The sequence below is a fragment of the Aphelocoma coerulescens genome (genome assembly GCF_041296385.1).
Source record: "Aphelocoma coerulescens isolate FSJ_1873_10779 chromosome Z unlocalized genomic scaffold, UR_Acoe_1.0 ChrZ, whole genome shotgun sequence".
NCBI classification, from domain to species: Eukaryota; Metazoa; Chordata; class Aves; order Passeriformes; family Corvidae; genus Aphelocoma; species Aphelocoma coerulescens.
This window is the reverse complement of record NW_027184085.1, coordinates 50,806,949-50,879,037: the sequence shown is the minus strand read 5'-3', so window position 1 is coordinate 50,879,037 and position 72,089 is coordinate 50,806,949. Positions and strand designations below refer to the sequence as shown.

Here is a 72,089-nt window from a genome sequence, read left to right as displayed (position 1 = left end):
AGCCCTACTGAAAAGGTAATGCAGGAGAGGCCAAGACATGAGCTACAGCTCTGCAAAGGCTTCTATTCAGAAGACTGCCAGCCTTCACAACAGGCTTGCATGGTGGAATGTCAGTCAGGCCTTCCTTCTATCTGAAGTGCTTAAATACCTGTGCCTATCTCCAGCCTTTTGCAAAGGGACTGCTGAAGTGGCCCTTTCATTTCAAGCATACCTGGTATTTACTGCCACAGCATGAAATTCCAATTTGTTAATGACTCAGAATCTATTTGTAAAAATACACACCTGTGTCTCTATTTTTATTCACGTAGTAATTGGTTTTGTAGGTAAAGCTCATGTCTATACATGTCTTTAGTATGTGCACACAGGTTTTAATGACAGTATTGCCTTCTTGCTTTTCCAAACAAACCTCTTCGTATTTTTAGAGCATGCCCTGAACTGGCAATATTTGATCGCAAACATATTTCACTCTTCTTAAAAGACCCAGCCAGTGTACACACATACTTCTTTGTTTCTCAGCAACAGCACACTGAAAGCTTGCAGCTGAAGTGTCAGTGTTGCTGTAGTCATGCAAATCACACAATTGTTTGTTAGTGAGTGAGATGTGAAAACCCCTGAGGAAAAAGTGCATGTATCTCCTGTCGTGATATCCAGACTTTTTTGCTCATCTCCAGAGTGTCTTGATACACTCCAGAAAATCATGGGCAAGATGGATTAAAAGCTAGAAAAATAAATAGGGTATACTTTAGTTGATATTAATTGTCTGTGTGGGATGCTGCTCTGCTCTTATTCACCTGATACTAGGAAGACAGTCTGCAAGACCAGAACTGGAAAAAAAAGATGGAATATAATCACATGAAAACATGATCTGTGCTAGAAATAATAATCACAATCCTCAGTCTCATTTTACACTAGATACCTAAATATCCTAGATACCCATATATCATATCAATAATCTTTGGCATTTTAGCCTAAAACCACAGGATTTTCTTTCTACATTGCTTGCCCTTTCTTTGGGCTTGAATTGGGGGAGGTACTGCATGAAGCTCCTGGTATGTAGTCTGGGAATTCTAGGGACTTGGGGCTCCACCACCACTGAACAGATCCAGAGGACCTGAATTTCCACAGGAGGACTAGACCTTTCACAGGACCACCACTTTCCACAGCAGCCACCATTTCAACAGAACTGCAATCACTGCTTGACAGGATTGTGCCTACCACCTGACCAAGAGGGTGCCAGGTTGTATTCTGACTTTGTGGGTTTAAGCCAGTTTTTCTATATCATTGTATTTATTGTAATCTTTCTATTAAATTGTAACTCCGACCTAAAATCTCTCTCACGGTATTTGTGTGTGGTTCATTCCTCCTGCTGGTTTACTTTTAAACCAGCACAGTTTGCTCACACCATAGTGAGATTATAGAAGGAATTTGTCTTCGTGGGGAATTCCATTTACAAATTTGGCAGCCAGCATTACAGCCTAGCAAATTCTGCATCATAACAACCTGGCTCGTGAGTGGAGTTAGTGTGGGAAGGGACAGTAAAGAAGACCTAGGCTTTCTCCAGAGTAGAAGCATACATGGCTTTATTCTGATGATTTGGGAGGTGTTAGATTGCCTCTTGCTGATGCTGTCTAGCAGGGCTTTTTTTATGGAAATGGCTCCTATTGCTTCCTTCAGTTTTCATGTTTTAAGTAGGACAGCAGCTTGGCAGCTGGGGATGTTAGGCATAATTTTTGTCTTTTACCAGAGCAGATGAGCAATTATCTGCTGAGCCTAAATGTGGGGCAGAGCTGACCTAAGCAAGGGTTTTAAGCTGCCATGCAGTCCAAGATCAGGGAAGCTGGGGACCAGTAGAGCAGAGAATAAAAAACATAAATAGAACAATTTGCTGAGGACTCTCTTGGTCCTACCTTGAAGAAAGAAACACTCAGAATCAAAGCAGAAACATGCTTTACAGGCATGTAGGTCACAGAAACACATCCCAGGATAGGGACAGTCTGTTTAAGTCTAGCTAAACAAAGCCTGTTCATATATCATGAATAAATTTAACCATGAAACAAGATTTTTAACCTGTAAAGCGCAGGTCTGAGACTGCCTTTTCAGAAGGGTAGTACAGGAAAGGAAGGAAGAGCAGAAGGGAATTACTTCTAAAATGGCTGATCATTTTATGTAAAGGATTGAAACGCAGTTTCCTCCATTAGCTTGGAGAAGGACTTGCTAGCTCTGCTAAGCCCTGCTGTTTCTGCAGTTTTAATATTTTCTAAATTAAACAAGGCCTAAATTATGCTTCTATATCAAAGAATAGACCCTACTAGCTGCAACTGGTAAAGGTCTCTTCCACACCAAGACTTAATTTTCTTCGAATATTTTTGTCTTTTCCTATGAGTGTAAAGAATTGAAGTCTTAACAGTGCTTTCCCCATGAAAGAGAGGAAAATTCCTACCTTTCTGCTTGGTACATTTTTCACAATGTTTCTTCACAGCCACCTCTGGTATCAGAGAGCTCAATGTGGATCATGTGGACTGGGCCATGATCTTAGCTTTTATTACAAACACAGCTTTTTCCTGTGCTCATGTTTGTATATTTTCAAAGCGCAGTCCTATTTTATTGCTCTTTTTGCTGTGCTGTGCTGTGTTTGCATGTCATCTATGCAGGTGTCTGATCCCAACCACTGCTGTGCTTTTGTACAATGCCAAGGGCCAAGCCTGGATTTGTACATTCCCTGGGATGGAATCCGGTGGTTGATCTTAAAAATTACCCGATGCACAGTACTAAAACTCAGGGATTGCCACCTCCATCCTCACAGAAGGCAGTGTCTCAATACCATTTAAAGAACAGTTGTTGTGTCTCACCAAATGGAGTGCCCCTATAATTAAGAGACATTGTGACAGAAGTCTATAAATTAGGAGGATTGCTCATACTCCTCAGCACTTAACAGAAGGAAAATAATGCTTCCAGGGATTGGTTGTACCCTTGCTCACTTTGCAGAAGTATTAAAAGAAAAAGCAGAAAAGGATTAAAGCTGCTTTTACTGCATTGTAGGGTGACTATAAATCAGAAAATGCAGACTTGCATTCAATTCACAAAGGAATTTTTCCATCTCTGTTAGACTTTAAATTGACTGCCTACCAATTGCAGATGCCATGAGGATCATAACAATTGAAGAAAACTAGTGAACAGAGAAAGAATGTGCTTTTTAAACTTATTAAAACCATCATAATACTGATGATGAATAACTGCTGCAATAATAGTAATGAAATAAGGGTTGATGATTACAGTACAGCAATAACAGTCTCTTCTCTATTTTGCATGGTCTCACCTGTAAAGGAATAATGGAGAATTGCACAAACACATAAAAATGCATACACTATCAAAAATTCTTATTAGGGCTGAGTTGGTGACATATTTTTTTTAATATTTGATTATGTGACTCTTCTTTTCATGTGACAGATTTTAATAGTTTGTAGCTGGTGGTTCTCCAAAATTGTTTGGAAGACTAGAAAAAAGACTTTTTGTAGAATCATCACTAAAAATTAGTAAATAGATCACCTTGGGCATATGACAAGTTTGACAATCATCGTTTATTTATGTTCTGTGAACAATTACCAGACCTTTACAATTAAAACATTTCCTGATTTCATTCTACTGATTTTGCAGTGTTAAAAGGCAGTCTGGGCAGTTTAAGTAAGCTTTATTTCTATGACTTTATACAACACGATGGAGACAAGCAGCAAAGCTGCCTAGTGCATTCTGAAGTGAGTGGGTGACATCAAGAGTAAAGAAGAATACAAAGGCATGAGAAGTTGATAAAACTGAGCTGCTTCTGATCGAGGGGAGAAACTGCCCCAGGACAGGAGAGGACTGTCATTTGTCAGCCAAGGAGACTGCCTGTGCGGAGGAGAGGTGGTAGGTGCTTGGTAGAAATTGGAACTCAGGTTGCCAAAAGGGGAACTTAAAGCTGGCCTTGTGAGAAGACAAAAAAAATGGTGAGGGGATAGCCACATGATCACTACAAAAAGGGTCCCTTTCCACACCTGGAAGAGAATATAAGACTCACTGAATCACTGAAATATTACACTATCATGAAATGCTTAAGTAATACTAAAACCACTGTCTCTGCTTGTGGTTATTTTGTTCATCTCAGTAGAGAAATGTTTGCTTTTTACTATGTATATGGGAGTCAATTACTAAAGCAACAAAATAAAGTCTACAGAAAGATAACATATTAAAACTATGGATTCTTGATGTGGAAGGTACATTTGCATTTTGATAGTTTACTGCTAATCAACTACTATTTCTTCATATGGTCCTGCCTTGTTGGAACCCTGAGTTCTGAAAATTTCAATCTTTCAGTGCTGACAGGCAATGATCTTCAAAAGCACACTGCCTTTGACCTGAAGCCTTGGGAAAGGCTTCCCAAATTGTGTGATAGCACTGAGATTGTTGCTGTGTAATTAAAGTTGTGTCACTGGGTGGAATATGTAGAGATGTAGAAAATTAGGTTTATGGGATTTAGTAACAAGATGGAGGATTTTGGGTGTGGATTTGTCCTTCTTCTTTTTCCACCTTCTTCTTCACAAAACTGGTGGTTTTGGTATTGGTTCAAAAACCCGCAGTGCAGATCATAAATGATTAGTTACTGGGTTATAAGTAAAAATAAATTAGTCGGCATTCCATAAATGGACAGTTTAGACTTTAAAAGGACTTGGAAATTAGAACTTGGGGCCATTTTCACCTTGTTAACTCAGAGGCACACTCTGTGCAGCTATATTATAGATAAGAAATAATAAACATTTGAGTCTGAAGATAAACTCCATGTCTCCTGTGTTTCAATCCAAACTCTGAGTAAAAGAACTCATGAAACAGAGGCAAAGAAGAAAAGAAACAAAAAAGAGAAAATTAATACTGCCTCTTCCATTGCGTTCAGTTAAGGAAAGGCAAATTCATGAAAGTATGACGCTGCTTTACATTACTTGTTTTGCACCACTTTCCACACTCACATTTATCTGTAATCTTCCATTTGCAGTGACACTTTATCAGTTACCATATAGCCAGGCTCATCAATGTCAAGATCTCAAAAAAAATAAAAATCACACAGGTAAAGTACATGTTTGGAATGTGAATGTAAAGTTAAAATTCCTAAACATACTACCTTTCCCTCCTATTTACTCAAACTAAATGAGTGTGTTTTGTTTGGAGAGTAGTTCAGAAAAGAAATGGGGGAAGTGAAGAAGGCATAAATCTGGTTCCCAGGGCATTTATACTCCAGGCTCAGATCTTCAGTTTGGGGTTTTCAGTTTTTAAATTCCTGACATAAGAAAGATTTAATAATTCATACATTATATTAAGGGCTGAGTTATAACTTCAACAAGTCGGCATTACAAAACTGTCAAAAATGTAACAGCTCCTGCCTTCTATAATTTCAGCTGCTTCTGATGAATTATAGGGAAATGCCTTATTGGTGTGCAGTGCTACCAATTATCTGACAGAGCCAGAGTGTATATCCAGCTAATCAGAAATAAGAGCACAGAATTAAATCTCCCATGTGAAACTCATCATTTACATACTTATTATTCAGAAATTATAATAAGGCTAATGAGAAGCTCACATGGTGCCTTTAAAAGTCAAGCCAATCTTACTGTGAATTTTCAGCAGATAAAGCTTCCCTGGTACACAGTAGTCAAAAGATAAATTCTGTTGATTACAGTTTAGTTTAATTAAACATTACAAGTTATTTGTATGGATCCATACATGCTTTGCATGAAGGGATTAGTTACATAAGCTGGAACTGTCTCAAGAGAAGTAATGGAGACAGGGCAGACAGTTAAACAAAAACACATAGGGAAGGTTATTTTTGCATCCATATGGGTATAAGCACAATAAGACACAGAAGGAAAAAAAATCATGGAAACTTATTTTGGAGGGTGAATGCTGCTTTAAAATCCCTGTGCAGCACAGCCACATGCTGCACATGCAAGATGCAGAGCACGATGGCACATTGTGACCTCATGGGTATGGTCTTCAGTCAAACAGCTCCCCACCTCCAGTATGAACATGATCCACCTGTCTCATCGTCACTATAGATAAAAAAGAGATCTCCAGAGGCTGCTCAGGTTGCTGATGCTGGCACTTGACCCTTTCCATGTATTTATAACACAAGTTACAGCTCATTGTGGCATTCAGACTTGACATTAGTGGGTACCATTTTCAGACACTGAAATGTGTCATCATCAGCTGTCATCACTGACTTCTTTTTCCAGGCACACCTTGATTACCATACATGACCTCAATCACAAAAACAGAGAGAAAACTTGACCATCTACCCCTTCTCCCAGAAGAGGCATTTACATTTATATGTGTGACCCTCCATGAGGAGCAGGAATATGATTGTGCTTCCCTGGGCTCCTTTCCAAATGCTGTCTCTCTCTTTTCTTTGGAAAAAAACGTTTTGAAACTGTTTGGTATAATAGTAATTAAAAAAAAAACAAAAACAAAACAACAACAACAACAAAACAAACCACAAAAAATAAAGGCACAAAACCAACCTGCTTGCTGTCACATAGTCACTTGGGATTGCCTTGTGTTGTGTTGCCGTAAGGGGTTTCCTTTGCCCATGATCTGCTTACAGCCAGCACTTTATTTCCACTTCTGTGTATTTCATAACAACACTTGCCACAAGGAAAGATTAGTCCAGTGCCAGCAGAATAAAATAACGTGATAAAGGCACTATTAGCTGTGATCTTTAAGTGCCTTTTCTTTTCTATTCTCTCTTCCTGATGTCCTCTGCAATAGATAAGGAAGCAAAGTCAAATCAAGTAACTCTTTGCAACTGAGATCATCTTCAGCCAGAAAATGCTGCCGCTTTCAAAATATGTTCCCAAATAGTTTTTAATTTGGTGACTGGTAGCAGTTTTGTTACAAGATATTGAGTAGGTTTAACATTGGACATATTTACTGAGGGCAACTATTAACTCAGTAAGAGCAGAGATAAAAAACTTACTCATCACTTTCTCAGCTAAGACTGGTTGAGGTAAGTAGTTGATGATCTACAGTAGCATACACTAATCCATCTAAAAGCTGTCCATTTCCACCTGTAATGACAAAGGGCTCTGGTCTGATTGAAGAAAAGCCTGGGTTTTCCAATCACCTTCTTTACACATGTAATTCAGATTCGTTGGGTTCTCCCTGCCAGCAGGAAGAGAACTCTCCTGTCTGGTCCCACCAGAGAATCCTGTACCATGCAAACAAGGGACAAGGACCCAGTGCAATGAAGACTGTAAAATGCACCACTAGCACTGTTCCCATGCTAGGTCAGGGATGCCACGGGGAGACCCCCAGAGGTCCTGGGAGCCCCTGCAAGGTGATGGGCTGCAGTCAGGCAAGTGCAGCCCTCAGAGCACCAGCCACACTTTGGGTGAAGCTGCCATGCTTCTGCTCCTGCTGTTGGTGTGCTCACTGACACTGAGAACTAGACTTCATCACCAGAGGCTCCTCTGGCATCGCCCCACAAGTCAGTGGAGTAACACCTACAGAGAATTTTGCCTTGCAGCCTATAGTTGTAATGGATGGTTTTCGTTACTTTGGTTCATTTTTCACATCCCCACAAGTGTTGTTCTCCTTGCAAATCACATCCTTGCTTTTCATAAGTGTCTGCATTTAATTAGCCTCAAATTAGAAACCTGCAGCACTGCTGTAAAGCAAATACTTAGATAGTAGTGAAGGACCAGAATAAAAAAGGGGCTTTTTTTCCCTGAAGGAAATCATTCCCAGCTGCAGTAGCAGGGAATGACACTTTAAAGGGATCATACTTTAAACAGTAACAATCTTTATTGGTGGTGTCCAAAAAAGTTGCCACACTCAGATATCAAAAATACTCCTCAAGGCTACACAGCTATGGAATTTTTCTCACTTTTCATATGTAAAACAAAAAAATTAGCCACGTAAAAAAAATAACCTGAGTAAAAGATTGACTGGTAAACATATTTTTCATATTCAAGAGAATATGAATTAAAAGAAGCTTATTTTGTTGCTGGAAAAATAATTATATATTTCAAGTTTTGGGAAATAGTTTCATCAAAAATGAATAATTGTTTAGAATAAGAAAATGTCTATGTTATTAAAAATTTTTCACCGCAGCTGTCTGTGTTCCCCAAATCCTATATTTAAGTGAAAAAGACACATTTTCAAATTTAAGGAAAGAACTACACACCTAGCTGGTGCTATGAAGTCCCTTGTGCTTTTGAAGTGCCTGAAACAGGCGCAAAGAAGTGAGCTGCTCTTCAGTGGTGAAATTCTTGGAGCATCTTTAGACATTTATGTGGCCATGAGGAGAGCTAGGCAGGGGACCTGACAGCCCCATGGCAATTACTAGGTAAAGGTCATTTGCCAGTCTGGACATGCCCTGGGCAGAGAATCTCATGCACAGTGTTGCAGAGATTTCCTCTGTGGAGGAACATCTTCAGCAGTCCTTGACCCTCTGTGCTCACCTGCCCCTGCAATGTATCAGCACGGGCTTTTGTGAAGCTGCATGGTGAACCAGATGGAGGAGCTGATTTGCAGAATGAGAGGCCTTATTTTCAGCTGTATTGTTTCCTTGATGCAACACAACCACAGCAAGGGCTGCTCTGGAAGAGCTCAGTGGCCAGTGGAACAAGACCTTATGAGGACAGGATGAGGACGCCTGGTTTGTTCAGCCTGGAGAAGATACTGGGAGTTGTCTTAGCCCAGGTGCACCTTGCACTTGGTCTTGTTAAACCTCATGAGATTCCCATGGACCCATTGGGAGTCCCATTGGGACTCTGAGATGTTGACCATTACCCTCTGGATGTGGCCGTCCACTCATTCTCCTATCCGTCTAACAGTCCACTCAACAAATCCCTCACTCTCCAATTTGGAGAGAAGAACATTGGGGCGGCCATGTCAAAGACTTTACATAAGTCCAGATACCTAACATCTGTAGTCCTTTCCTTATCCACTGATGCAGTCACTCCATCATAGAAGGCCACTAGGTTGACCAGACAGGATTTTCCCTTGGTGACGCCATGCTGGCTGTCAAATCACCTCCCTGTTCTCCCTGTGCCTCAGCTCAGCTTCTAGGAGGATCTGTTCCATGATCTTCCCAGGCACAGAGGGAAAGCTCACAGGTCAGTAGTTCCCAGGGTCCTCCTTTCTGCTCTTTTTAAATATGGGTACAATATTTCCCCTTTCCGGACATATAGAGCTTCACCTGACTTCCATGACTTTTCAAATATGATGGAGAGTGACTTGGCAATTACATCAGCCAACACCGTTAGGACACTCTGATACATCTCATCAGGCCCCATGGACTTATGTACATTTGGGTTCCTCAGGTGGTCACCTTCTCCTATCTGCTGTCACCAATTTACCAGCACAGGTTATTGGCCTGCCTTTTCCAGTAAACATACCGATAAGAAGACCTTCCTGTTATTCTTTACATCCCTTGCCAGGTTCAGTTCCAGCTTCATCTTTGAGGACAATGCGGGGAACCAGACTGGAGGAATTGAATCAGATGCCAAAAACATTTACAGAAAACATGGAGAGTTTGAGGCTTTATTGCTGGATGAATTTCTTGACACAGATCATGGCATAGCTACTGAACAGCTGTGCTGTCACAAATCCCAGGAAATGCAAGTGTAAGAAGGAGGAGGTTTTTTAATATTCTAAACACTGAAACATGTTCAAATCTGTTTACTCACATTAACGTATTTAAAACATATTAAATGTGTGAGCTTAATACTGTGCCAGAGTAGGAAACTCCACCAGCTGAAGCTCATCCTTTCTTAACCAAAGCACCATTCCCCCAGGAACTTGTGACTAGAACTTCATAAGCAAACTGCATAAATTGCAACATGAATTAAAATTATTCAACTCATATCGATGTGGTTCATCTGAGTTGCTTCATCTGACAATCCAGGCCAGCATCGTCACTCTGGTCAGATGAAACAGCAGCATTCAATCAGTAGCCCCAGTTCTTCTCTACAGGAGTTGTTCTCCTGTAGTTCTCCTTTTCCCTCCCTCTCACACCATTGCCTTCAGCATCTACTACTAGGCAGAGGAATAGCTGACTAATTTACTGGCATAATTTTTGCCTCTGCATAGCTCTGCAGCAATATTCTCCTTCCTTTCCCTCCACAGAATCATAGAATCATAGAATGGTTTGGGTTGGAAGGGGCCTTAAAGACCATTTTGTTTCAACCCCCACTCCATGGACAAGGACACCTCCCATTAAACCATGTTGCTCAATGCCCCATCCAATCGGGCCTTGAACACTCCCAGGGATGGGACATCCACAAGTTCTCCAGACAACCTGTTCCAGTGTTTCACCCCTCTCACAGTAAAAAACTTCTTCTTATTTCTGATCTGAACCTACTCATTCAGTTTGAATCCATTCCCCCTTGTCCTATCACTACATGCTTTAGTAAATAATCCCACTCCAGATTTCTTGTAGCCCCTTTCAGGCACTGGAAGGCTGCAGTGAAGGCTCCCTGGAGCCTTCCTTTCTTCAGGATGAAAAGTCCCAATGCTCTCAGCCTGTCTTTGCAGGAGAGGTGTTCCAGGCCCCTAATAATATTCATGGCCCTCTTTCTCATGTAAGTTAAATATTATCTAATAGATGTGGCCCTAAATAGATGTGTTCTCTTTAAGCTCATTTTTTTTCTGTTCAGGCAACAGCTTCTCTCTGAGGCAATTCTCTTCTCTACTTGTTTTGGCTGGGTCATATTGAACCTTGCAGATTATTTTTTTAAACTGTATTCCCTATTGCATGAGAGCCAAAATATAGAAGTGGCGACATCCTCTCATTCTGTAGTCCTAGATTCTATGTAAATAGCATAGAAATTGTTATTTTTCATTCTCTGTCTTCCCTTTCTTCTTTGACTGATACAGAAAATACCAAAAAGCATTGGATGCAGCAGCTTTCAGCCAAACCTTATTAAAAGGAATTTATTTTACATATAAATTAACAATTTGAGCTTTCCATTCCTTGTGACTCCCTGCTTCATCTTAACAAGGATTCCCTGTTGTAACAGCAAATGTTAATTTTATTGGTTTTAACTTGCTTTTTGGCCAGAAATGGACAAAATCTTTGTATATTTTTTCTGTTCATCTGGCTCTTTCCATCATTCCTATCAGATGCTGCTTGAATGTCTTCTCCAGAGGATATGTGTTGTCACCTGGTATCAGCCTAATTTCCATATCTGATTCCCAGCCTCTGGTACTTCTCTCCCATTACCGTGTCTGTACTCCTTGTCCTAGCAGAGATTAAGGCTGTCCCTTCAGTGGCATTACAGAAGGACCACAAAGCTTTGTTTTGTCTCCATGTTTTTTCCCACCGCCCCTTTTACTGGTTTTGCCAGTAAGAGCTACACACTATACGCCAGTGAAAATGCTTCCTCTTGGCATAGGGAATTTTAATGATAGAGGGTTTGTGAACAAGGTTGTCATTCCCAATTATAATTAAAGATAATTAAAATTATAATTAAACAGTGGTGGATCAGAGTGACCCTGGGAGCAGGTGGCTGGTGAGCAGTCCACGTCAATGAAGTACAGTTGGTGCTTTACGTCCAACTCAGCTGCAACAAAGCCAACACTAATGGTCCTGGAGCTCTGTACCTTTGAAGTAGCTACAAGATTAGATTCCTTAGAAGTGTAAAAACATCCGCTGGAAACAGTTTTTCCTTAAAATCATGAAACTAGAACTATTTGGAAGATTAAAGGCAATTTCAGTACTTAAAGAGAATAATTGAAATATCAAGGGAACTCTCCAACGAAATTGTTGATAAAGTGAGGATCCTAACACTGGGCCCCAGATGATTCTACATCTATGTCTTTTTTTTCATTCAGGCATAATGTATACCAAAGTAACAGCTATTGAACATATTGCTACTTTCACCCTCAGTTCCTTTTCTGTGAAGATTTAGAAATATATTTGCTGCTTGTTACAAAATGAGAGAGGGGCTGCTGTTATTCTGTGTCATCCTTTACATAATGCTGATACTAACTCTTATTAAAAAAGAGCTTTGTTGGGGTTTTGTTTTGGTTTTTTTCATAATTGCATCACTCTGTAAAGGATAAAATGCCAGATGTGAAAGGTCTAAAGAAAAAGTAGTTCTTTCCAGTTGAAGCCAAACACCATGTATGTCTTACACCTTACTCAAAGGGCTGGCCATGGGAAAAAAATATAACATCATTTCTACCCATTTAAAAAGATGAGCCTAAATGGAGACAGTAATCTTTATTCTTGGAATTTTTTCTACAGGTTCCTCCACTGAAAATATTTTTAAAATAGACAAGAAAGGTAGATCATTGGAAAAGATATATTAATCTCTAAAAAATACGCAGAAGTAATAACAATTTTTCATTAAAAATATATGAATGGGCCGTGTTCTTCAATTGCTTCCCTCCATCCTTCCTCTTCTCAGCTGAAAGTTTCTTCTGTTTTAGTAGTGGGTTGACATGAGCTTCCAATTAAGAATCATGGCTTAACATTTAAACAATTATGTCTTCAAATACTGACTTTTCTGCCCATAGAAGATGCCGAATTTCTGCCAGAGAGCCTTGGGACAACTTGCTAGCAACAAGCAATCAGAGCCTGGGACCCAGTGACTCTGGAAGTTACTCATGTTCATGCCAATCACATTAACTAAAGTCATGGTTATAATAAAGCCAAGTGGCACAGTTTATTTTGGCTACTGACATATGTAAAGTGGTTTTCTTAAAGATGAACTATCTAAAGATTAGATTTGCATACACTCATACTCTGTCCACATCTGCTGCTTGCTATATCTTTTTATTTTTGTAGCTAGCATGTTGTGAGAAAACCACAAAAAAAAAAAAAATCCAGATTTCATAATCGTCTTTTTGAGGTTTCTCATAGTAGTTGGGCTCAAAAATAGAATTTGAATGATTTATGTTATTTAAAGTGAAGTAAGGAATAGTTTTGTGAAAAAGAGAACAATTTTTGAAAAATGGCAAGTTTCTTGCACATGTACTCACACCCTGTGTACTTCAGGAGGGAATTCTACAGATATTTTCATTATTTCTAAACCCATTTTTTTTTACAGATTGACAAAACCTCACTGACAGTGAGTCAGGAAGAGTAGTAGTTAGTGAAATTTCATTCCATAGATTTCTCTTGAATGACTCACTGTACTAATGCTGAAACTATCACCACCGTGCTACTCTCTTTTTGCACTCCACTTATGATTTCCAAATCACATGCTAATTTTTGAACATCTCCCAAATTGACAGAGCTGTGCAGATGGCCATGTAAATGCTTCCACTGTCAATACTCAGGCAAACATGCATTCATGCCCTTATTTCTGATATTTTACTTAGCACTGAACATTCTTCTGAACAAAAACTTGCTTTCAGAAACATTTGGAGAATGTAAATGAAAAGAATTCTGAACACCATGGAAGCTGATTCATGGTTTCTATTCAAAAAACTGCTAGTGAAGGCTTTTAAAACAGCTACAATCATGAGCATATTCTTCCCCCCATGACCCAGATTAGAAGAAGTACATGGGTAACTTTAAACATGAAAATAGTGTCAGTCGCTCACAGATTTATATATGCAATTACATTTCTTTCTTACCCAGGAGCTTTATGATTTTTATTCATGTTTACCTTTTCCTGAAATTTTATGAGAAATCTTTTGGAAGGACATAAATGCAGTGACTTAATGCAAGTGTTAATCAGTCACAAACTTTAATGTCATAATGCAAGGGAGAAAGAATGATACTGGAACAAAAGAAGCAGATGAACAAAAGGAGAGATATAAATGAAGAGTAGCCGTGGAAAAAGATCATAAAGCCAGCATGACTGTCAGTGTAAGAATATAAATGTAAAGTCAATTATTAGAAGGTTTAAAAGGCCAATCAATATAGCAATTGCTTGAAGTAATTCCAGGGGTAGAATTGCTCGATGATAATAAACAAGATGAGGATCCTTCAACGGGATTAAGTGCTGCTAGGAAAAGAAAGTCTGTACATGAACTGAAAAAAACCACAAAAATTTAGTGACTAAGAAGGAGTCACTGTGACTCAACAACTGAACATCAGAACAGATTATTTGATTAATTGTCCAATAACTGCATTGCATTACATATTTCTGAATTGATTCCTTTAATTTCTTTATTCTGCATCCACTCAGAGCTTCTTCCTTTAGGAGAAAAATAGGGATAAATTTATAATAAAAGTCATAAAGAAACCAAACATTAAAGAAGTAAATTGTGTACCTTTTATAACAGGGTATCCAGAAAAACACTAAAGAAATATTTGAAATAGCTGTTTTTAAAAAGCCCAAACAGATGTTTTGCCAATGGAGGAGTTTAGAGTGGTGGTGTTGGATTTCAGATAATTTTGAGTACAATCAGTCAACCCAAAAATTTTAATCAGTTATTTACAACAGTATTCTTCCGCAAATCCTACAGATACAACCCACTCAGCCCTCTGCTCCATGAGTGTTATTGTCAGGTGGCACAGCAGTAGCAGGTCGATTACTCAGAAAGCAAACATCTGTCTAAGATATCGATGTTGGCTCCAGCTTGTTTTGCTGTCTGTGACACAGTGCTCTAGGAAGTTGGGGGATCCATTGATTAAGGGATAAGAAAACTAACCAAAGATAGCCCTCTGTTGAGGAAGCAAGAGAAACCGAAGAAATGAATGGGAGAGTACAAAGTTGGAGCTACAGCTTTAATGGAAGACAGCTTGAGGATACAAGGTATAGGTTACGAAAAAAATAAAGGAACAAGAGCTGAAGTAGGTTGCTTGGGACTATCAGCATGCAAAGCTACCTTTTAGAAAAACAATTGTGATGCCTACCTCTCCATCTTTCTTGAGTCCCCTTGTATAGCAACCAAAGAGCTGGACTTCATCAGTAAAGAATGGCTGCAAAAACATGAGTTGGAAACACTTTTTCCTTCTTTGGTATCATAAACTTTCATATTTCTGCTCCTGGCATAAAACCAATGGCCACAGTAACACACCTACTCTGCCTTCATAAATCCAGGGAGCAGAGTCCATGATGTGGGGTGAAGATGCCAGTAACAACCTTATTCCGTTAAAGGGAGGGTGATGTCTATGCAGCAACTGGATAAGTAAGATTCTCCTTCCTACTTTTCCACGAGGCTTCACAGATGGCCAGATAAGGTTCCAAGACTGTCTCCTGAGAGACCATGAGCACAGTCTTCCATAACGAAATATTTTAATGGTGTTTAATGCATCCTCCTTTCCAGTAAACCATAAGTAAAGAAGCTTATACTGAAAGCATGAATATTAAGACCATAGAGTTACTTGTGTTTTCATCTTCCTCCACTAATAATCAGTAGCAAAGGGAAAAGAAGCTGCGACCTGAACACAAAGACAAAATGAATAACAATAACGCTAGCAATAATAATAGCTGTAATAACAGCAAAAGTAGAATTAGACTTCAGTTGACATCTATGACCCAGAAGGAGAATTTAGATAAGGCAATTAAGTGGCCATGTTTTGCATTGTTGGGATTCATTTTCATTGGGTTTAAACAAAAAACATACAGGGACTGTCATATTTTCTTAAACCAAAATTTTAAAATGTTCAAGCTACTAAAATAGGTAGAATATTCTGTGCTCAATTCAATCCATTTTAGCAATTGGCAGTTATTGTTGAGTGCATAGCTACATGCTTCACATTCAAAAAAATATTTATGGCAAAAAGCCCATATGTTTGTGAGAACAGTATTAGTAATTTGCTTTTCCTCTGGAAACACTATTTTTTGATAGCAACAAATGAGCACACTACACACACTTGTAGCAACGTATTATAATCTACACTAAAACAAGATGTCTCCTGATTACTTTCTTACCTGAAGATCAAGGACTGGACTCCAAATTATCTTATCTGTTCAACTTAGCTTTCAGACTCTGAAGTTTGAAGGTGTATAAACCTTTCTGACTAGAAGATAACAATTTTTCTTTTTAAAAATTAAATCACTTGGAGCGAGAATCTGGAGTGAGAGGAACAATGATTTGGACACAGGCTCCCTTATGAAATAGTCTGAGGAAGCTCAGCAAAGCTGCATTTGCTCTAGTGTTTCCAACAAATATTCCTACAGAAAGTCAGAAAATACCAGTAGACACAATCTGTCTGTTAAAAAACATAGAAAAGTGAAAAGGAAACTTGCAGAGAATGGTCTCTTTTATCTGTCATTCTCTAATAATGGGAATGTACTGAAGAATAGTGTTACTGATGAACATAATCTGTAACCTGTATGGGCTTTCACTGAGATTTGGGGAAGTTTTAATTCTGTATGGTTCCTCTTCCTCCTTAGAGGTGTTTCTCCAGCTTCAGAAAAACTCACCCTTTAGTTTTAGAAGAGATTTTTGTCTTTCAATTCAATGCAAACATTTATTGCCTCTGGAATAATAAAAGTCCCATTTATTGACTGGGGAATAATAGCTCAGAAATAATCTCTTTGGAATACATATGTCAATGCCATTAGTGCATCTTGTCACTAATGGATTCTTGAGTATTTTTTTTTTAAAAGCATGAGACCAGTATAAACAGAAATTGGAACAGATCTTCTGTCCTGTAGATATATGACATATAGCCAGTATTATGAATTTATTTTGCCTGGGTTTTTACATTATTAGTTTAGTTTAGTTTCAAAGCCTTAGAAACTTGGTAATTTAATTTGTACCACAGGAAAAAAATACTATTCTGTGCCTTTTGAGTGGTGGGAACAATCTAATTAATAACACTAACAGATAGGCGTTTCCTTCTAGCAGCAATTTATAATCCAAGAAATTTACCTTGAAGCCAGAAGCACTGTGTTGGATCAGCACATCCAGAATACAGCCAATCAACAGCATAATCTTCCATTAAACACTTCCATCTTGAAAACAGATTCCATGGCCCAGCATATGTGAGATCTCAAACACTCATATGAGATATTTCACATTTCTTTCTGTCTTTGTTGTTTGTCCAACATGACTGCATTTCACAGCTATAAAAATTGGGTACTGGGAAACAGTTCATTTCTTCCTCACACAGACATCCTTGTAGAATAACCCAAGAGCTATTTGGCATCTGAATTAGTTTTGGTGCTCCATGCCTTAAATTCTTGCTGGTTAGACTTGCAATTTACTCTAACTGTGCAATCCACAAGGCAAGTGACTATCAGACTGCCAAACCACAGGACACTGTTCTGACAAATACCATGTTACTGTACACCCTGCTGCCATTTTTCTAATGTAAACCAGGTCACCCTCTTTCTGCACTGGTCAGTGTCCTCAGTAAAACGATGCTTCAGAGTCCTGCCTATCCCAAGGCTGCTGTATTTTAGCCCCTGCTAGTCCCAAAAAGTTAAACAAGAACCTGACATAAAAACAAGATTTGGGAAGGTTCAGTTACTGTTTGCAGGACAGAGATAACTAAGCCAACTACTTTTTTTAAAGAGTTTCTGGTTTTGCCTTGCTTCTAGTTATGAGGAGTGAGGTACTAATAGCCCACCATTCAGAGTCCTGAAACAAAAAAATAGAAAAAAGAACTGAAAAAAAGGAAAGAGGTAGATAAGCACGCAACTTGTTTGACGGAATAGGTGTGTTAAGAATTTACAGGAAGCTCTTTTGTGCAGTTAAAAATAGCTACAGACAAAGGAGGTGGATGATGCTAGAAGTCAGCTGGTAAGGACACCAAGCTCTGTGGGGATTGGGGTGGGGGGTGGAGGTTAGACTTAGTGGGTTTTCTTCTGTTCCTAAATCAGCCAAAACTGTGTGATCAATTAGCAGAGGGTGAGCTGTGCAGAAGAAAGATGTATGGGGAGGGAATACACAAAAAGGGGAGAAGAAGACAGGAGAGAGGGAGGGGAAACAAGTCAGAGGCAGACAAATTAGAGTGCAAATGAAAGCTTTCCTTGCATTGCTGGGTGCAATCAGGGTGATACGGTTCTATGTGAGCAAATAATGTTAAAGCCCAAATGTGCTATAGATTTTTTACTTAAAAATTCACTCAATATATCCCCAGATTTTGCTTATTACACAACTGAAGGAAAAGAACCATATTTTTCAGCACAATGGTCTGCTATGGGCACATCACTTTTGCTGGAAATATACTTGACCGATTACGTAAGAACAGAGACTCTATCTGCTGCAGCTTGAGCAGAACTCCGAGATATAGAATTTCATATTCACAAACACGTCCATGATACTGTCCTGTTTAAACAAAGGCTAATGATGGAAACTCAGTGTAGCTTGCAAAGACTACAGATGGCTCTGGGACTCTGGTGCAAGAGGGTGTAGAAAGTAAAGGGACGTTCTACTAATCCAAATCTCAGGAACTATAAGGAGACTAGGAAGAAGATGAACAAAAGGCAGACAGAAGATCAATATGTCTCTCCTTGAGTCACAGTAGCCAGTTGGTTTTCATGAGGGAATTGAGAGACAAGTTTCATCACGGGAAAAAAAAAAAGTGACTAAAAAAATAGATCTAAACTCTTAAAAATACCAATTTCTCAAAATAAATAGAATATTAACAGCAACAGTTAGACACAGTGACTAGAACTGAAAGCCTTTGTGGGAGAATCTTGTAGAATTGGAATTAAAAGTTTTGAAAATAACTGCAAAGTGGTTAAAAGAAGTGGGAACATAATTTAATTTTGAAGATGATTTAGGAATTCTGAAATTCATTATAACTTTGAAGTTATGAATTTTATCTTTAAAAAAACTCCCAAAACCACAACAAAACAAAACGAACAAACAAACAAACAAACAAACAAAAAAAAGAAACAAAAATCCAGCCTCTTGGAAGTGTCAAGATGTGATTTTTAAAGGCTTCTAGTTAACCTTTGTGGTGCGTGGGAAAACTGGGTCTTTTTAACAGCTGGAGTCTGGAAACCCTAGAAGTGCTAGTTCCCAAGCTCTGAGCCTGTAAATTACAGGCCTTGTCTCCCAGCTCATTTTTATGACTGGCAGCTAGAGTCATAATTGAGACCTCAAAACCTAGAAAACCCCCAATTCCCACTTCGACAAGAAACTGAAGAGTCTGGGAGTTATTTAATCTCCAGCAAGCAGGCAGAGTACAAAGATGTTAAAGAAAGTTGGTGGTAAAATTCAAAACCCTGCCTCACCTATCATACCCTCACAGAAATCAAAATGTCTCTGCAACCATTTGAAATTTGACAAAAATTATTCTCTGATGGAAAAATTGTTCCCTTTGAGAATTTCTCAACTGTCTGTTTAGCAGAGTTGAAACACATCATATTCCAGAGATGAGACACAAGAAATGAATAAAAAAGCTTTTCTGACATACTTTTAATGGCTTCTGAGCTAGTCTCTTGTAAGTCTGTTCTGGTCCTTTAGCTCCACCTGAGACCTTAACAGCTTTATCACAACTGCCTAGTTTCATCAGCTTGGTAACAACCAAGAAATTGTTTTGACACTCAATACTTTCTGTCAAAAACAAGTCTTGTGACTTGCTGCAACAGTGATATGTCATTAAAAGAAAAATACCTATTTCCAAAGTTAAATAAACATTTTCAGTTCATACAACTGCAAGACTGAATCACCTGGTTTGGGAGTATTGAAAAACTATCTTCACTTTATAAAAATATCCCTAAGACACTAACTGTACAGAAGAGTTATGGTTCAACAATTAGCTTAGCACATCTGACTGCACTGCCAACTGAAAAAAAATTGCCCTCTAAAGCATGCAGTGTTTTGGGGGTAAATATTTTCCATCCAGTTGTGGTTTTAAGGTCTTTTTAATTCTAATTATGTAAAAAACTCAGAACCAAGATGAGTCTTAAAATCCCAAAGAATTTACTTCCTAGGATTACTTTGCAGTTCCTTTCAAGCACAGTATCAGAAAAAGCTCTAAAAGACTTCACTGTTATCATGAGAAAATTAGACAAGATGTCCAGGCATCTTCTTTCACTGAAATTTTGCCTGCCATAACATTGATTCATTTAGCAAAAAGAGCCAGCTAGTGTATACTAGGAACCATCAGAGTTCACTTTGGATATGTGGGAACATGCTCATCAGTGTGGGTCACCAGTGTGGATCACCAGCTGGGTAAATTACAATCATTTATTTGATTTCAAGTTGCTCCTGTATTTGTTAGGGTTAAAATCAGAAAAGCAATTATGATTCCAATTTGAGAAAGATTTTTCTTCTGCCTTTATTGATGTAGTAAAGGAGCCATGGTGTAGACCATCTCAGTATTTCTGTAAGGGAGAAAATAATTAGCATTGCAATTTGAAAAACAGTGACAAAAAATAATTTAGAGCATTATACTTACATAAAGTGGTACCATTTTTCATAAATTATCAAAGTCTGTTGTTACCCTCAGTAAATTTTTAGTGATACTTCTAAACAGGGATTTTGTACATAATCTCTTGATTGGTAGGTCCCAGCTAGATACTTTCTGGGTACCCCAGGGAGAGTAGTGACTACATGGGTGGCCAGGGAGCCAGTGCTCTGACCAGGACCCTTAGGGATAGAGAAGAACACCAACACAGGAATTCACTTTTCAGAAATGAAGTAAGGGTTAGGCATCACACCTATGAAATGTGAAACAGAACAAGTTTCTTCAGCTATTTGAATTTAAGTACTTCAATTATCTTGCTCACAGGCTTTTATTTAGGGGCTTGACTTCCACTGAAATCTCACTTCAGCTGCTTTTATGTATGAGGAAGCTAATAAAATGTTAGCATGAGCATGTCCAGTGTTAGTCTTGAAGAGTACCAAGGCTGAAGGGGTTAGTATTTTAGTGTGAAGGGAAGGGCTGGACCACCTGTGTTGGGAACTATGCCATAGAAATACCCATTCTGAAAAGTGGTGACCCGTTAAGGACAGGAAATGGGAGAAGGAAACACTCAAGTGTGTTGTTTCGAGGCTGCTGCTGTGGCAAGTCTATCACTGCATGAGGCAAGCAGAAGGCAAAGTTTCAGGGTTCCTGAGGAATACTCAAGAAGCAAACCTGAAGGAAGAAGATTTGGGATACCAGCTGTGAAGGCAAGCAGTGCAGCAGCTGGTAAGCCCATGAAAAATCAGGGAAGAGCAGAGATCCTGTAAATTATCACAGAAATACCCAGTGTGATTTTTCAGAGTGGGAGAAAGAGGTAAGCCTGGACTATACAACACAGCTGCAGTCACCAATTTTGGCAGCAAGCCAGAGAATCAAAAAATATTCTGTACTCATAAAAAGAAAAAAAACCTGGACCTCTCAGGTTTTGCTATCAGACCAAAGGATTTCTGCCCTTTCTATGATCTGTGTAGGTAGTGGGTGTGAAGCAATATGGACAAAAATAGGCAGTGTAACAACACCTCCATCAGGGAGGCTCAAGTGGCCATGACTGAAGGAAAGTACGGGGGGTAAGAGCAATCTGTTCAGGCATATCCTGAATTCAGGAACCCATTCAGCAGCCCCGAGCCTCATCACGACCTGGAAGCCTTCAGCAGCCAGGCAGGCAAGGAGCTGTAGTGCCAGGAGAAACTAATGGAGATTTCGAAGGCCTCAGGGAGAACAAGCAACCTGGAGGGTGGTGAACAGGGACAGAGACAAGGCAGGGATGTTTAATGCATTCTTGTCTCTGTCTTTGACACAGATGATGGACCAAGGGGGTCTCAGTGCCCTGAGATGAAGGACCATGACTGTGAGAATGATCAACTCCCAGCCAACCCTGATGTTGTGCAAGATCTGCTGGTCCAGATGCAACTCTACAAATCCTTGGGGCCAGTAGTAACATCTTATAGCAACATGGGAACAGGTTTCATTGCATTAATCTGTATTGGGGAACAATTCTGCTTAGTTGAGAAAGAAGACTTATGGATAGTACATACATCATATATTGGCTGACTAAATTTGCCTACAGTTTCTTTGCTCTAGAAACCTAGACTGAGGGCTGGATTGTAAGAAAACCCACCTCTTATTCATCCATGCATCAAAACCCTAGCATGGATTTATAAATCGTAAGGAAAAGTGTCTCTCACAAGGAGAAAATGTCAATTTTATTAGGAACATTTGGTATGAGTATGCTCTCTTTGAAGATGCTGTGATTTGTCTCACAAGCCAATTGGCATGAATTATGCACCATCAGAGCATTGCTGGTGGCACACCTGTGTGGAACCTGTGTTTGGGATGATCCAGTCTAGCAATCTAGCAGGGCACTTCAGTGTGAGTGCTGAGTGCTGCTGTGTTAATCCAGTGATCCTCCAACCTCTAGAGCTGGCCTGCATGCAGCCAGAGTAGTCATATCTTTGCCAGTCTTTTGCACTCCTAGCTCCAGTATATGAAGCATAGACCTGTCTAAACCCAGAAAGTGATGAAACTGCTTCCTATCTCAGTGGTAATGAGCTGCTGTAGTCCTCTTTTTGATCCTGGTCTTGTCTGACTGGACATCAACAAGCCAATCCATTTCCTGATTGTGCCTTGGTTTTATATCTACAAAATGTGGCAGCCATTCATAATGCATAGTAAGATCTTCTTGAACTATGAACTCTCTCATGCAAGCAGTCTTTTCTTAGCATAATCCCATGAAGTGAGACTTGCTGATTTTTTTCTTACACTTGTCACAGATAAGGGAGTGTAAACCAGCAGAACAGCATGCATAAACTACTGCTTCTCTCCTGACATTCACTTCTACCCCTCAAACACTTCTGTTTCTACTCATCAGACTATTAAGCAAGTCTTTATCACTTCATTCTCTTCCTACATTCATCCCATGAGTGATGGATGTTATTTTCATGCAGTAATTAAGAGTTGCACTTAATTCCTCCCAGAGATAAGATATTCTGCACAAATGGGAGTTTTGATGCCTTGCCTCACACAGATGAATCTTCTATTCAAGTGACAAAATGGTTTTTCTATTCTTTATTTATAAGTGACTGTTTTTCAGCTTCTAGGGAATAGTGCCTAAAGGGTTTGGCTTTAATTTATCTTCTTGGTCTTTCATCTGCTTAATGGCCAACACAGTTTGCTGATTCAATACTTGGAATGTTCCTGAATATACTCCATATATGAATAAGTGTTTGGTCATCAGCTGTTAGGATTTCAGTTACATTTGGAAACAGACAAATCAGGAAGAATCCTTTTCTTCATCACACAGAGACTCTGTCTCTCTGCATTAGGGAGTGCTTGTAGCCAAGATGTTATGGAGCAGATGTTTGGGGAGGACTTTGGGGAGAGCCTCGTGGCACCATTTTTTGAGGGTCTCCTTCTGGAACCAAAGCAAGTGCTTCCCAGGACCAGGGAGCAAGTCTCCAATCAAACAGGAGTGAGACCAGGGCATTGTGTGCACCATAATGAGTGATGCATACTGAAGAGTAACTTGATCCAAAGCTGTGCTTGTAAGAACACACTCCCCCATCGATGTTGCCTCCTCCCAATATCAATACCCTCCTCAGCATGGCTTCCCTCCACTCAGAGAAGAAGTTGAGAGAAAGCAAAATGCACCAAAGAAGTTGTTGGACTCTGTGCCCTGTTCATTTGTCCTTCTAACCACAAAATGCAATTAGGAGCCTTAATTTAAAACAACTGACCCATCAAAATCCTGAGAAGCTATTCTCAGGAATATTCCTTCTGAAGGGATGAGAAAATGTAATTGTATGTTGCCAGACTCATTGCTTTCAATGCTTCATTGTTCCTGAGTGGACTGTGTGTGCAGAACTGTTACAAAATTCATCTTATATACCAAAACAGATATAGAACTTTACTAGCAAGCAAACCTCTTACAGGAAAAAAAAAAAATATATATATAGATATTTTTTTTGGTAAGATAAGTAACATATCGCCTAAAATTTTTTGTCAGGTAGTTATAAATCTCTGAATGAGTTTTATTGAAACAGGAAAGAAAGATTAAAAGCAAGCAAGCAAGCAAAGAAAGAAGTGGTAATAGAAACATTTAAATGTAAGTGCTCACATTTCAATGGAAATGGTTTAATTTAAGATGACATTTAACAGTTCCTTCCATCCACGCTGTTGGAAACTAAAATCCAAACAGAACAGCATTATGTTATTTTGCAAGTGAAATTTAACACTGATCAAGAAAAGAAAGGTATGTTCTAATTTCAGTAAGAGAAATGAAGCCCAGAAAGAGTAAACAGAAAATAAAGTGACTTAAATGTATAAATTACTTACTGTGATAACACAAGAGCCATTAGTCAACACATGGAAGAGATTGTGCAGAAATGTAAGTTAGCAATTAAAGGAATATTAGCGTATATTCCATTAAGAAAAAAAAAGATAACTCCTCTTCTAAAAAGGCTCATGTGCTCCTTCCTCATTTAAATCACAAGAAAAACATCGATTTCTCATTCAAATCATAAAAAACCGGCAACAGGAGGTGCTTTCCTACTCTGTATTACCCAGTTGTCACCCAGCCTTCTGCTTAGTAGACTTTACTGGTAGAAATGGTGACCCTGTGACACATGACAGTGGATACCTGGGCTGCACTGGTTGACTTCAGAAAGGTACATAAACAAGTGGTACTCAGCACAGCACTGTTCATTTGCTCTGATATGCTACTTCTAAGATGTTATGGTTAGAGAGAGCATGCCAGGAAATTACCTCTGAGAAATTTAGGTCAGTGTCAGTGACTTTTTGAGACAGTATCTTAGCTTCCAGGGTTGCTTTTAGTCAGACCCTGTTACAGAGAAAACTTAACTGCTGTTTTGTACAAATAACTAAAAGCATGGGAGTGATCCTGCACAAAATTTTCATAAAAAAATAATAACATGGGATTTTCTTCACCGCTTTAAACTTTGCTCACATCCACACGTAAGCTCTAGCAGATAATTGCATTTTGTTGACTGTAGAGAATAAAAGGAGAGCAGCAGAGAGGAAATGGAATGGAGTCCCTTTCCTAATACACTGTGCAAATCATACAGTAAAACCCACAGCAAATTGTTACTGCTCTTCTCTGGTATTGCTATATTCCCAGCTGCTGCAAACTCTGCTCTAACACCACCAGAACTGCAGCTCAGAAGTTATGCTGGTGATTCTGATCTCTCCTGAACTGCACTCATTCTTTGTGGTAAGGGCAGGGGAGAATGATTTCCTGGACTGTTTACACATAAGACCTAACATCTGGCAGGTTGGCCTGTGTCCTACTTAATTTGACTTCAGTGGAACTACTCATGTACTGCTATTCTTTCTTATACACAAAGAATTCTTATCCTAATTCCTAGACGGCTTGACTCTGGACTTCGTTGGGGTTTTTTTTTTTTTTTCCTTTTTTAAATTTCTTTTTTAATTACCTACCATTAAAATAATACCCCAAACTATAATATTTTTAAAAGTGAACCTTTTCCTGATCACCTTGTTCTCTTTGATACCTGTTCAACCTCCATGACTATAGGTTCTGAAGGATAATTCTCTTGACTGTATTTTCACAATCCTGAGCTGAGGAAATGCTGTCATCTGTATTTTGCAGGCAGCGGGTCAAAATCACACAGCAGCTGATAGAAGGGTTTCCTTTCTGAGAATGGATTCTATACTTTCTACATCAAACACTGTGTCAAACTTGCATTTATACAAATTTTCCTCTCTTAAAAAATGCTGCAATTATTGATTTATTTATACTTATGTTCTCTCTCAGTCCTGTTATTTGTTTAAAAAGATTCAGCTCAGGCATTGTGTAACTCATGGACCGTAACTGAGTTTCAAACAGCTTTCCACCAGAATGGGAGACATGCTTGCTGGATTTTGCGTAATTCAGTACTGGTTTTGCTCTCTGGCTAAAAAGGCATGATCTTTAGAATCTGTGTCACTCTGTGCATATGAACAAAATTTTCCTTCAGTGAATATTCCATAACATCTGATGTTTTAATAAGACCACTTGAAAGATATGTCATAAACCAGGCATAGACACATATGAATGTAAATGTAGTAGAAACAATAACAAAGTGACATTAAGCAAACAGTCCTGCGCATGTGGGTCTTGACCTTTCAAAAATTTCTGTACATATACACTTGTGTGTATTTTGCAAGACTGATGTCTTAACACTTTCCAAAAGATACTATTTATAAATATTTCTAGGTACCTGCCTAGCTTGTCTCAGCCCTTCTAGTCAATGAATAATATGCAGATGAATCATCACACTTTGTTTTTTTGGTAAAAAAATAAGCTTTGGTATGTTTCACATAGCAGCCACAAGCAACTGTAGGGGTGGGAAACCTTTGTGAAGAGCAGTCTCAAAGAAGCTATTCCACATCCATTCCACAATGTCCTCTCTACTCATTATCCTGGAAAGCATAGGAAAAACTGTTGACCAGCTCCCACTGTCGAGTACACAGGTTAGTTTAATTTTGTATTGAAATGTTCCTGTCAATCCCTCATGCCATGGGTATCTAGGCCACATGTGCTACATACCTGAGCATTTGGGTCAATGTTTGTTGGGGCTACACTGTTCAGAGAGAAAAACTACCTGCTTTCAGTAAGACCACTAATTTAGCTGATCAAGACCAGCATTCAAATTCTGAAGCTTGTTTAATTCTGTAACAAGACTGCAAGGTTATTTATGAACTGTCTTCTTTTTGTAGCTCTGGAAACTGAGCACTATTTTGACAGTAAAGTCACAGCATCAGGGAAATGATTCCCCTCTTCTCAGACGAGTCTGGTAGCAGGTGAAAAGTAAATAAGCAGGGCTGCCTAAGCAACAGAAACAATCTTGTTGAAGGAATGAGAAAGAATCCAGCCTAAGTTTCAGCAAGAAACCAAAGCACAAAATGTATTGAGAGAATAAATTTCGTTTGTTTTCTTTGATCTTAGACATCTGATATATACCTGCTGTCCTTTCAGTGTGCCCTTTACATTTGTCGAAAATGAGTTCTTTATGCTGCTTTCAAAGAATACTCTGAGACCCTAGTGTGGCCCTAGTGGGGGGGTGGGAAGTGGGAAAGGGATGCACTGCCACAACATCACCTTGACCTATTCAGGTTCTCCAAAACCTAATTATTCTATGTATACCTGTACATATGTATGCTTGTATTTAGACAGACTGTGAAAAGCTCCTGTCTTACTGGTACCCAGTAACTATCAGAAACGTATTTGAACTCAAAGAAAAGCCTGCACATGCAGTTTTCTCAGTGTCTTGGCTAGACTATGCCTGGTCTTTCACAACATCAACTTTAAAACAAAATCACAAACAATGGCAGGTTTTGAAAGAAGAGTGGAAAGGGTCCTATCTTGAAGGGAATGGAAGGAAAAAGAGGTCCAGGTGTAGGGAAAGGACTGGCAAGTATATATTACTGTTAACAGAAATCTATTCATGAAGTGAGTTGCTATGAGGTTTAGAAGTCTCAGAAGAGCAGAAGAAAATTCACTCTCAGTATTGCACAGCAATACCAGTGTGAGTTCTAAATGAGAAGAAAGGGTAAATTAGCTGGTGAGAAGCCTGGAGAAGCTTTTTTTTTTGAAGACTATCTCAAAAATCAGTCAATCAATAAATAAATAATCTACATATTGTGAAGAATTGTAGGTTTATGTGGCTTCTTTGTCACTTTCTGATGATGTCTAGATTGCTTTTTTTTTTTTTTTTTTTTTTTTTTTTGAGTCAGCAATAAAGGATACAATCTGTTTTCTCATGGATACACTTGCAAATGCACAAAAACGGTGTTTTGAGAAATGTGTCTTGGTCTCAAACACTCACATCAGGGAAGAAGAATTCAGCATCTGTTGTATACATACTGTGAATAAATGCATAAAAAGGGATACAAATATGAATCTAACTAAATAGCTATAGAGATTTTAAGAAATGTCTTCTTCCATTCCTGAGCAGTAATAATACACTAGCTTTAGTCATTATGTCTCTAAATAATCAAGTCATAATTGAGCATTAATTGCTTAGCCTGTGTCAGCATTAAGAGAAATGAGATGCAATTAATTTAAGCCATTTGGTTTTGACTTTCTGAAAGGGTCTTTACTGAGGTGAATTTTTTGAGCAGCGTGCTGTTGACTAGCCTGCATCATCAGTCACTCACTAACACCTCAAGCATGGTGCAAAGCTACAGGAGGAATCACAGTGCTCCAGAATGTGTCTGAGTAATCACCAGGAGCTACTGGTGGACTCCTGTCAAGGAGCTGATGGGCTCAGAAAATGAGGAGCTCCCTACCCTGACACCTGTTTTCCAGCTGGTGATGCTCAGTCCATGTGAGTTGTAACACCAAGCTGCTGCCTGTCCAAGCAAGTGCCAGGTGACAGAGATGGCACAGCGTGAGGGGCTCGTCCTGCCACCACTGTCTCAGCAATGGCCATGGAGCTGGGCTGGGCGAGGCTCACACAACACCTAGACCTCCTCCAAAGTCAGCAATGTGGATACATCCAGTGGTGATGAGGTCTTGCATTGCCTCACTGCGTAAAGGGTAAATTTCACACAGACTTTGCAACCAAATGGATTTTATTTCCACAGTCACAAATGTGATGCCTTCCACCAGCTCTGCAATCGCTTTCAACTTAAATAAATTGAAGCAGGCAGCAGGGCAGGGGAAATTAAACTAGCAAAGGAAAAAAAAAAATACTTAAACAGACTGGAACAGTTATTGCTGCCTGCTAGGAAATGTTTTTCTTGTCTTTTATCACCATGTACAATCCCTAGTCCCATGTGATTAGCAAATTCATCTTGAAACACTGGTGTTGCTTGACTGCAGTTGAAAAATTAAGTGGTATCTTTAAATTCTTGTTCCTCAACTCATTGAAAAGAGATGTTTTGCAGCACTTGGATTCTAGCATACATAATCAGGCTGCACATTTCCTATCGCATTCAACACCTTGCAATCTCCTGTGTGCCGATTGTGCACAGTGCAGTAATATGTCTAGAGGTAATTATTTCTGTCACCTACATAAGGGCAAAAGAGATGAGAGTCATCTCATGGTTACCTTTTAGTATACTTTTAAATGCCTGCCTGGATTGTTTTATACATGAGGACACATTTTATTCTGGAAACTTGTTCCTGAAAACAAATGCTAAGGGAGAAGCACATGAAAGAAATGGGCCAAATATGCTGTCTTTATTCAGAAGTCTCTGAAATTTATTGGGATTACTGCAGTAGAGGGACAAACAAAAGATGAAGCAAATAGATTTTTTTTTTCATTACATAAGGGACAAGCCCAGGAAAAGAGTTCTAGAAATCATGGTGAATGAAAATTGAAAGCCAAGTCCTTGTCCCTTTCCGCAGATTTAAAGGAGGAAAAAGCAACAGTTCTGGTCATGCAATGAGTCCCATCTATCAAGTCCTGCAAAGGAAGCTGTAAGATACCCTCTCCCTGGAAAGAGCCAGTCTACATAGTAATTCCTTATGCCACTGAGGTGATGCAGATACCTGAGGATAGTGTGGCATGTGCAGAGAAGAGAATGTTGTGAGGCAGCCACAGCCACTGTGAGCATGCAAGGAGCAGTGGCAAGGTGGAACAAACCATCTCTGCTTGCTAGTGGGTAAGACTGCAGCAAGCAGAGTGGGGATTTCATCTCAAGAGAAGCAGAATGATAGTAGCTGAGTTAGGGAATGACATTAATCGTTCTCATCACTGGAAGGCTAATAGAAGAATTGAGTGAAATCTGTGTCAAAAGGACCAAAATCCATTCAATCCAACCTTAGCACATAAAGGAACCACCACTGGAAAGACTTAATTTTTCTTTGTTTTGCCCTGTGGATTCTGCAAGCTGGTTTTTTGCTTTCTGATACTTCACCTAGATTTTAAATCTTGTCTCACAGCTGTGTGAAAACCAGCAATACCTTTTGTTCCACTTCAAGCATGTAAAATCTCCTTGAAACTTTGTTATCACTAAGATCTCATCCAGGGTCCTGTACCTGCTCACAGGGGTGAGGCTGAGAGCAACAAGCAGTAAGGGAGAACAGTAACAAGGAGAAGTCCACTGGTGTTCATTCTACAGATTGAAAACTACTGGCTAGGACTTTCCACTGTGCTTACTGGAAACAGCCAGCCTGAGGGATCTGAAGTGTGCATGGTGGTGGATGATGCTCCATTTGTAGCTCTGTTCTGGCCCAGGTGACTTCCATTCAGCCCTGAAAACATGGCAAGCACTGGCTATGATCAAAAGTTCTGAACAAACAGGACCAGTAGCATGGCTGATGAAGCTGTACTTCTGCCAAGATGGTCTGGCAGGCTCTAGTAGGAGAAAATAATATAAAATGTACAATTTATTGTGCTTTGCAAATGAGACAAAAGCTTTTTCAGTGTCACAGACTGAAGTAGAATCATGCTCTACTCCTTGTCAGACATCAGAAATGGAGAACACAGGACCACAGGGCAGGAGAGGTTCTTTGAGGCAGGACATGTGATCAGATGCTGGTCACTAATTTTGTCAGCCCCTTACAGCTCTCCATATTCCCTCCCAGTGTTACTTATGGTCACTAACAGCTCCACACCTGAGACAAAAACATAAAACTATACATGAGGCACAAACATCTTTCAAAATATATTTCAGCCATGGCCTAGGATTGTCATTTATATTAGCTGCAAAATTCTGCAATATGAATATTTGGTATGGCATTAATATTGCAGCCATGAGCCTGGAAAAAATAACCTTTGGAAGAAGCATTTGGTTGCTTTCCATAATCAGTAATTTCCCACAACGAGAGAAAAAGGTGAGATCAGCAGTTTCACTCCATTAGCAATATCTCTTCAGCTATTAAGTATCAAAAACTTTTAATAAGTCTGCATTCCAACCACTCCAAGAGATAAACAAAAGGGTACTAAAAGATACACTGAAAATGATCCTTCATCAGCAGAGTAAGACTTTGTCCAAAAGTTTAGAAGGTAAATAGCATTTGGATTCTACCTGTGCGAAAGGCTAAAAACATCATCCGCAGAGATGGCAGGATGCTGCCAGCACAGGATGCTTCATGTAAAAATAGGCCCAAGTACAGCATCTATAGGCTCTACATTGGTTTGAATGAAGTGAGTTGAGTTGTCTCAGCTGTGTTCAAAGGGCAGCGACCCACATGCAAAAATAAAAATAAAAATAATAAAAATGCTATTTGTGGTTGATTTTAATAGGAGACAAGGAGAATTCTGAGTTCACCAGGGACACCAAGGACTGCTTAAGAAGTAATATTAATCCCCATCTACAATGGCTCTTCGGAGAACCAAGGAGGTAAAGAAGTTTGTTGCGCTGTCCTTGCAGGCTGCTGTGCAGGCAGAGGGCGCAGATGTTTGACTGGCACTTTCCCTGGTCAGCATGCTCAGCTAACTGTAAGGCATGAAAGACAGCCGGACCACTTGGCTAGAAAGGAAGCAGGGAACAAAGCTGCAGTAGATCATTTTGTCTGTGGGAATATGAACGATTTTGGCTACACACAAGACCAAGTCTCCATTCTCAACATCATTTTGTTTCCATTGTAATATTTTCCTTTAAAATACTGAGCTTCACTGCCATTATTTTCCATGTTTCACAGTCTGAAGCTTGTTTCTTCCACTGTATTTGTTATTTTAAAATCTTGAAAACATTTTCTGTGAATATTTTGAACAGTTATTTCCCAAGAATTTTTATTCAGCAACATTTTACTCTACCTTATGGCAATCATTTACATACTGCAGTGACAAGTTAACTGAATTGCCTTGAGTTAGTTCTCTTTCTGCAGAGGGAAACAGTAAGAACACACTACTTGCAAGTATGGGACTGATTCAGCATCAGCTTTAATTATTACTGGTAAGAGTATACACACACCTGGAGTGTCTGTGATACTGAGCCAAGGGAGAAAGGCAAGGGAGCTAATCCTAACAGAGCATTGGCTCAGCGTGGAACTAAATGAATGGGAAAATGCACACATTTTAAAGTTACACACACAGATCTCAGTTTCCAATCATAACATTTTGTTTGGCCACCGAAAACCCAGATGGCGTACTGCTAAATTTCTGAAACCTTAATCAAAATTCTTAGAGGACCTTTCCTGGTTCCCATTGCTGTGCCTGTCATGAAGCTGCACAAAAATGCATTGCTATTTGCTGGTGAGAATCTGTATTATCTGCAGAGGCATTACACAGAAGACACAGCCCTGACCACATTTAATTCAGCATAATTTCAGGGTATTCAAGAGCTGGCAGTGCTGAAACAGTATGAATGGCTACATTGTGAAAATTATTTGAGGCAGAGATAGGAATCTGCTCTTGTACTTCAGTAGTTGAATTAAACCTGCAAAAGTGGCATTGGAATAACTAGAGAGAATACTGAATTTTCTATGTATTTGTTTAGGAAAGTATTCCTGCTGTTTTACAGAGAAAATATTTTAAAATTTTCTCCTTGGTGTTCTTCAGTCTCAATCTGTAAATTTAAAGTGGTTTTGATGTTCTATTTTGGGGGTAAATGCTCATAATCTCATAAGAAGTGTAGGATTCACTAAGATAACTATTCAATTTAAGACGCAGTTTGAGACAACATTTTCTAGTTGTTTGAACTTTTTGACAACTAAAGTTCCAAAACCTTTTCTGAAACAAGTGGGTCTACATGTGAGATATGGAAGAAGGAATCTGTAATTAGGCTGTTTTAATGCACAGAGAGGATTTAAGAGCCTTTAAGGATCTGAGAGAGAACTGCTAGACACTCTTTGTATGTAAACCAAGTGCAAGTGTCAGAAATCTCTTGAAGATTGATTCACACCTGGCAGACATTCAGTCCTGAAGGAAGGATTGCTCTCTCTCAAGTAAAATGCATCAAAAGGCAAGATCATTGAATGCCTCCTGGGCTTACCCAAAGGAGGAAGGCAGGGCTTTCATTTGACAGGAAGCTGCCTGGAGATTTTTTTATTACTGCCAGCTTTGTCTTTTTCTGTGTGGGTGTTTTTTGTTATTTTGCAGGGGGGTTTTGTATGGATTTTAAGGTGGATTAGACCATTTTAAGCCAAAGTGATTGTGACACTTGTTATCATAGCTTTCACAAGGTACAACCAATCTTCAGTCTCATACCTCTACAGTTTTTGTGGAAGGACTTGCAATAGTTCCACAGCTATGGTGACTGTGATTTCTTTTCTCCCAGAAAAGCACGGGATTGTTTATGAGGAAGGATTTTGAGGAATCATGATAAAACACAGAATTCCTGTGTTGTATATAGCATTTCTACCATCTGTATATTGTTGCCTCTTATACACTCAGATTTCTTTTGTTGAGAGAGGAAATGGACAAAGAAAACAATAAAAATCCACTCAATTATCAATGGGCTTTTAGATAAAATCCCATGGGCTATTAATTTTAACTAAAATTTGTATAATGATTTTAAGTTTTACGACACAGAAGTAGACTGCAAAATGAAATTAAAACAGACATGAGACATTAGGTACTGCAAACTGCAATTTTTCATGTTAACAGATTATTTTGTCAGAGTTATGAAGAAGAAATGGTGAAATATACAGAAAAAATACTATCTGATCAGTCACCTTCTCTCTTTTGGGGTTTTATTTGGCTCTGCATTTACATCTAGCGACGTAAAGAACCTGGGTTCACTTTCAGCCCTTCAAAAGTCCACGTGCTTCTCTTTTCATCTGGAGTCTCCTTGAATTTTACAAATCTATCATTTTCCCTGATCTGCAAAGATTTCACAAATTTCCAAGTAACTGTATAAGACTTGAGGAATGCTCCATGAAAGAAAAATTATGAGAATACAAGGATTACTTTGCTCTCAAGACATGCCACTGTACTAAAATCAGTCATATGAATTAAAGGCTTTTGACAAATGAATAATTCATACACACTAAATTAATTAATGCATTTTCAAGGCAGGCTCAGTACATTTTCCTGTGTTAGCCATCAGCACATGAGCAGAACCATAACAGCTCTGCCATTTTTGGTCCCTGTAGTCATGATTCAGGTTTGGAAAGAGGATGCAATTTGCATAGCACTTGTGCGTGAGTGAAAGGATTATTTTTTTATTTAGTAGTCAAAATAGTGCTGTATACATATTACTCTTTTCAAAGCTCCCCTCCTCCCCTTTACAAGATACTAGGAGCAAAACAACTGTTTCTTCATAAACACTCCAACTACTGAGTTGAACAGGGCTGACATTTACATAAATGGATTGCAGAGCAGTTGTTGAACATATATAAGGATGATTCTCTAATCCCATTTTAATTAGATGGATGTTGCAAGCATACAAAAATTACAAGCCTCAGTCCCTGTGGTGATGCCATACTGGCAAGGAATCAATCACCACGGCCTTGGTTGCCATGGAAACTGATAGCTCCTGTGCCACCATCTAAGTGCTAAATGATTGGTGGTGTACTCCTAACGCAGGGAGAGCAATGAGTTTTTATATCCCATCCAGCAGCTGTGCCAGAGAGTTAATTAAAAGCAGAGAACATGAAATAAATCTAAATCTGTGTAGAAATGAAATGTACAGTACAAATTGAATTCCCGTGTTGGACAGAAATTAATATGCAGCACAAACCACAGAGATGCCTGAATAAGCAGCAGCTGTGAATCCTGGGAACTGGTACCTCCGTGGCACCTGAAACCCAAAAGGGGAGAGGGCACCTCCTTATCTTGTTACCAAAACAAGCTCTTCCTTCAGTGCCTGTGTGGACTGAAGCATGCAAATGCATCCTCAAATGTTAAAGGTTTTCAGAAAAGCAGGAAGGACGAAGCTTAACCAAGATCTAATTAGCAACTGCAGTTTATCAGTTGTGGACATGATGTAAGTAAATGTTTGCACTGCCATACTCAAATTCACTAGACAACCTCTATGAAAGTCAATGTGGTTTTATTGATAAGCTGTGAATTTTGAATTCATATTTCAAATATCACAATTCCCATAGCCACCCCTGAAATGCTTTTATCACAAAAAAATTAGCTCTGCATAAAATATTTTTTGGTGGAATGGGATGCAGCTGAGGCACAAGGTTCCCACAGCCCAGACTTCCCCTCCCTCAGCCCGACGGTTTAGGAGGCAGATTCCTGTGAGTGGGACTGCTCAGGTCTATTCCAGAAAGAGGTTTAACCATTCACACATGACAAACATGGAGAGTGGGCAAAGGCACCACGGCTGAACTCACTCCACTGTGCACAAGTGAAATTAAGGAGGGAAATGCTAACAATGAGGAGGTCTCATTCCAGCCCCCCATGCAAGTGTGCCTTGGACAGCCATCTTTGAAGTAATAAGAATTACTTTAGCACTGTTTACATCTGAGGCTTTTTAGGTGACTTGTATCTTGTGTCAACATTTTATGTTCAGTGATTTCCTGTTAACCTATTGGGTCAGCCTGGTGATGGGTGTTGGTCATTTTTTTCCCTCATTTTCATCCCTTCTTTTTCCTGATGTCAGCTGTTCCAGCTGATGTCACCTACACCAAAGTCTGAGGATTTTTCTCAGACTTCTGGAATGACATGACGAAAACCAAAGCTGTTGAACTGATTCCTTGAGATGAAGTTATGGTAGCTTAACACCACACTTTTCACATTCATGTTAATTTTTCCAAGCAAATAAAATACTGATTGTCTCTTTAAGGTATGAAGTGGAAGTATTGTTGCTTTCCAAACACCTTTTTAGTAGGTCCTTAACATGGAGAGCAGACAAAAGTAACAAACCTTTCTTGGGTATCCGCTATGACAATTTCCTAGCAACCTTTCATGGTGGAGATGAATGTCAGAGAAACTCTAGATTTTACCTTTTCAACAATGCTCATCCTGCTGCCTGTAAAATCCTCTACAGCAAAAGAAGAATAGATCTTCTGTAAAACCACAAGTGTAGTAAATTGTGAAGTTTTACAGTTTACTTTGTGTGGTTTTAGTAACATATTGAACAAATTATGGCATAAATAGATGTTGATAAAGTCTTCTCAGGGTTCGTTTTAAGCCTTCTTTTCACTGTGTGGTCACAAGCCTTAGGAATAAATAGAAGTAATAACTTCGACAACATTACCTTAACTAGAAATTCAGAAAACTTTCAAACATATTTTAAGTGATTTTTTGTCACTTTATGTAAGTTTCATAAGAATAAAACATCCTGCTTTGAAAAGATACTAAAGCTACCTTTTTCCTCAGATTAGAAATAAATATATAAGAGAGCATTTTGAAATTTAAGAGAATACCAGAAATCACCTATATCACAAGAGGCTGGGGATGAACAGATCGAGAGCAGCCCTGTGAGAAGGACTTGGGGGTGCTGGTGGGTGAGAGGCTGGACATGACCCAGCCATGAGCACTCACAGCCCAGAGAGCCAAACGTGTCCTGGGCTGCATCCAAAGCAGCGTGGGTAGCAGGGGAGGGAGGGGATTCTGCCCCTCTGCTCTGCTCTGGTGAGACCCCACCTGGAACCCGCCTAGAACCTGGGGTCACAGGAAGCTCTGGGGTCCCAGAACAGGAAGGACCTGGACCTGCTGGAGTGAGTCCGTCCAGAGGAGGGCCGCCAGCACGATTAGAGGGATGGAACAGATCTCCTTTAAGGAAAGGTCAGGAGACTTGGGTTTATTCATCTTGGAGAAGAGAAGGCTCCCAGATGTCCCTAAAAATGCTTCTTCCTTATGAGATGGTAAAACACTAGGATAGGTTGCCCAGAAAGGTGATGGATCCCCCATCCCTGGAAACATTCACAGTCAAATTGGATGAGAGTCTGAGTAACATGATGCATTTGAAGATGTCCCTGCTTATTGCAGGGGTATTGGACAAGATGACCTCCAAAAGTCTCTTCCAGCCCAAACTATTCTATGAGCTTATGAGTCTATAATTAATTAGTTGCTGATGCGTTGCTTTAGTTGCACTTATTTGTGTGCAGTTGAAGAGGCATCATAGAGTGCATACACCTGATGTATTGTTGTATGGTAATTTGGACAGGAGTATTGGTCCATTGAGTCAACTTTTTGACAGATTACCCTGGAGCTTGAGTTCGGATACTGCAAAGATAGATTTAGTGAACCACTGGCAACTATCAAAGACAATTGGGTTTTTTTTACCTTGGTACATTTTTATAGGCATTATTATGCCTTGTAATATTATTCTAGCCTTCTGATAACATCTAAATGCAGCATTAAAAAATACTTGAAGTATGCGACAAAATATTCATAACGGATATTGGCCTGATACTACGCATACTGCATGAAAGGAACACATATATTTTGGAGAATATGTAAATTCATTGACCATGCATGCATGTGGGTGAGAAGAAGTTATTTTGAACTTGCTTTCAAATTACATGTCTATGTATCAGTTGAGTTTACTGAAATTCCAATGCTTAAAACAAAATGAAACCAGAGTAGGGCCTCAAGATGAAAATCAGCAGTAACAAAAATGTTCATATTCTAAGCTGTTAATCAAAAGAACAAAGAACCAAAGACAATCTTCCTTTGGCTGATTACCAGTTAATTGAGTGCATCCAACATTTCCATGAGGCTTAACAAAAGTTTTGGATAGAGGACGTTATTATGGATCATCAGAATTGATTGACTTTGCAATGTTTGCACTGTTGCACGAGTTCATGGGTTTCAGTGTCTGCAAGGGTGGTCAGTCTGTTTTGCTCAGCACTGCTTCTTTTCCTGCCAAAGACCAGGGGCATCGTTGGGCCTCTTTGGGGGGGGGGACAGTGTGTGTGTGTATGTGTGTGTGTGGGTATGTGGTATTTTTGTGTGCACCACTCTCCTTCCCTGGAATGAGCTCTTTCTGAAGATACAGTTTTCTTCCCGCACAAAAACTACCCCAAATGGCAAAACCTCCCCATCTATTGATTGAAATAGCTATCTGTTTGTCATACATGAAGTCCCTAATTAAGTTTGGTCTTTGCATGTTAAGTGCCTTAATTAGTTAATTTTGAATTAAACAGTTCTTTAGATTAAATGATAAAGTTAACCCATCAGCCCAGGTACAAAAATCAAGCTTTATTAGTAGTGTTTTTACTTGTTCAAAGCAGTTTGTCTGTACCAGTCCCAGTTAAAATTCCCAGTTAAAAGTTTACTAGTTAAAAATCCCTTTTTCAAACTCCAAACTACTTGTACATAGTAAGAGTTGTTTTTCCTATGTTCATTGTGTATTTTTATAAGTGTTTTAAGAAGTATTGAATGTATTTTAATGGTTTTTTTAAAGTTTTGCTTTGCACTTTAGTCTTGGGACTAACTCCAAAACCCCAGTTCCTAACAGCCAATTGCTATTTTTAGCCCCATAGCCGTTATTCTGCAAGTAAGCTCCATAGCAACCTGAATCTTAATGAGGGCATGTTACCACCCTTACTTCAACTGCTGCTACCCCCCTAACGACGACAAGCCATTGGTAGACAGAGATGATCTGTCAAAAAGAAAGCACCAATCACTTGAAACCAAAGGGGTGTGCTATGGGCGGGCTGTGGGCGGGCTGTGGGCGGATCGGGGCGGAGCAAAGGCACTATAAAACAACGAGGCAGCCATCAGAGCAGGTGCAGATCACTGCAGATCAGCTGTGGTGAGTGCCAGTGCTGGGTACTTAAGCCTGACTCCTATCTAGGAGCCTTTAATAATTTCTCCTTTTGACTTTTAGACTAGCTAGAAGTCAGCCCAGCACTGCAAGTTTTCTTTCCACTAGAGGTTCAGTGCTGTTAAAGCCTGAAGATCTCTTAATCCCTGCGCTCCTGGGGCATACCTCCTGAGCCACTAAGATCCCAAATTTTTATATTTTTCTAATTTCTGTAATTTTTCAATTTTTCTATTTTTAATAAATTATTTTAATTTTTACTAAGAGTTGTCTCATTCCTCACAACTCTTTTGGGGGCTCGTCCGGGAGCCTATTTTTTGCCCTAAAATCCAGGGATTTTGGTTAATTTTATTATTTTTGAATTTTTGCAATTTTTTTTTGGTTTTTTTTTTTTTTTTTCCCTTTGGATTTACTGGGCTGCCACAAGGATACTGCAGTGGAGAAAGGACACCTCCAGTGGAAAAGACTTGCGGTAAGGCTTGAACCCTTCTTAAAGGGGAATTCAGTTAGGGCTTACCCTTTTTAAGGGCTACTAGTTTTGGGGACCTCCGGGTGGAATTCCCTTTGTGAGAGTGAGTGTGGGGGTTGGCCGTCCCCAGTGTGTGTGAGTGAGACTGAAGGGATTCGTTCTAAGGGGCACCACGAGGGATCACCCTTTTAGAGACACAGAAGGGGATCGAGGGTGGTGGCCAGCCTTTCTTGGGGAGGTTTCTACAGTTTAGGGGTGCGCGCGGCCCCAGTTATATCTTATTAGTGTCTCAGTCTCCTTGGGTCTAGAACCAAGGAGAAACCTCATTTTAAACCCCTCCTGTTTTTTTTTTTTTTTCCTTTTGGCGGGAACGGCCACCATTTTGAAATTTCAAATTTCGGCGGGAACGGCCGCCATTTTGTGTCCTTAATTTGAATTCTACCTTTTGTGTTAAGTGCATGTGTGAACTTGTTTTAGCTGGACTTTTGTGGTCAGTGCTATCTAGTACCTTTATACTTTCAGTTAGTTCAGATTGTTTGATTTATTGGATTATAATCGTGATTTGTTTTATCTGTTTTAATCATAAAATACCCTTTTGGTATTTTGGATTATTGTTTGTGTTATTCATTATAATCTTTCTTCTTTAATTATAGATATTTTAAATTTATCTCTCTTTTGCTAGTAAAGCTACCTGTTGCCTCTTAAGTTTTAAGTAATACATATATATATATATAGATACCTAAAACTCAATCATATTTTAAATAATTCAAATACACATTAATTATATTTAACTAAAATTAATTTCTTTTAGTCCACCATATTTGTTTTTCCCACGGTTCCACCATATTTGTTTTTCCCACAGATCCTGTTAAGTTTTAAGTAATATATATAGATAGTTAAATCTCAATCATATTTTAAATAATTCAAATACACATTGCTTATATTTAATTAAAATTAATATCTTTTAGTCCACCATATTTGTTTTTCCCACGGTTCCACCATATTTGTTTTTCCCACGGTTCCACCATATTTGTTTTTCCCACAGATTCACTATTATTGATTACCTTATACATCTACTATCCCTATTTACTCTTCTCAACATTAGTTGTACTGTATTTTATGGTTATAAATTTATTACTATTGTGCTTTTATATTGTGATAGTGCATTGATTTTAAGTCATTTTATAATATTGTCTTATTATACACTATTGTGGTTGCTTTATACAATATAAAACTTTGGTTAATTTAATTTAGTAAAAAAAAAAAAAAAAAAAAAAAAAGTAAAAAAAAAAAAAAAAAAAAAAAAAAAAAAAAAAAAAACAAAACAAACCTTCTTCTGCACAAGTTATTTGCTTGCTTCCCTGTAACAGGATGGGACAAGCAAATAGCAAAAGAAAAGACCCAGTGAGGAAATACAAAATCTTCCCAGAGAGTCCATTAGGACAAATGCTCTCAAAGTGGGAAGAAAATCTTTTAACAAAAGAAAAAGATCAGTGCCAAATGATTAGATATTGTCTTTTTAAGTGGCCAAAACAAAAAATTCACAAAGATGGGCTTAAGTGGCCCAAATTTGGGTCTTCTGAAAAATGGCTTTGCGAAGCTCTGTATTCTTATGTACACTGCAGAGCTCCAAAGCATTCTGACGAATTGGATTATGCTAAAATTTGGTTAAATTATTGGCAAAAACAAAATGATGAACAAGAAAAAAAGGGAGAATTGGAAGAAGAAGCAAAACCTATTTCAATAGAAAAAAATTCAAACCAAATTTTCTCTCTTGCAGAAGAACCAAAACAAAAAGAAAAACAAAAGCCTAAATTAAATAAACCAAAGTGGGACCCCCTAGACTACATTCCTCCAGTAACTCCTCCAGAAAGGAGGGTCCAAATTGAAAGAGAAAGGGTCCTTCCTTCATCGAGTCATCCAACCGAAAGGGACTCAGAAAGTGAAAACGAAAGTGAAAAAGAAATTTCTGTTCCTTCCTGCTCCCATAAAAAAACAATTGAACAAAGGATTTCTTCTAGTCAGGATGGCCCAGCATCTTGTACTAGAAAGAAATCGTTTAAAACGCCCGACTGTCCCACCTGCCTTGGCACTTCCCATGAGTCCAAAATTTTACCTCTTAGGGAGGTACCCATGGGGAATGCACAAGGAGGAATTGGTTATGTTGTTGTACCTCTAGCTTCATCTGAGGTACGGGAATTTAAAAAGGAAATGAAGAATCTAATGGCTGATCCCATTGGGTTAGCTGACCAATTTGACCAATTCCTCGGCCCTAATATTTATAATTGGGGAGAAATGCAATCTATCTTACATTCTCTCTTTACCATCGAAGAACGAAAACTAATTAGAGCTGCAGCAGTCACAGTCTGGGACAGAGAAAATAATTCCAATCAGGGTCCAATTGGAGAACAAAAATTACCCCTGACAGACCCTGAATGGAACCCAAATTCAGAAGAGGGCAGGAGGAACATGAAAGACTACAGGAATTTAATTATAAAAGGAATTAGAGAAGCTGTTCCTCGAGTTAATAACATGAAAAAGGCATTTTGTGGGGAACAGGAAAAGGATGAGTCCCCAACAGCTTGGATGGCCCGGTTGAGGAATAACATCCAACTCTATTCTGTTATTGATTTAGATAGCGAAGGAGGCAAAACTATGCTGAAAGTACATTTTGTGCTTCACTCCTGGCCTGACATCAGGAGAAAATTAGAAAAATTGGAAAAATGGCCAGAGAGGGAGCTGGACGAATTACTGGAGGAAGCCCAAAAAGTCTTTGTTAGGAGGGATGAAGAGAGGATGAAAGCTAAAAGCCGAATAATGAACAACAGTACTAGTGCTCCAATCCACAACCCTCCTACACAGAGTAATTTCCAAGGGGGTATCCCACAAAAGCACTGTCCTCAGCAACAGCCACAAACTTGTACTTGCCATATACAACCGAACTTACAATCTACCTCAAATGTCCAGAGACTCAGAAGATTAATTTGTACATATTGTAATAAAGAAGGCCACGGGCACTGGCAATGTTTCAAAAAGCAGCGGGATCAAGGAGCCCTCCAAGTGGAGGGACAAATTTTGAATAATTGAAGGGGTCAGGGGCTCTATTCTCTGGGGCAAAAACATCTTAAAGAGCCCTTGATAAAGTTAGAAGTTGGACCCCAGAGACAGCAAGTGGAGTTTCTAGTAGACACAGGTGCTGAGAAAACCTGTGTCACTGAAACACCTCCAGGATGCTCTATATCACATGATACATTGGACATATATGGTGCTAATGGCAAGAGTTTTGCTGTTCCTATAATTAAAAATGTGACTCTTTTTATACAAGGACGCACCCATACAGGGGACGTCCTATATCTACCTCAAGCTGGAACTAATCTCCTGGGACGTGACTTCCAAATACCTCTGAGAGTTGGGGTGGTACCACAAGGTGGAAAAATGACTACTAAATTGTTTGTGTTATCTCTAGCAGATGAGCAACACATTGACCCGGTGGTGTGGGCCAAACCTGGCAACCGGGGAAAAATGGACATCACACCTTTAACTATTGAGTTGCTCCCAAATAGCCAGCCAGTACGTGTACCACAATATCCCCTCTCCAAGGACAAAAGAAAAGGCCTGAAGCCTGTCATCATGGACTTACTACGAGATGGAATCCTCGAAACCTGCAAATCATCCTACAACACCCCAATTTTGGCTGTCCAGAAACCAGATAAGTCATTCCGGCTTGTACAAGATCTGCGTGAGGTCAATAAGAGAGTCCAAACCAGATATCCGTTGGTGCAGGACCCCTATACACTCCTGAGTCGGGTACCCCCAACGCATGCCTGGTTCTCTGTTATTGACCTTAAAGATGCTTTCTGGTCATGTCCTCTAGATTCTCATTGCAGAGACATCTTTGCATTCACCTGGGAGGATCCAGACACTGGACGGAAGCAGCAGCTGCGCTGGACTCGCCTGCCTCAAGGTTACACCGAGGCACCCACACTCTTTGGCCAAGCGCTAGAAGATTTGCTAAGTTCCTTTTCTCCACCCGAAGGGATTCAGGTAACTCAGTACGTAGATGACCTGCTCCTCTCTGGGGAACAGGAGTCTACGGTAAGAGCTGCAACAATACAGTTACTAAATTTTCTAGGAAGGAATGGCCTGAGGGTGTCAAAACCTAAATTACAATTCGTACTACAGGAGGTAAAGTATTTGGGACATCTAATTGGCCATGGCACAAAAAAACTCAGTGCCGAAAGAGTAGAAGGGATCCTAAATTTACCACCTCCAACTTCAAAACGAGAGATTCGGCAATTATTAGGCCTATTTGGATACTGCAGACTGTGGATCGATCAGTATTCACAATCTGCTAAATTTTTATATGAAAAATTGATTGAAGAAGAACCTTTTAATTGGGATAATTCGGACACACAAAAATTACAAAATTTGAAAGAAAAATTAATAAAAGCACCTGTTTTAAGCCTTCCTTCACTAGAAAAGCCCTTCGATCTATTTGTTAACGTGGAGAAGGGAATCGCCTATGGTGTCTTGACCCAGGAGTGGGGTGGAGTCAGGAAGCCAGTTGCTTTCCTTTCCAAGTTACTAGATCCAGTGTCCAGAGGATGGCCGGTCTGCATCCAGTCCATCGCCGCAGCAGCCGTTCTGGTTTCAGAGAGCCAAAAACTCATTTTTGGTGGAAACTTAACAGTACATACTCCACACTCAATAAAAACTATATTAGCACACAGGGCTGCAGAGTGGTTAACTGACCCGAGGATGGTCAAATACGAAACCATTCTTATGCACTCAGACCACCTGAGGTTAGTTGTATGTGCAAACCAAAATCCGGCCCAATTTCTTTATGGAACCCCTTCAGAAAATCAAATAGAACACAACTGCATTGATATAATTGACATTCAAACAAAAGTCAGGGAGGACCTAGTGGACTGTCCCCTCAATGAAGGGGAAATCCTCTTCATTGACGGGTCGTCTCGAGTGGTGAATGGAAAACGATGCTCTGGCTATTCGGTAGTCGATGGAAACCAGATGCGCGTGCTAGAGAAGGGCAAATTACCACCAACCTGGTCAGCTCAAGTCTGTGAGCTCTATGCCCTAGAAAAAGCACTCCACCGACTAGCTGGAAGCATTGGGACCATTTACACCGACTCGAGATACGCTTATGGCGTAGTCCACACCTTTGGAAAAATCTGGTCCGAAAGGGGATTCCTGAACACCAAAGGCAAAGATATACTCCACAAAGAATTGATTCTAAAGATTCTAAAAGCACTACAACTACCTCGGGTGATCTCAGTAGTGCATATTCCAGGCCATCAATCGGGGACCACCAAAGAAGCTCAAGGGAACAGCTTAGCAGACTTGGCAGCAAAGGAAGCAGCAGTGGAAGAGGAGGTAAAAGTGATGGAAGTAGACCAACTTCCAACTAACATCACCACAACTGACATTACATCACAAACTAATGTTTTACCCACGCCCATTTTCACAGATCAAGAGAAACAAAAATTAGTTTTAATTGGAGCTAATGAAGATTCTCAAGGTCGCTGGTATTTGCCAGATAAACGTCAAATTCTAAATAAAAATCTAACCCGAGAAATTTTACAAAATATCCACCAAACTAATCATTGGGGTTCAAAGGCTCTGGCGGATCACTACCTCAGAACTTTTGGATGCATTGGTGTTTATGAAATCGCTAACCAAATAACACGGGACTGTGTAATCTGTCAAAAAGTTAATAAAAAGGTAATGAAAAAGAACACTGGCGGGGGAATTGAATTGGCAATCAGACCTTTCCAAAACATTCAAATTGATTTTACAGAAATGCCTCCTGTCCAGAGGTGGAAATACCTATTGGTAATCGTTGACCACCTTACTCACTGGGTGGAAGCTATTCCAACTGTCAATGCAACAGCCCAGACAGTGAGTAAGGTGATCCTCGAGCAAATTATCCCTCGTTATGGGATAGTCCACCGAATAGATTCAGATCGAGGTACTCATTTTACCTCCCAAATTATACAACAATTAGCTCACCAACTAGGAACGAATTGGAGATTACACACCCCGTGGCATCCACAAAGCTCTGGGAGAGTGGAACGGATGAACCAGACAATTAAGAACACCCTCACAAAATTAATGCTAGAAACAAAATGGACCTGGGTAAAATGCCTTCCACTCGCTCTTCTTAGAATCAGAACACAGCCAAGATCTGATTTAGGCTGCTCACCATACGAGATGTTGTATGGGTTGCCCTACCTTGTTACATCACAAGAGCTGAATGCAAAAGAGTGTGGAAACACCAGTGTACAACAGTATGTACAGTTAATTGCCAAAAATCTAGAGTTACTGAGGGAAAGAGGTCTTCTTCCACAAACACCCCCACTTGATTTCAGCTTACATCACATCAGTCCTGGTGACTGGGTGTTGATAAAATCATGGAAAGAAAAGTCATTAACTCCATCTTGGGAAGGTCCATTTCAGGTCCAGCTAACCACCGAAACAGCCGTCCGAACATTGGAAAAGGGCTGGACGCACGTCAAGAGAGTGAAGGGTCCGGTAGCACCACCAACTGAAGAGAAGAAACCTCCGGAAAAACCAGCAAATTAAGCATCCTGTTTGAAAACTCCACTCAGCAACCTTCAGTCCAAGTTAATAAAACCCTGTACTCCCAGTTCTTCCCCAGTTATACCCCGTTAATAAGCACAGTTTTTCCCAGTTACACCTTGTTAATAAGTGTTAGCTACAAGTTGTTAAATTAAGTTGAAAATATTTAGCTATTAATTTTGTTCCTTGTTATTCTCTTTTACAGACTCTGCATTCGCATAACCATATTGTCCCATTAACTGTATAGTAAGGCTCCATTTGAAGCCAGCATTCTCTTTCAATAACAGTTTGATCAGACTCCAAATTTATGGGCATAGTACCTTTAATCTTTGACAAGGCCAACCCCAAAACAACCATGAGTTTCCTGAAGTCTGAGAGCACTAAAAGACTATCTGAAGGTGAGAAGCCTAAAGAAAGGACCAAAGAAGCAAAGATGACAAGTCCCACTAGCAGAGGCAACCCTAATGCAAACAGCTCCTCTCGGGTATGCCTAAAGGGGAAAGAAAGCAACATCCTGCTAAGTGTCATCTATCTCTGGATCCTCTGGCTTCCCTTCACACAAGCAGCTGACAGCCGCTGTCACCAATGTTACAAGACTGTGTACCAGGCAGAAGGAAACTCATTCCAAATCCGACACTTTTTCCGAGCACATACTTATGTTAATCCATCTTGTTACAACATAACAGAATTAAGTACCTGCTCGGAAAAAGGACACAAGTATTGGATTGGCAGAAACATTGGCACCCAAATACAGAAACAGAAGGGAGAGTGCCCCTCCCAAGATGATTGGCTCTGTTTTAATTTTAAATATATAACTAGGACAGAAGATTTGGTAAAAAGAAAGACCTATGACACCGACCTGATCCAAGAGGTGGTCATAGAGGAAAAGGAAAAACAAAAAGAAAACAATCCTTTGATGTCAAGGAAAAACTTATTTATTGACCTGGCAGAAAGGATTGGACAACAGCTAAATTTAACAAATTGTTGGGTGTGTGGAGGAACTTTAGAATCGGAAAGTTGGCCTTGGCGGGGAGTCAGTCTTGGACCCCCCGATTTACTCCGACTGAGTAATCTTTCCCCCACAACCCGACATGACAATGAAACCTGGCTGTTAAGTAATTCTGTTATTGGAGAAGAATGTATCTGGAGGAAAGGAAGAAAATTTTTAAAAGAAGTTGGTGAGACAATATGCAAAAGGTACCTGGTAACTGATGGGCAAAAACACTGGTGGATACCTCAAGAACCAGATGTATTCTGGTCTGCAGAAAAGATCAAAAACAAAAACTGTGTTTTGCATTCTGTTAAAAAACTCTGGCAGTGCTGGGATCAGGGAAATCCATACTCTGTCCTGCCACAAATCTCCAAGTACTGGAACACACCAGCAAGTATACAACCCCACTTCTGGGAAGCACCACAAGATCTTTACTGGATCTGTGGTAACCGAGCATACTCCAGCTTGCCACCTCGCTGGAAAGGGAGCTGCACTCTCGGAGCCATTCAACCAAACTTCTTCCTACTTGGTGAAAACGCGGGAGCCCACCTTGGAATCTCCCTTTATGATGAACTTTCCCGTACAAAGAGACATGTAATAGGAGGGACCCAAAGATGGGGAGAAGAAGAGTGGCCAGCCGAGAGGATCCTAGAGACTTATGGACCTGCAACATGGGCACAGGATGGGAGCTGGGGGTACCGAACTCCCATCTACATGCTAAACCGGATCATCAGACTGCAAGCACTAATTGAGGTAATCACTAATGAGACCTCTCTTGCTCTTGAACTGCTTAACACACAGCAAGGGCAAACTCGAGCAGCCGTGTACCAAAATCGGCTAGCATTGGACTATTTATTAGCAGAGGAAGGTGGAGTATGTGGCAAATTTAATACATCAGACTGCTGCATCCATATTGATGATCACGGTGAAGCCATCACCAAGATTACCCAAAACATCAGGAAACTAGCCCAGGTTCCAGTGCAGAAGTGGCAGTCTCTAACCACTTCCGAATGGTGGGGAAATATTTTCCAAGGACAATGGTGGAAGAAAGTTTTAATCATTGTTGGACTCTCTCTTACAGGACTTATTTTCCTCCCATGCTTAATCCCCTGTTTTATCCGTCTAATCACCACTGTCGTCCAAGGTATGCCACTGATCCAGGATCTTCAAGGACAACAGCAGCGTCCACCATTCGCTCAAAAGATTATGCATATCAATAACAGTAACAATAAGAAAGCCAGAAAAGAGAGAAAAATTGCCCAGCAAATATGGAACAGTTTTAAAGAACTTGAAACTATCCCTGAAGAGCTACCCAGTTTCACTTAAATGCAAAGACCAAAGATGCAAGCATAAGAGAAAAAGGGGGGACTTGTCATACATGAAGTCCCTAATTAAGTTTGGTCTTTGCATGTTAAGTGCCTTAATTAGTTAATTTTGAATTAAACAGTTCTTTAGATTAAATGATAAAGTTAACCCATCAGCCCAGGTACAAAAATCAAGCTTTATTAGTAGTGTTTTTACTTGTTCAAAGCAGTTTGTCTGTACCAGTCCCAGTTAAAATTCCCAGTTAAAAGTTTACTAGTTAAAAATCCCTTTTTCAAACTCCAAACTACTTGTACATAGTAAGAGTTGTTTTTCCTATGTTCATTGTGTATTTTTATAAGTGTTTTAAGAAGTATTGAATGTATTTTAATGGTTTTTTTAAAGTTTTGCTTTGCACTTTAGTCTTGGGACTAACTCCAAAACCCCAGTTCCTAACAGCCAATTGCTATTTTTAGCCCCATAGCCGTTATTCTGCAAGTAAGCTCCATAGCAACCTGAATCTTAATGAGGGCATGTTACCACCCTTACTTCAACTGCTGCTACCCCCCTAACGACGACAAGCCATTGGTAGACAGAGATGATCTGTCAAAAAGAAAGCACCAATCACTTGAAACCAAAGGGGTGTGCTATGGGCGGGCTGTGGGCGGGCTGTGGGCGGATCGGGGCGGAGCAAAGGCACTATAAAACAACGAGGCAGCCATCAGAGCAGGTGCAGATCACTGCAGATCAGCTGTGGTGAGTGCCAGTGCTGGGTACTTAAGCCTGACTCCTATCTAGGAGCCTTTAATAATTTCTCCTTTTGACTTTTAGACTAGCTAGAAGTCAGCCCAGCACTGCAAGTTTTCTTTCCACTAGAGGTTCAGTGCTGTTAAAGCCTGAAGATCTCTTAATCCCTGCGCTCCTGGGGCATACCTCCTGAGCCACTAAGATCCCAAATTTTTATATTTTTCTAATTTCTGTAATTTTTCAATTTTTCTATTTTTAATAAATTATTTTAATTTTTACTAAGAGTTGTCTCATTCCTCACATGTTGAAAAATATCACATGGTTTTCTTGTCTTTAATATCATACTACCTATGTCTCGCTATTTTGGATGTGTGCTATGCATTACAGTCTTGGATTAAGCTCAAAGCCCAGTTCTGACTGGTTGGGAGGACTGTTTCCTTGATATTTTCTCAGAACTGCTCCTCTGCTGAGAGTGAAATTTTCAAAAGACATTGAAATAATGTATCTCCAAGCTCTCTGTCAGTGGAAAGCTGGCAACTAATTCACTTAAATGCCTTAAAAATATCACTTTGTTCTCAAAAGTGCAATCAGTTGTGGCCAGAAGAAAAAGTCACTGTTTTCCAATGCTAATGATGAAACTACCTTATTTGCTCTTTTGGGTAGAATAAGTATTTTGCCCATTCTCCATGCACTCTTCATTCATTAGCCTTTAAGTAATTAACATTGTGGATTAGTTCATCATATAGAAATGAAGTTCACACTACTTATTTTCTTGTGTGATATCATTTTACTAGTAGTGACGTCTACAATTAATAAAAGTACTTAACATTTCTTCGCTAACACACTGGACAAAATCTAAAAACATACCGAATCAGATTACAGCTACCACAATACAGAAATCTGTATTATAAATATAAAATTTTAACAGCATAAATAAAATAGTAGAACAACTACTTCACCTGTCAAATACTGGTATCCACAACCACAACAGTTTCTTCACCTGAGATGTACATAATTTATGTTGAAAAAACATTTTAATGTAATGAAGGAGGTAGATGGCTCAAAATCATAGAATCATAGAATAGTTTGTGTTGGAAGGGACATTTAACAGTCATTTATTCCAACCCTTGCTGCAGTGAGCAGAGACATCTTCAACTAGCTCAGGGTGTTCTGAGCCCTGTCTAAACTGACTATGAATGTTTCCAGGGATAGGGCATCACCTCTGAGCAACCTGTCCTAATGTCTCACCACTCTCACTGTAAATTTTTTTCCTTATATCTAGTTTTAATCTACTCTCTTTTAGTTTAAAAACATTACCCCTCATCCTATTGCAACAGACCGTATTTAAAGTGCGTCTCCATCTTTCCTGTAAGCCCTCTTTAAGTGTTGAAAGACTACAGTAAGGTCTTCCAAAAGCCTTTTCTTCTCCAGACTGAACAATCCCAGCTCTCGTAGGAGGAGTATTCCAAGCTCTGATAATTTCTGTGGCTCTGCTTTGGACACACCCCAACAGGTCCATGTCTTTTCTACGCATCTAAGGGAAATGTCATCTCGAAGAATATAGAGCAAAGCTGTGAATATACAGAAAACTGCAAAGCCATTACATGCTGTGGATGCTGAGAAATTATTTGCATTCAAACCAGTTGTGCTGGTTTCTTAGGAAGAAATCTCTTAAACGGGTGTGTACCATGTCAGCATCAAGTCACTAAGATTCAACCCAGAGGAAGCAGGGACCATGCAATGGGAGTGCATCCTTCTTGTCCTCCTCTTGCAGTCTTACCTAAACAGGCACCATTGACTCCTGCAACCTGTCAGACAGGGTCCAGGCCTTGGCAGAGTTTTGGTCTAGCTCAAGAAGTGTTCTTACATTCTTGTCTAAGTGTATGGAAATCTGATTTATTTACCATATTTTCCTAGAGACCACAGGAAAAAATAATCTTTTAAAAGTTTTGCAAGCTTTCTTAAAAAGAAAATATGTCAAATATTGCAGATTTTCTGTGAGGTAAAGATATTTCTTCTGTAATCTCCAGTCCTTCCTTCCTTCCTTCCTTCCTTCCTTCCTTCCTTCCTTCCTTCCTTCCTTCCTTCCTTCCTTCCTTCCTTCCTTCCTTCCTTCCTTCCGAATTCCTTCCGAATTCCTTCCGAATTCCTTCCGAATTCCTTCCTTCCTTCCGAATTCCTTCCGAATTCCTTCCTTCCTTCCGAATTCCTTCCTTCCTTCCTTCCAAATTCCTTCCGAATTCCTTCCGAATTCCTTCCCACAGCTGGCATACTTGCAGCATTTCAAAGGATGTTTTCAGGTTCTTCCAGGTTCTATTCACTGTTAAAATATTTAAAACAAACCACAACAAACAAAAGAACCCCAAACACACCCTTCTCCCCCCAAATCTGAAGCAGTTTGATGGCCCCAGTAGGAAGTAAAACCTGAAAAAGGCCTCGGCCACCTCGGAAATGCCTCTGAATGCAGCAGCTGTGTGCTCCCAGGATGAGACAGCACTCACTGCCTCCCTCATGGTGTGAGTACACACAGGGATGAGGCACCACAAGGGTGTGTAGATCATTTCCATATTTCCACTCCATCTGAATAGTTCAGTTGGATACATGAAAAACCCTCCTGTTTTCATTTCCTGAGACAGCAATCACTGAAGTGGCTTTCACAGAACTCAATGGATTATCAATTGGAAATGCAGGGTCAGATACTTCATGGGTGAAAATGGTGGAGTTCTGCTACTTTTCAGCTCAGCTGCAGAAGATGAGTGCCAAAAGTACATATGTGTGGTAGGCAAACTGCAAAAGAGGGAAAAATAACAAGGATGCAGCAACAATACGAATACATAATAAAAGGGGATGAGAAGAGCAGCAACATAGCCATGCAATGGAATCTCTTCTCACTCCATTTTCACTCCAATATCAATGAGATTTCCTGTATAATAGCTGGGATTTAGCTTCTTAGCATGAGAGAAACCTTCAGCTTGAAACCAGTCACAGTAAATTTCACAGCAAAATTCATGTTCAGCTGCATGAAGAAAGGATCCCACATGGAAACGGCCAAGGTAAGAACACCACAGTTGTGCCTTCCAGACAGACTCCACATCGCTCTGCAGAAATACTAACACTAAGCCAAAATATGTATGTCTTCCATAATTCATGAGTCATGAATCTCAGCAGCTGAAAATTCCTGGTGTTGCCTTTACAGTGACAGGTTATTCTCATTTAAGCCACCCCTGTACACTCAGCCTTTTGATTGCCTAGTATAGCACCAGCACAGCTTCCCACATGGAAATTACTCCTTACAAGGTCTACTGAGTGCTTTTCTCCAGTGGCCTATCTGAAGAAGGATTCCAAACTATTCCCAAAGAGAATGAATCAAGTGGGAAAATTAAATAGTGAAGAAAACTAACAGAAATTAGTTTCTAGGGTTTTAAATGGGCATGCTCTCTCTGCTTCTTTAATGTAAATCCTAAAAAAGTTAACAGGCAATGTAATAGATCTTCCATATTTTTAGGCAATCAACATACCTGAAAAAGACCAGAGACTGTTGTGCTAACAACAGGATGTGCTAATATCATATGTAAAATATTATGCAGTCTAATTAGTTTTACAAGTTCAAAAAATAATTTCTTTATAGCAGTTTTGCCCAGCCCCATGTTAAGTTATGTAGTGCTTTCTGTAACTGCCTCTAAGGGTGTTTTAAGAGTACATCTTTTAAGATAGTTTTTTCTTAATCAGTTTTTAGACTGTAAGTCACTCTGGCCTATGTTATAAAAAGTCTAGAACAATGGAGTTTTCTTTCACCCCTGTTCAAAATCGGTTTATTTCCATATACGTTCAGAAGATTTTTTCAGATTAAAGGCAGTGGTAATGAGATCATAAGCCGAATCACTGTTTTTTTCATTCATTTTAGGATTTAAAATCAAGAAAACCTCACCATTTCCACATCCATATGGAGGGGAAACCATTTAATGCTGAAGAAAGGAAGGGGAGAGGTTGAAAAATGGTTAAGATATGTCCAGATGGCCTCTTTAATACAATGAAAAAATTTAATGGCAAGGATTCAAAACATGACTAGGAGAACAATATCGTGGAATGGGTATATACAAAATAAAAAAAAAGACCAACAGGTCTAAGTATGAAGAGCTGCAGTACTGTTTTCAGGCATCTGCAGTCAAACAGAAGTTCTCGGGGAAGAAAGGGGGACTGTCATTTTCAATCTTTTATAATACGGTTCCTGTTATTCTGCTTCAGAGATAAATACAGAATCCTTAAGAGTCTGAATTAATAAACTTGTTTTAACAGTCCAAAGTCATAAGATGGTGCTTAAGTCTGCTTCCAGTTACACTTGTTGAGCCACAAGAAAATTACAGAAAAATCATACTTTATATCAAATTCCCTTCATGTTAGTTCACAGTTGCAAGCTAACAGTTCACAGCTAACAAAGCTAAATTGATTTTTGTAAATTAGACAGCATTTTGTAGACTCTCAACAGCTCTACATGGTATGACCTTTGGTCTGATTTCAGCTGATTAAATATGGACTTTCTCAGAGATTTCTTACTTGCAGTAGTGAGGGTGTAGACAAAGAAATATTCCCTCCAATTCAACTTGGGCAAAGAATAAGCAGAAAGACGTGGTATAGTAGTGTTTTTCACAGCTGTGCCAGGGACTACTCAACTCTTCTAAGTGTGTTAACTTTACATGGTATCTATCTCCTCGTATGCAGTCTTTGCAAGCAACAGTTTATGATTCTTTTCTGTTCACAAAGGGCTCAAAAATTTGAGACAGTTTAAGAGCAAATGGCAATCAGCACGACTTCCTTACAGACAAAAATGATGGTCTCTTACCTTCTAAAAAAAAACCCACATCATAAAACATGGAATAAAAAATATAAGGATCACACTATTTTGAACAAATTCCATCAAAATTCAAAACAGAAAAGGATTCATCCTTTGCTTACTGAACGTACCATCCAACACCTTTTCCTTTCATATAATTAGTGATAAACTGTAGGATCCCCAGTGACCATGAGCAGGAATGTATATGATAAGAAATTTATACTTTTTTTTCTATTTCTTCTGTTAATTATTTTCATTGTTTTCTATTGCATTATTAAAGCTTATAGTCAGAGCAACGTTAGGCAGTGCGACAGATGTAAAAATATCTTAGTGTCCTTTACGAGATAGAAATCGAGTATAGCTTGAATTGAATGAAGATGACATTTTGCTGCCTGATGTGAGGTAACTATCTGTTGAATATCTTCCGTGTGCCTGCCAGGAATGCACCCAACCCATTTTTTTGTTGTTGCTGTTGGAACTGATGCCAGCTGGCAATGCACTCAGCAATGAGCTGCTCTGCTGTTAGCTTTTTAGAAGTACCCACCAGCCTCTAATAGCTACAGGGAAACTGAATGGCAGCATGGGAAATGCTGTCAAGGTATCATATTTTAACAAATATGCATCAGCCATATGACTGTGTATGCTGCCAGTGCTGGTGGCAAGTGATATGGAAAGCACTTTAATTTCTTCTGCTGGGGTTTTGCCTAAATTCTTTCCCATTTTTTAAATACATAGAAACACATCTGCACTTCTAAATTCTGAGCTAAAAGAACACTCAGCAGCATTTTGGAATCCTGACCTCTGTCACCAAGAGGGGAGTTCAGAAAATATGCACCTCATTTTAGTTACTTTGCTGGGTATTTTGAGTAACTAAGGTCTTCCATATATCCAGTCCTTTATATTTTGTGTAAAGGTACAAATAGATAGTGGTCTAGTTCTACTAAGGCCAGTAGTCTGAAATGGTGATAGTCTAAAATAACCCTGTGGAAGCCTAAGATTCTGCCATAGAAAGGTCTTCAGCTTCTACAGCTGAATCAGGAACAGGCACTTCTTAAAACATGCATGACATAAAAGTTCCAGCATACTGTACATGAACTGCTGGTATGAGGTGATCATTGACTACAATGAAATTGACTACAAAATAAGTTTTTCGAGGTCAAATGAAAGTTTAGCTAGAAATTTGCATCAGATGGAAAACTTGATTCATAGTAGCAAGGTCTTTTAAAGGCTTTTCTAACTTTTGGCAGTGATATACTATATGCTGCAGGCTCACTATGTCTCCTCAGCAGGTCATATATTTTCCTTTATGCTCAGCTGAGTGGAGCTAAGATCAATTCTTAAATCACATTGCTATATTATCCATCTTTACTGTTACAGACAAGGTAGATAATTGTTTGCTATTTTAGAGGTCCTTGAGTTACAAAGCTAAATCCTTTTCCCAAAATTCTACTGTAAGTTTCAAAGTGACCACTGTTTGCTACTTGCAGGGTGTTTGTGTGTACAATTTCCACAAAGAGGGACATAAGCACAGCCATCAACATATACTCATACGCACTCAAACAAATAATAACTTATTTCTTTTGTGCAAGATGTTTTCTTCAAAACCAAGGGGGAATTTGGTCACTCCCACAAACAGCTATGAAAGGAAAATAACTATGAAAGAAAGATTTCTGTGTCCACTAACTTAAAAAAATGTATCGTAAAATAAAATGAAGCTCATTTTCATGTATATAAAGCACATTAATAATTCAGAAAAAAAATTAATTTCTGTGCTGTACTACATATAACAGGTAAACTACAAATCTTATCTAATTCTTGATACCTCTGCAGGAATATGTTTTGTGCCTTGTGGTGATCTGTTTACCCATTGCTTTTTTGGTCCCATATTTCCCCTCCATTTTCCCCTATCCCTAGCCCGGGCCACTCCCTCAGGTTCTCCCTATTGGTTCCTGTACCCCAACTCCACCCATGTACCGCTCTGAGAAAACCCCCTGCGCCAGGATCAGGAGGTCTCTCTGCCTCTGGGGGTTGCTGGGACAAGGTGTGACTATTAAAGATCCTCTGAAACCCTCATGGTGGGATCCTTCTCACCTCCTTTGCCATCACTGGTTGTAGGGCTGCTAGCTGCTGGAGCAAAACCACAGTCATCCGAAAAGGACTACAGGAGGGCAACAAGGGTCGCACTGCCCTGAGCAGCTCTGCTGAGCTCTCAGGAAAGCTGCAGCTTGCTAAACTAAACCTAGCATTACAACAGTGCCTGCCAAAACAGATTTGTTCTTGTGCTTTCTTTTCTAGAAGAGAATCAATTTTCTATCAAGGTATTTCTGCCCAGCAGGTGTTACGATCCAGTTTAAACCCAGAAAAGCAAAGAAAGCTAAGTGTCTGAGAATAAACTGGAAAGAACTTTGAAGGTTCAAAATATTCCCAGAAATGAGATTAAAACCAAATGAGGTTAGATGTTGATGCCAAAAAAATTGATATATTTTATTTAATAGCAAAAGAGGCAAAGAGAAGTGAAGAGAAAAGAAAGAAAGAATGAAAGAAAAGAAGTGTGCGTGGGGGGTGGGGGAACAGGGAGAGGTGACAGGGGTTAGGTGGAAGCACATCACGCTCCCGAGGGTCCCGACAACGTCTCGTTGCCCCCCTCCATCTGCTCTGCTGGTGCTGAGGGTCCCCCGTCGCCGCCGTGGCCACGCCGCTACACGCGGCCACACCCCACGCTGCCACACGCCCAAGAGTGCAGGATCCCGTGGGTTAATGTACGCTTTGGGCCAGGTGGGAACAGTCATATCTCCCTTTGCAGGGGCTGGCTTGACACTGTCCCTTGCAACACTGAGGGTCTGTTGCATCATCTCTGGTGCTCTGGTGCAGGGTCTGGGCACCCCTTTGAGGGGGGCCCCTGTGATGGGCCATGTCACCCCTCCTGCTGTGGATAAGCTTCCCCTCCCAGGTGAGGACCCCTCAGCTGGGCTCCTCTGCACAGCTGGAGGATGGGCAGTCACTGCACCTCTGACCAGAGGCTTTTCCAAGATACCCAGAGCCTCTCCTCCCTCCACCCTTTGGTGCAGGGGGTCTGTTCGAGCCTGGCAGCTGATAGCCCTGGGGCTGTGGCCCTCATCTTGGAGATGTTAAGCCTGTGCTTTGTGAATGTCCCCAGCCCTGAGTTGTTACTTTATCTTCATAAACGAGGAGTGTAAGGCCTCAGTCAGGGTGCGGTAATCTTCTCTTCAGCTTTTGTAATACGGTTTAAAAGTCCTTTAGGAAAAGGTTTAAGTCATATAGTATAATATTTTAGTCTCTGACAGCAGGTCACTGCTCTTTCTGTGTGTGACTGAACGCACACTGTCACACACCAACCTTTCCATGGTGAAATTTTTGCTTTTTCTCCACAGACTGATACTGCCAGCTTCTGGAAAGTTTTCCACCTTGGAGATAAGTCTCTGGTACAATGGCTCCCAGGAGGAACCATGGCCATTCACAGCTGGCCAGCAGCAGGAAATATGACCTCTATATGCCACCTCAGATCTTCTGTCAAATATCTCTGTCAGACAGCAAAGGTCCGAAGCAGGGCCCAGGGCAGTCCCCTCGGAGCCGTCTAGTCTGTGGCTCTTACACCATGTGCTTAAGGCTGTTAAAGCCTGTTGGTCGTATTTTATGCCTTTTTTTGTTAAAAAGCAAGTCCATACCTGTAGTACGGGGTCTTCTGGTGCTGAAACTCTGCGCCCATGCTGGCAATGTCTCCCAATTACAAAAAAGGAAAAAGAAAAAAAAAAAAAGAGAAGGGAAGGTCCGTCTGAGCAGCAGCTCACTGTGCTACCTTTAGTGCCGCCGAGATGGGGTGGGGGGAGCGAAGCAGTTGGAAGCGTCTTATCTGCCTCCTCTGATCTTGGGAGCAGTTTGGCTGCAAGGCGGCCGCCCGTCCTCCGAGTTGCAGGCGCGGTGCCCGGTCGCTGCAGCCGAGCCTTGGCCCACTCCCGGTGCTCTCAGCACGGCACGCAGCAGCAGGGGAGGGGTTCCACAACTCACTCGTGGTTCCGCTCCAGGGCTGCAGGTTCGGGGGGTTCTCCTCAGGCGGGCGGCGTCAGCTCCAGGAGGCCTCAGAGTGTCTCGCAGCAGGCAGCGGTGGTGGTGGTGGTGGGGGGGGGGGGGGAGAGGCAAGGGTCAGCCTTCTTCGGTGGTGGTGATTTGAATACAGCGTACAGAGGGGGAGAAGGAAAGGAGTAAGTGTTGTATCATGCATTTAACGCAGCCAATACCAACGATTAGCAATGCAATTCCAGTAGCAATTGTTATTGCAAGTTGTGCTAACCATTTTCCCCACCCTGTGAGCCCAAAATACTTTAGGATGGTAGTGACCCATGAACTATCAAATACTTCTCGCGGTTGCATTGCATGAAACAAATTTCTAGTATGATTACTTATTTCTCTCATCTTAGCTCATGCCTCCTCAGCGGAGCTAGAGGCATTATGAATTGTAATACAACCCTCAGTTTCTGTTCTATTGAACATCCCACAAACTCCTTGTTCTTTTAACAATACCATATCTAAAGCTAATCTATTTTGCAGAGTCATTTTAGTATTTTGCTGGACTTGGGTGTATAATTCTCCAAATGCATCTTGTGTCCAATTGCTTCATATACTTAATTGCCAGGTAATATCTTCTAATACGAACTGGTGTCTTTTAAAGGTAACATAGGGAGTAAAGAAATTTTCCAGAAATAGAGATACTTTTTGTCCAGTGGTATAGTAATCTGGAATGTCAACTCCTTGAATTGCCCATTCTGCTCTTTGTGTTGCCTTTGAAGAGGGAACACTACGACAGTGACGTTCTTTAGACACTTTGGTGAAAGTAAAAATACGTCTGGGGCAAAGGGAGGGAATTCCAATTCCACACCTAAGTCCAGCATGTTGTTCTAATGACAAATGTGAATAAAATATCTCATCAGAGCATCCCCAAGCCATTCCAAGAGGGGCTATATATTTTGCAGTTTTCCACTTAGTTGCATCTGCATAATCAAGGACGGTGATTTTTGGCTTAGTATTGATTGGAGTCCCACGGACTGGGTAGTGGCTAAAAGGAACTCCACATGGGTTGAGAAGGTATTTGTAGGAGGAGTTACAGGACTCATCTTGATTTCTCCAGCCTTTTGAGAGGTATCCCCAGCAAGTACACACATCAGTTCCTAATGTTCAAATTCTAAGTGAAAACCATGTTTCTGGAGGATCTCCTGGTCCTTCTTTGCATGTTATCACCTTTGAGCAATTGAATAGAGGACTATCTTCTTTTGTAGTCTTTTTTTTTAGTCTCTAAATTTACCTTTAAGAACTGTTTGTACAGAGCATGCCCACATTAAATGTTGTCAGTCGATTGGGGTTCTATTCGTTATGTTCGGAAGTTGACCACAGCAGGAAGGGTTAAAAACTGTGCTATATTTGCCTTCATCTACATCTGGTGTGTAGAGTGGGTCAAACCGTGGATCCCATGGGTAAACAAGGCAGGGCTGTTTAGCATTATATTCCTCAAAGGTTATTGTCTCAGGGCTGAATTTACTTTTATCTAATTTGATGGCTGGGTGAGGGGATTCAATTTGAGATAAGATGGTTCTATTTACCTTTGGACGCCTAGTTCTACAATATTTCTGGTGCAACTGTCCTTCATGAGGTGCATCAGAAGGTAGGTCATATGTTTGGTAAAGGTTATGTACTATAGGGGTACCTCTGCACTCAACTTGGGCTCCATTTTTCTTACTTGTCCACTGTTCAGGTAGAGGCAATGGAGCTGCCACACTAGTCATATTGAGGACAAAAGATAAATTCAAGGGTACTATGTAAGATGGCAATCCTGGTTCAGCAGAATCAGGTAATGTTACACATACACCTTGATCAGTAGGATTCCATATTTTTGCAAACCCTTTTCCTAATTTCCAGGCAAGGTTCCTTTGATCTAGCTCTGCTAGCTAGCTCTGCTGAGCACATGCACAAGGTAAATAAGCATAAAAATAGAGCTAACATGTTACAATCACAATTACCAGTAAACCGAAGCATAGTTCGTAGCTGAGGTTTTTCATGCACAGTCCTGAATATTTTTTTCTCCTGTTGTTCAGTTACCTGTGAAAGACAAGAAAAAGTCTGTCCAGCCCCTTTCAGGGCTAATATTAAAATGTAGGAATAAGCCAGCGAGAGCTTATTTTGTGTTCTTTGCCATAAGCATCGTTTGCTTTCCAGGTATGCATGTTCAAAGGAGTAGTGAGTACCATGGGTACAGCTCCTGCGGTAGGCAGTTCCACCCATACAGGCTGTCCTGGGAAGCGTGCGGGTTTTTGATTACCTGTAGGTTTAGATGTTGCTGGTATCAAGGAGGGAGGCTGCAGATAAAAAGCTGTGAGTCTGGGACATCCATTTACTCCCCATTGCTCATGTACTGTTTTCACAGCATCCCATAGTCGTTCAGTCCAATTAGAATGTTGAGGTTTCAGAAATCGCTTAAGCAGGCCATTTGTTCTCTCGACGATGCCATTTGCTTGTGGATAATGGGGTGTGTGAAATATCCACTGGATGCCTTCTTCTTTGGCCCATTTTTGGACGATGGTCGCTGTGAAATGTGCCCCGTTGTCGGATTGGATAGGTACAGGTTTTGGAAAGAAACTGAACCACATTTTAAGGGCTTCTAATGTGTTTGCACTAGTTGCCCGAGAGAAGGCTCCTGCTTGGACTAGTCCTGACCTGGCTTCTACCGACACGTGTTGTTTGCCCTCAGACTTTCCAAAAGGTCCAATATCATCTACTTGCCATGTGTCCCACAGTCCCTTTCCTGTCTCTGATATGTGAGGGGGGTTGTTCTAAAGGGTGACGCTCTGATCGGGTCCGGCACTGCTCGCATGAAGATCTGCAGGTACGGCACATTTCCCGAGTCCCCGGCCATCCTCTGCTCGCTGCTTCCTTGTATAGGTCTTGTGCCCCGGTGTGCTGTCGCTTTAAGTGCAACCATTCTAATAATGGATCCCAGTTTTCTCTTGGAGGTTTTCTACTTAGTGGGGCTAATCTGGCCCTCTCATCTACTTTGTGATTCCAGTGGCTAGTTGGGGTTTCCTTTTCTTGATGAGAGGCTACCCAGCCAACTAAAAAATTCCCCTTTTTTGCTACAGCAAGAATTTCTTGCCATTTTTCCTTTTGCCAAGCAGGGACCCTGTTTACTTCCCAGTCCTTTTTGTCCCAGAAGGGGAGCCATTCAGTACACCCTTTGAACACAGCAAAAGAATCAGTGTAAACATATACAGAGTCTGAGGTTTCAGATGCATGGTTAAATACACTCCAGACTGCTGCCAGTTCTCCCACTTGTGCACTACCTTCCCCTTCTGTTACAATTTGCTTGCCTGTATTTATTTGTAAGGCTACAGCACCACATTTCCAAACCTTACCTTCTCGCTTTGCTGATGCATCCGTAAACCACGCATTCTGCAATCGTTCTGAGTACGGGGGGAGCAACTTGGATCATAGGAGGTGAAAAGTCAGTGGTGCTATTTAGGGTTACCTCATCTTGTAGAGGAAGATTTTTGCGAGCTCCTTCTGTTACTTGAAAAATGGTGCAATAATGTTCCATTTGAGCATACCATTTGCAAACAGAGGCACGTTGGGCCACCCCGTCAGGGGGTGGGATTCCTGCCAAAACTGACTTGATGACTTGAAAAGGTTCCCTTAAAATCAGGGGTTGTTTGTGGGTAGTTTTCTCTGCTTCCTGAAAAGCAGTGCTGACCACGAATAAACTTTTTTCCCAGGTAGAATATCGTTTTTCTGCATCTTTAAAACTGCGTGAGTAAAAGCCTATGGGTCTGGTAGGACCATCGGGTCCTTTCTGCCATAAATGTATAGACAGTCCAGAGCTTGCAAATCGCCATTCCATGTGTACTGGATCAGTGGGATGTATAGGAGCTAGGGATTGGTATGTGTTAGCTTCAAAAATTAGGAGTTGTAGGGCCTCATCGTGCAAGGGAGTCCAATCCCACTTTGCTTTTTTTCCTAGCAAATCATACAGGGGCCTTGCAATTATTGAAAAGTCAGGAATGTGTTTCCTCCAAAAAATTAGCAGGCCTAAAGCATGCTGCAGGTCTTTTTTAGTCTCTGGGGTTTCAATTTGGTCTAGGTGGCTGAGGGTGAATGGGGCTATACACACCATTCCTCCTTTCCACCAGATTCCCAAGAATTTTACTTCTAGGGAAGGGAGTTGTACTTTTTCAGGAGGAATACGTAAGCCCGGGGATTCTAGATGTTTAATGATGTTTGTTTGTGTTGTTTGTACAGGTGTAATCTCATCTCCTGCCACCAAAATGCCATCAATGTATTGGTATACTCTTACTCCTGGTGCAGGAGGAATGAGTGACAATTCTTGTGCTAGTGCATGATGTGCTAGAGTGGGTGAGTGTTTGAATCCTTGTGGGAGGCGAGTGAAAGTATATTGCTGGCCCTCCCCCGTGAAAGCAAAACGCTCCTGATCTTGTTCCTGCGAGGGGACCATAAAAAACATGTCCTTGACATCAATAGTGGCCATAATTTGATGAGCTTGTTCTTGTCTAGTAGCTCTCAGCTCAGCAATGTTTGGGACTGCAGCAGTGAGAGGCCCTGTATTTGAGTTAAGCCGCCGATAGTCTCCTGTCAGTCTCCAGTTGCCATTAGGCTTGCGGACTGGCCACACAGGAGCATTGTAAGGGGAACGTGTTGCAATCACTATTCCTTTTTCTTTCAAATGTGCAATAATTGGTGTGATTCCTTCTCTGGCTCCTAAAGGCAAGGGGTAAGGTTTGACATTGGTTACTAGGGAGGGGGGGAAGAGCAGGAGCAGAACTTAACAAACACAAATGGGAGGTTTCCTGCCCCAAAGTCCCTATTTTTCCTTCTTCATTGGTCCAAGGCCTTCCCTTTAGGAGGTCCAGACCCAGTGAATTTGTAGGAAATTCACCTGTAATCATTAGGGTGTCAACTGCTTTCTCTTCTGCCGGTAACCAGCGTCTTACCTTTGCTGTCATCTGGGCTTGGCTATTCTCAAAAACATCTGTGACACGTATACTCTTACGTGAGGGAGTGATTCCACGTGAGGAGGCATCTTCAATTTTAAGGGCAGACACCTGAGCACCAGTATCTACTAAAAAAGTTACCGGGGCTTTGTGGGGACCAGTAGGACAGGTTATTAACGGGTCTCCTCTGGAATTGTTAGAAAGGCGCCTGATGTGAATCCACCCTTCGCCCCCTGGCTTACCTTCTGCAAAGATAAGGGTTTTCTGTCACCTTCCCTTTCTTGTGGTTCCTCCAGGGGAGGGGCTGTAGCAGGGACAGCTTTTAATGGTTCCTCTTTTGCTGGCCACTCTTGGATGAATAGTTCTAATTTATTAGTGGGCTGGCCATCCATTAGGGTCCTTGGGACTCCCTTTTGTAAGCCCGCAATCCACAGGGCATTTCTTTTCTCCTTGCGTTCTTCCCCTGTATTTGTTTGTCTACCCAGCCCAGGGGAGAACCTTACCTTTTGGAGTTTTGCTGGGGACAGGGTTCTGCACTCTGTGCGCCGAATTGATCTAGAATCAGTTGTATTTGAAGGAACTGGGCCATATTTTCTCCCGTAATTAATTAATTCTTGTGCCACCTTCCCCCCCAGGTCCAAACCTTCCCTTTTGCCCGGTTAAGACTGAGGGAAATAGCTGCTGCCTCCAAGGTGGCTACAGCTCTTTCTGCAATTGGGAGACTTTCTATTTGTCCTTTTAGCTGCATGCCTATGGGTTTCACAGCTTCAGGGAGGCCTCTGATAAGAGGTATCATTCTCTCAGGATCCACAGGCACCATCACTGGAGATTCACCTCGTGGTGTTAATTTCCTATCATGCATCATTTGTAAACGAGCCGCTTTCTGTACACTTTCTACAGTCTGATTGACATTCCTTACTATAGCCAGGGGATCTCCTCTTTCTGAAGGACTGAGTCTGCCAGCCCAATCAGCAGCTCTCTGGGGAGGGACCAAGGAGCACGGTTATCTCCTGTGGTAAGGAAGACTCCTGCCCCTCCAGTACCCTTCTGCCTCTTTTTCTGAGAACAGAATTTGGTCAGCCCGTGTGAGAGAGAGTCTCCAAACACATTCAGTTTCAGATTCTTTGGGACTTTGGCTCTATCCTTCCTTTAGTTTGGCCAATTCAGTAGCTGTAGATGGGATTTCTTTTGTGGTTATGTCAGGTGTGTCGTCGTCTGAAGCCTCATGGGTGTATTCTGTTTTAATGAAGGGACGGAGCGAGGCTGAGGGCTTTTCTGAGTGATTACGCAAGGATTCTAAGTCCGAGAGGGGGTACGCTTCTTTAGATAGTTCCAGCTCTGACTCCTTTTTTCCCTCATTTGCTGATCTTGCAAACAGCTCCTCTCGGAGCACACAGACAGTAGCCTTTTCATTCCTTATCTCTTCCTGGAGGAGGTGGGTGTTAGCTCCAGCTGAAATTGCAATGCTTTAACCAAATGCTGTAATGAAGCAGTAATTTCCATATCAGCTTTCTGCTGGTGCTCTCTGTGTTCTACTGCAGCTAGCACAGCAGCAGCTAAGACAGAACATACCACTGGTTGTGCTTTACCTTTTTTGAGTCTCGCTCCTGTGCGCAGGACAGAGACTCGATCAACGAGTGCTTGGATATTATACCAATAGTTTTGTGCCCAGTCCGTCCCTGGAGGAGATGGCCTGGCACCAAATTCATCCAACAAAGTAAACAAAGCTTGTGTATGATGTCCCATGTTACTTACAAATGTCGGAGTGATCATTCCTAGAGGATGCCCAGCGTAAAGTAAATTTACAGAAGTCTCACCCCTGCACTCTGGGAAGGTTCCTCTTCTGCCAAACCAAAGAAAGTTACAAACACTGGAGTAGTCTCTCTTGAGGGACACCCCTTACAAAATGGTTTCTGAGGTCCTACTCCTTACACCTCGAGAGCACCTAGTGTTTACCAAAGTTACAAGTCTCAAAATTACTTTCCAAACTCCCGGGTCTTTTACCTACAGGAGTGCCAATTTCCCAGACCCTGGGCCTCGGGAGCACCGTTTTAGCTCAGGTGCATGTGCAAACACACAAGCAAGCAAACAAACAAACAAACAAAAGAGTAAGACAGAGTAAGAAAGGTAGAGAGGTGTTAGGAAATGTAGAAAGGTACGTTGTTTTATTTTCCTAAAATGACCCAATCATAAGAATTAGCAATTCATGCATTTTTTGGAAACAACACTCTCATTTTACGGGGATCCTGCCGACTATGCCAATAAAGTGTTACGATCCGGTTCAGACCCAGAAAAGCAAAGCAGGCGAAGTCTCTGAGCATAAACCAGAAAGAACTTAGAAGGTTCAAAATATTGCCAGATATGAGATTAAAACCAAACGAGATTAAATGTCGATGCCAAAAAATTGATGTATTTTATTTGACAGTAAAAGTAGGGCCCAGTTTGGGGCCAATCACCCTTGCAGTGCCTAAAGGGGCTCCAGCAGAGCTGGAGGGGGGCTGGGAGCACCCGGAAGCGGGAGCAGCCAGAGCTGGGAGCACCTGCATCTTGGCCAAGGCAGCTGCCGCCAGGTTTGGTGGTGCCTGAGCAGGGCGGGGACGATGCCAGGGACATCCCGCAGTGACGTCTTCTCTTTTCCACTGGGCGTGCGCTCGGTCCCAAAGCGCACGCCCATTCTGATCTCAGTCTCACTCCATGTTTAGACACGCTCACAGTCCTGGATTTCACCCCATGCCAGTGGCAGACCCGTGCAGCCCCAGAGCCAATACCAAGGCCAGGCTGAAGGCAAACGCCACATTTAGCCTTCACGCCAATGGTAGCTGTAATGTAAAACCCAGCCCTAACGCCGAGGCCTCTCCTAATTCCAGCCCCTTGCTAAATGCTCAGCCCTAAACCAAATGCAACGGTGTAATAAATGAATTGGTTTCAGGGTGTTGATTTTTACTGTTTGGATGAGATAGAAAAGAGGGGAGTTGACAGTTGGATACATGGGCATGTTAACGGAGGATATTGCGAGACTGTCTGGGTGTAATATCGGAGTGTGAGCACTAGGTGGAGACGCAGTTGGGGATGTGATGACGTGATGGACTAGAAAATGACCTCATGCAGGTGATGTCAACATCTTGGACCGCTTAGCCAATCATTCGACACCCTCGGGAAATGATTGGACAAAAATGCATCTTGATAAAGACCAATAGAACCCCTGGAAGCAAGCCAATCAGAAGAAGAATCCAAAATCCACCAATTGTGAACGGACCGAGGGCATAAGAACGGACCTGGGACTTTATCCGGGGAGCTCCTGCGGAACTTGGGGTCCAAGGTTGCACCCAGTGGGTCACACTGTCCTTTTTGTGTGCTGCTTTACTCTGGCTTGTCGTGCGGAGCCTGGGCTTATCCTGGGTTCTCGCTCTCAGTTGTTAATGAATAAACAAACGAGTTGGCTTTTCTCTTTTAAAAAAAGTCTCAGCCTCGTTTATAACAACGGTGAGCTCGAAGGCCAAAGCCAGCCCCAACTGCAACTCTTAAGATCAAGCCCAACACCAATCCCAACTGAAGCCCTAAGTCCAGCTTCGAGCCCAGCCCCAGCCCACACTCCAATGCCGCCTTTAGCTCTAACTCCCAAACTCAGCCCCAACTGCTGCCCTAAGGCCAACCATTCATGGAGTTAAGGCCAGTGCCCCAGGTGCACTCCCTAGCCCAAGGCAGGCTCCAAGCTCAAGGCCACCGTTAGCCCTAAGGGCAGGGCCAGCCCTAAGGCCGGCCTGAGCCGCAATGGCAGCCAAAGGCAGCCCAAGTGGGGCTTCAACGCCGACCCCTCCCCCAGCCCGCCCTGATGCCGGCCCTGCCTCCCTGCGCTGCGAGCCAGGCGCTGTCCCCGCGTGTCACAGAGGCCGCGGCCTGTGGAGCAATCAGCGGGCTCGGTGCGGTGCTGGCACTGGCCGTCCCCGAGCCCCCTGCCTCTGGGGCAGTGTCGTCGCCCGGAGACGTCGTGGCCCCGCCGCCTGCGCCGCAGAGTTGTCACAAAGGGCAGCGGCGACATTAGGACTTCCTGGCCAGCCGCTATTTCCAGGCACGATGCTTAAGCATGGATCGGCCGCTTCTGATAGCGTGTCTGTCTTGGGCGAGCGTTTTTGTGATGGCTGTGCAGGCGCGTTGGATACAGCTGCAGGACGCTCTGTTTCCACAGAAAATTTGCGGCCAGCACTGCCAGGCATGGTCACAGGATGCCTGCTAGTAGTGGCTCAGCAGCTCTGAGACCGCTCTTTGCAGCGTCCAGCGGGGAGTTAAGGGCAGCGTTGAATCGAATGATAGCAATGCAAAAGGATGCAAAGCACAGCGTGTGAACAGGAGCTTTGGAGCCCTCGGCACACAGGATATTTCAGAGGAGAAATCCCCTGGTGCACCTGGCCCCAATAAAGAGCGGCCGCTGCTGAATGCCACACTCCAGTGGCGTTTTAAATGTAATTTTTCTATTTTATAGGGTTTCATTTTTGCTAAGCTTTGGTAATGCCCGGGGTGTGATGTCATTGACCCGCTGCCTCTCGACCAATCAGATCGCTCCGCTACGTTCTGGCCCCGCCGCTCATTGTTTCCTCACAATGAGGAACCTTGGCGCTCGATTCCCATTGGCTGCCGCCCGGGGGGGCGGGGCTTAGGCTGCCTATATAAGGCGGCGGCGGTGGCGGGGCTTCAGTTGCAGTCCCGGCGTGGAGGCGGCAGCAGCGGAGCGGAGCGGGCGGAGAGGAGCGGAAGCCCCGAGGCCGGAGCTCTGGGAGCGGCCCGGCCCTCAGCGCCGCGGCCCTGGAGCCCCGGGCCGGGGCGGGTGTGAGGGGGTGGCTGGGAGGGAGATGGGATGGTTCGCTGCGCCGCTTCTCGCCGCCAATGCGCCTTTTCTCTCTGCCACTTTTCTCAGGTACCTGCGCCGGCCCCTCCAGATGGCAGTGGGAGCGCCAGCAACCCCGGCTCGGCAAAGGCAGGGACGGGCAACTACCGCGGCAACGAGGGACCGCACCCCAGCTCGGCAAAGGCAGGGACGGGCAACTACCGGGGCAACGAGGGACCGCACCCCAGCTCGGCAAAGGCAGGGACGGGCAACTGCCGGGGCAACGAGGGACAGCAAGCCCGGCTCGGCAAAGGCAGGGCCCCAGCAGCGCCGGGGCAACGAGGGACAAAATCGGAAGAGTTCGGACACCACCCGAAGCCCACCAAAGGTAAAATCAGGTAATACCATGTAATACCAGGTAAAACACGGTAATACCAGGTAAAACACGGTAATACCAGCTAATACCATCTAATATTATCTAATACAGGTAAAACACGGTAAAATCAGGTAATACCAGGTAAAATCAGGTAATGCCAGGTAAAACACGGTAAAACAAAATAAAATTGGCAAAAAACACATCAAATGCCTTGAGTGATCTTTGCTCTCCCAGCGAGTGGCTTGCGATGCAAACAAATCCCAAAGCCCCCGCCTTCCCCGTGGGAGAGGAGGCCGGAGCCCCCCCGGCCTCAGCTGGGGTGAGGAGCACGCATGGCCCGGGGCTGTCTCCGTCCCTCTGCATCCTGGGGGGTCCTGTGGTGTCTTCAGGCCTCTCCTGTCGGGGAACGATCGGGACTGGGGGGATCTCTGTCCAAGTCATGGCGGGAGATACTCGGGGCGGTCACCCCAGGGCTGAGAGGGACGGAGCCCCCCTGGCCCCAGCCCCCACACGCATTTCCCAGGGCGAGAGGGACCGGGATGTGCAGTTGGCGGAAAGGCTGCTCGGCCGCGGTGCTCTCTTGCGCGCCCGGTGCTGCGGCCACGCCTCCCGCTGCCTCTCCCGGCGCCCTCTCCTCGCTGCCGGCCTCAGTGGGCGGCGCCCGCCGTGTTCCCACCGTCATCCTTGCATTATTCTCCTTTTTAAAGGAGCCTCCAAGGCTTTAGCACATTCATAGCTGTCTCATCTCCTGTGGGAGCCACTTCGATTCGAATTTTAGCAGCCTGCTTCAGCCTTTCCAAGCCCAGGGCAGTCCCCTCGGAGCCGTCTAGTCTGTGGCTCTTACACCATGTGCTTAAGGCTGTTAAAGCCTGTTGGTCGTATTTTATGCCTTTTTTTGTTAAAAAGCAAGTCCATACCTGTAGTACGGGGTCTTCTGGTGCTGAAACTCTGCGCCCATGCTGGCAATGTCTCCCAATTACAAAAAAGGAAAAAGAAAAAAAAAAGAAGGGAAGGTCCGTCTGAGCAGCAGCTCACTGTGCTACCTTTAGTGCCGCCGAGATGGGGTGGGGGGAGCGAAGCAGTTGGAAGCGTCTTATCTGCCTCCTCTGATCTTGGGAGCAGTTTGGCTGCAAGGCGGCCGCCCGTCCTCCGAGTTGCAGGCGCAGTGCCCGGTCGCTGCAGCCGAGCCTTGGCCCACTCCCGGTGCTCTCAGCACGGCACGCAGCAGCAGGGGAGGGGTTCCACAACTCACTCGTGGTTCCGCTCCAGGGCTGCAGGTTCGGGGGGTTCTCCTCAGGCGGGCGGCGTCAGCTCCAGGAGGCCTCAGAGTGTCTCGCAGCAGGCAGTGGTGGTGGTGGTGGGGGGGGGGGGGGGAGAGGCAAGGGTCAGCCTTCTTCGGTGGTGGTGATTTGAATACAGCGTACAGAGGGGGAGAAGGAAAGGAGTAAGTGTTGTATCATGCATTTAACGCAGCCAATACCAACGATTAGCAATGCAATTCCAGTAGCAATTGTTATTGCAAGTTGTGCTAACCATTTTCCCCACCCTGTGAGCCCAAAATACTTTAGGATGGTAGTGACCCATGAACTATCAAATACTTCTCGCGGTTGCATTGCATGAAACAAATTTCTAGTATGATTACTTATTTCTCTCATCTTAGCTCATGCCTCCTCAGCGGAGCTAGAGGCATTATGAATTGTAATACAACCCTCAGTTTCTGTTCTATTGAACATCCCACAAACTCCTTGTTCTTTTAACAATACCATATCTAAAGCTAATCTATTTTGCAGAGTCATTTTAGTATTTTGCTGGACTTGGGTGTATAATTCTCCAAATGCATCTTGTGTCCAATTGCTTCATATACTTAATTGCCAGGTAATATCTTCTAATACGAACTGGTGTCTTTTAAAGGTAACATAGGGAGTAAAGAAATTTTCCAGAAATAGAGATACTTTTTGTCCAGTGGTATAGTAATCTGGAATGTCAACTCCTTGAATTGCCCATTCTGCTCTTTGTGTTGCCTTTGAAGAGGGAACACTACGACAGTGACGTTCTTTAGACACTTTGGTGAAAGTAAAAATACGTCTGGGGCAAAGGGAGGGAATTCCAATTCCACACCTAAGTCCAGCATGTTGTTCTAATGACAAATGTGAATAAAATATCTCATCAGAGCATCCCCAAGCCATTCCAAGAGGGGCTATATATTTTGCAGTTTTCCACTTAGTTGCATCTGCATAATCAAGGACGGTGATTTTTGGCTTAGTATTGATTGGAGTCCCACGGACTGGGTAGTGGCTAAAAGGAACTCCACATGGGTTGAGAAGGTATTTGTAGGAGGAGTTACAGGACTCATCTTGATTTCTCCAGCCTTTTGAGAGGTATCCCCAGCAAGTACACACATCAGTTCCTAATGTTCAAATTCTAAGTGAAAACCATGTTTCTGGAGGATCTCCTGGTCCTTCTTTGCATGTTATCACCTTTGAGCAATTGAATAGAGGACTATCTTCTTTTGTAGTCTTTTTTTTTAGTCTCTAAATTTACCTTTAAGAACTGTTTGTACAGAGCATGCCCACATTAAATGTTGTCAGTCGATTGGGGTTCTATTCGTTATGTTCGGAAGTTGACCACAGCAGGAAGGGTTAAAAACTGTGCTATATTTGCCTTCATCTACATCTGGTGTGTAGAGTGGGTCAAACCGTGGATCCCATGGGTAAACAAGGCAGGGCTGTTTAGCATTATATTCCTCAAAGGTTATTGTCTCAGGGCTGAATTTACTTTTATCTAATTTGATGGCTGGGTGAGGGGATTCAATTTGAGATAAGATGGTTCTATTTACCTTTGGACGCCTAGTTCTACAATATTTCTGGTGCAACTGTCCTTCATGAGGTGCATCAGAAGGTGGGTCATATGTTTGGTAAAGGTTATGTACTATAGGGGTACCTCTGCACTCAACTTGGGCTCCATTTTTCTTACTTGTCCACTGTTCAGGTAGAGGCAATGGAGCTGCCACACTAGTCATATTGAGGACAAAAGATAAATTCAAGGGTACTATGTAAGATGGCAATCCTGGTTCAGCAGAATCAGGTAATGTTACACATACACCTTGATCAGTAGGATTCCATATTTTTGCAAACCCTTTTCCTAATTTCCAGGCAAGGTTCCTTTGATCTAGCTCTGCTAGCTAGCTCTGCTGAGCACATGCACAAGGTAAATAAGCATAAAAATAGAGCTAACATGTTACAATCACAATTACCAGTAAACCGAAGCATAGTTCGTAGCTGAGGTTTTTCATGCACAGTCCTGAATATTTTTTTCTCCTGTTGTTCAGTTACCTGTGAAAGACAAGAAAAAGTCTGTCCAGCCCCTTTCAGGGCTAATATTAAAATGTAGGAATAAGCCAGCGAGAGCTTATTTTGTGTTCTTTGCCATAAGCATCGTTTGCTTTCCAGGTATGCATGTTCAAAGGAGTAGTGAGTACCATGGGTACAGCTCCTGCGGTAGGCAGTTCCACCCATACAGGCTGTCCTGGGAAGCGTGCGGGTTTTTGATTACCTGTAGGTTTAGATGTTGCTGGTATCAAGGAGGGAGGCTGCAGATAAAAAGCTGTGAGTCTGGGACATCCATTTACTCCCCATTGCTCATGTACTGTTTTCACAGCATCCCATAGTCGTTCAGTCCAATTAGAATGTTGAGGTTTCAGAAATCGCTTAAGCAGGCCATTTGTTCTCTCGACGATGCCATTTGCTTGTGGATAATGGGGTGTGTGAAATATCCACTGGATGCCTTCTTCTTTGGCCCATTTTTGGACGATGGTCGCTGTGAAATGTGCCCCGTTGTCGGATTGGATAGGTACAGGTTTTGGAAAGAAACTGAACCACATTTTAAGGGCTTCTAATGTGTTTGCACTAGTTGCCCGAGAGAAGGCTCCTGCTTGGACTAGTCCTGACCTGGCTTCTACCGACACGTGTTGTTTGCCCTCAGACTTTCCAAAAGGTCCAATATCATCTACTTGCCATGTGTCCCACAGTCCCTTTCCTGTCTCTGATATGTGAGGGGGGTTGTTCTAAAGGGTGACGCTCTGATCGGGTCCGGCACTGCTCGCATGAAGATCTGCAGGTACGGCACATTTCCCGAGTCCCCGGCCATCCTCTGCTCGCTGCTTCCTTGTATAGGTCTTGTGCCCCGGTGTGCTGTCGCTTTAAGTGCAACCATTCTAATAATGGATCCCAGTTTTCTCTTGGAGGTTTTCTACTTAGTGGGGCTAATCTGGCCCTCTCATCTACTTTGTGATTCCAGTGGCTAGTTGGGGTTTCCTTTTCTTGATGAGAGGCTACCCAGCCAACTAAAAAATTCCCCTTTTTTGCTACAGCAAGAATTTCTTGCCATTTTTCCTTTTGCCAAGCAGGGACCCTGTTTACTTCCCAGTCCTTTTTGTCCCAGAAGGGGAGCCATTCAGTACACCCTTTGAACACAGCAAAAGAATCAGTGTAAACATATACAGAGTCTGAGGTTTCAGATGCATGGTTAAATACACTCCAGACTGCTGCCAGTTCTCCCACTTGTGCACTACCT

At 41.6% G+C, this 72,089-nt stretch overlaps 1 long non-coding RNA gene across 2 annotated transcripts; it reads left to right on the top strand.

Moving 5' to 3' along the window:
• Positions 1-38,753: 38,753 nt before the first annotated feature.
• On the top strand, positions 38,754-48,762 carry LOC138103590 (uncharacterized). 2 transcript variants are annotated; one of them, XR_011147764.1, is made up of 2 exons: positions 38,754-38,846; positions 45,646-48,762. It is a non-coding gene; the product is annotated as an uncharacterized lncRNA (long non-coding RNA). The 2 variants fall into 2 exon arrangements; XR_011147765.1 differs by lacking the exon at positions 38,754-38,846 and adding an exon at positions 45,434-45,484.
• Positions 48,763-72,089: the final 23,327 nt, after the last annotated feature.